The following is a 71940-nucleotide window of genomic DNA, read 5'->3' on the forward strand; positions in this document are numbered from 1 at the left end:
TTCATGAAAATGATCGTTTCACCCCTGGCATGGTTCTCGGTATCTGGACCACCCGATTTAGTCCGAAATACTTTGGATGACCTCATTTGGTCATATTAAGTTTTCACGTAAAGTTTCGGCCAAATCGGGTAACTTTTGTGAAAATGATCGTTTTGCCCCTGGTATGGTTCTTGGTACCCGAGCCACCCGATGTGACCTGAAATCATTTGGATAACTTTATTTGGTCATATTGTGCTTACACGTAAAATTTCATGTAATTTTGGAATCATTTGGACCTTGATCGGTGTGAAACACCATTTATGTGCTTTCTTTGATATCCGTGCCATTTTTAGGCAAAATCCAATCATATCTGTCACACGGATGAAAAGTACGGGTTGAGACCTTCGCGGTAATATGTGGCGCGTCAAAATCGGCCACACGGATTGGAAGATATCAATATTTGAATGTGGGCCTTTAAAACAAAATCTTTAAGAAAGAGAGAAAAATAAAATAAAAAGTTGACCGAACCGAGTCAGACCGGATTGACACGACCGGATCTACCTGGCCTGACCCGACCCACCTGAACTGTCGGCAGGGGACAAAGCCCCACCATTTAGGCTGAGCCACACAAGGCCCATCACCCATGCCCACCTGCCCGGCAGGCCTAGGCACACGCAAGCCCAGGGCACACGCAAGCCTAGGCACACGCAAGCCCAGGCCGCACAGCAAGCCAGCCCATCACTCCTTATCCTAGCCATTAATGCACCAGGGGTCTTTGAGACCTTTCCTCGAACACTTTTTTCCTATAAATAGGAGGTGTTTTAGAGAGGTTAGGGAGGGAGGAAAATTAGTGAAAAATTACCTTCACGTAGTCCTTGATCCCCTCTTTCCATCCATGCTTTCTTATCCATAAGTTATCCTCCATTACTGATATAAAATTCCATAAATACCCCTTCTTTACCACTCTTGTCATTCGGAGCAATCACACTTGGAGCTGCTTTTGGAGGTTTCCGGCGATACTTAAGGTCAAAAAAAGGTTACTCAAGCTGAGTCCAGGCACTTCCACGCTTCAAGGGTATTTTTCCATATTTTTTAATTATTTTTAAGTATTTTTTTTGATTTTCTTTACAACAAAGGTTGTTTTTCAGTTATAAAAATGTTAAAAATAATTCAAGAGTGATAAAAATATGAAGTTTTCGGGGATGATGCTTATCACTATGTTTGACATTCATTAATTTTCTCAAGCTCCAAATCATTTTTTTTGTGACATTTTTTCCCCTATAAAGGATTTTGGATTATGTAAAATTTGAACATGTGGGTGGGTATTTGGACAAAAGTGTTATGACTATGTTAAAGATCATATTTTGATTAGTGGGAATGGGCTCTGGTTTGATCCAATTCTGATCTGTGATGGGGATTTTGTATTTTTCTTTGTTTTCCCTTCTTTTTTAGCATTTCAGAAAATATTAAAAATAATATAAATGCATAAAAATTCACAAAAAAATTATGGACTGCATATTTCATCATGCTTGATTTTATGGAATCATTATCCACTGACATGCATGTTTGATAGTTTTTATACATTTCCCACCTCATTTAGGGGTATAAATGTCATTTGTCTAATTATAATGAAAAATTCTGGAAAAATAGGAAAAAATGTTTTTATACATGACATGCTGTTTTAGAATGGTTTAGGATGTTTTCATATGCATACGTGACCATCATGCTTGATAGATATGCATACAAAGTCATTTGCGCCCTCTAGGGGCATTTTGGTAATTTACCAAACGTGGGCCTAGGCTATCATTATGGAAATATCATTTGGTGTGTTCAGTCATTTTTGGATGTTTAACATCACTTTCGATGCCTACAATGATTCTAAGTGTCTTTTGACACTTTTGCCATTTTGCCCTTAGGGGCATTTTGGTCATTTTGTGACCAAACCTTGCTTAGGACCCCGGAAAGGCTCCTGTTACTTTTTCCGCATGTTTTAACATTTAATAAACATGTTTTAAGCATAAGTCAGCATTTTCATGAATTATCATGCATTTTCTACATGTTTGCCATAACAGGGGCATTTTGGTAATTTTTATCACCCCACATTTCCTTGCCATTTCATGTGCTCTTGATGATCCAAATGCATGATGTTAATGTTATTTAATCATGTTTTGCTTATTTACAGCATTTAAATATGATTTCATGCCTTTGTACATATTTTGGCCCTTTAGTGGCATTTTCGTAATTTTGACTATTTTGGCCTATAAGTTGTTTTGCTTATCAATATAATTGTCCTTCTCCATGATATAATTAGACTTGGTTTTCTTTTTTACAGTCAACCATGTTTTAGACCATAGAGTTAGGCTTTCTAATTTAGGTAAAATCCATTAATTAGCTTAACTAGGATGCATAATGTATATAACCATCTAGCCTAGTGATAGTAATCAGGATTAAAACATTAATCTTAATTAGCCTAACTAGGTTCATAAATTTCAATTAAGATAATAAAAAATCTTTACAAAAAAATTAGTTTAATTAGGTACATAATATGTATAACACAACAGTACACAACAGAGTTTGGTCTAGGAAGACCGGCCATCGGCCCGGCGGTTGCTGGGTGCCTAACACCTTCCCAGCCCGTAACTTGATACTTACCTAGAGATCTGGGGCAGACCATCCATTGAGTCATTGGAGTTAATTTAGCGCCCCTTCTGCGAAGGAGGGGCACCATTCATAGGTCCTAGACCCTAAATCTAGGTGCGCGACTCCCATTTTCCCATTTTCTTTCTTTCCCCTGGGTGCACGCCCAGCGACCCTCCGTAGAGGATTAGATGATGAAAATAGCGATGAACCCGTCGTTCCCTTAAAACAGGAAAGTGGGAAATTCCTATGAAGCCCTAAAATGATGGGTAATGTGGCAATGATGGTTAATGAAGTGAAAATGATGTTTGGTATAACCGAGCTTGAAAGCTGCCTGCGTATCCCAAGTTGGGAATCAGGTCAAACGTAGTTCATGCCAGATGATGGTTAAAAATGAGGTTTAATGGAAAGATGTGATGGACGGTATGACCGAGCTTGAAAGCTGCCTATGTATCCCAAGTCAGGAATCAGGTCAAACGTAGTTCGTGCTTGATGATGGTTAAAAAAAAGAGGTTTAATGGAAAGATGTAATGGGTGGTGTGACCGAGCTTGAAAGCTGCCTACGTAACCCAAGTCAGGAATCAGATCAAACGTAGTTCATGCTTACATGTTGATTGCATTTGTGTTTATTCTATGTTTAATTTAATAGTTTTGCATGTTGATTGCATTTATATATTTCATGCTTGCATTTGTACTTATTCCCAATTTAGTTTAACTTGGCATGATGTTTAAAGAGTCCAATTTGCATGTGAATTATGTTTACACTTGTATCTTGACCCAATAGAGTGTCAATCCATCTCTTGACCCAGTAGTGCGTCAACCCATCTTTTGACCCAGTAGTGCGTCAACCCATGTCTTGACCCGGTAGAGCGTCAATTCATTCGTGATGTAGTCGAGTGTCACACATCTCTTGACCCGGTAGTGTGTCAACCCATCTCTTGACCCGGTAGAGCGTCAATTCATTCATGACCCAGTAGAGTGCCACACATCTGTTGACCCGGTAGTGTGTCGATCCACCTCTTGACTAGGTTGAGCGTCAATTCATTCGTGACCCAGTAGAGTGTCACACATCTCTTGACCCGGTAGTGCGTCAATTCATTAATGACCCGGTAGTGCGTCAATCCATCTCTTGACATGGTAGAGAGTCAATCTGCTTCCCTAACCCGTTAGGGGTCAACCCTATATTGACTCGATAGAGTGTCAATCTGTTTTCATGACCCAGTAGAGTGTCAACCAATAGGTGCCAGTAGTGTATCAACCAATAGGTGACCCGTTAGAGTGGCAGCCTTATAGACTCGACCCATTGGAGCGTCGCAGTCCTCTTCCTTAGATGGAAGGAGAAGGCAAGTGATTAGAGTTCCTCGATTCCTGCCCAATTTTCATCTTCCACATGATTTGTAGGCCGCGTTAGGCCAAGTTCTAACAGTACAGGTGATCGTGGTTTGAAGGCTTCATCCCCCAGTTGTTAATTAACAAGACGAAGGAACTGAAAGATTCCACTTCCATCAGGTTCAAAGCTGTACACCACTGCCAACATGGACTATCTACACATCTGTTGAGAAATCCTCAGGTTCGAAGCTATACACCGCTGCCAACATGGGCTATCTGCACCTCTGTTGAGAAATCCTCCGGTTCAAAATTGTACACCGCTGCCAAAACAACGAGGTATGTAACCCTCCGGGTATTTAGTCCTAGGATAACAAAGTTTTTAGCCCGCAAGGGTTTTGGTGCAGTTGATCGCAGTTTGGAACTTTCGTACTCTTTTTTATTGGCGTAAGAACTGTAAGATTCCACTTCATTAGGCATTATTCTTTCGGAGATTCAGGTAAGTATCTGACCTCCTTCCTTTAAATTAAGCAAGATTTGCTGGACGTTTAGAATAGTTAAGGGATTTATCGGGTTTTCAATCAGGTAACCGCCTATTTGGGTTATTGGATATCTCATATTGTTGATCTTTAACGACTTCTTTTCCGGTCTACCTTGCTTATTTTTCTCTTTTTGAAATTCTTGGAATTTGTTTGCCGAGGGGGCTTTCGGTTTCCGGATTTTCAATTTAACGCCTACATCCTTGAGCAAGGTGCAGGTCGTATTTTCGCTCCCCTGTGACAAAATGCCGAATCATTCATTTGACTTTCATCCACTGCGTGCCCTCAGTCAAATGGGGGCATTCTGTAAACACCACATTTTGACACCTTGGAAGTATGTCTTGGCAATGATGGTTAAGGACGTAACTCGTGTGGTGACTGAATGGCAAGAATTACCAAATTACCCCTACCCCACCTTGTGTAACCAAACTGTCCCAAATAGAGCCTAAACCCTTAACATAGCCGTATTTAACCATTTTAAGTTCACATTTGAAGTTTCACCCAAATCCAACACCTTTCATGAAAATGACCGTTTTGCCCTTGGCACGGTTCTCGGTATCTGGACAACCCGATTTAGTCCGAAATACTTTGGATGACCTCATTTGGTCATATTAAGTTTCACGTAAAGTTTTGGCCAAATCAGGTAACTTTTGTGAAAATGACCGTTTTGCCCCTGGTACGGTTCTCGGTATCTGGACCACCCGATTTAGTCCAAAATACTTTGGATGACCTCATTTGGTCATATTAAGTTTTCACGTAAAGTTTCGGCCAAATCGGGTAACTTTTGTGAAAATGACCATTTTGCCCCTGGTATGGTTCTTGGTACCCGAGCCACCCGATGTGACCTGAAATCATTTGGATAACTTTATTTGGTCATATTGTGCTTACACGTAAAATTTCATGTAATTTTGGTATCATTTGGACCTTAATCGGTGTGAAACACCATTTATATGCTTCCCTTGATATCCGTGCCATTTTTAGGCAAAATCCGACCATATTTGTCACACGAATGAAACGTACGGGTTGAGACCTTAGCGGCAATGTGTGGCGCGTCAAAATCGGCCACATGGATTGGAAGATATCAATATTTGAATGTGGGCCTTTAAAATGGAATCTTTAAGAAAGAGAGAAAAATAAAATAAAAAGTTGACCGAACCGAGTCAGACCGGATTGACCCGACCGGATCTACCCGGCCTGACCCAACCCACCTGAACTGTCGACAGGGGACAAAGCCCCACCATTTAGGCTGAGCCACACAAGGCCCATCACCCATGCCCACCTGCCCGGCTGGCCTAGGCACACGCAAGCCCAGGCTGCACAACAAGCCTAGGTACATGCAAGCCCAGGCCGCGCAGCAAGCCTGGCCACACGCAAGCCAGCCCATCACTCCTTATCCTAGCCATTAATGCACCAGGGGTCTTTGAGACCTTTCCTCGAACACTTTTTTCCTATAAATAGGAGGTGTTTTAGACAGGTTAAGGAGGGAAGAAAATTAGTGAAAAATTACCTTCACGTAGTCCTTGATCCCCTCTTTCCATCCATGGTTTTCTTATCCATAGGTTATGCTCCATTATTGATATAAAATTCCGTAAATACCCCTTCTTCACCACTCTTGCCATTCGGCCCAACCACAATGTGATGGGGATTTTGTATTTTTCTTTGTTTGCCCTTCTTTTTTAGAATTTCAAAAAATATTAAAAATAATATAAATGCATAAAAATTCAAATGGTATCAGAGCCAGGCTCGGTGGAGGAAATCGACCGTCCCGGGTCTATACGGGAATATCCTCCTATGTTTTACGGCAACAACAAGATGACCTTCCAACCGTGCAAGATGAAGAAGAGGCTCTCCATCCAAAACCGCCAGTTGTGTTGGGTCGTCTTCGGAAATTGCTCTACCAAGATTTGGGATCCGGGTGGATTATTTTAGTTTTATTTTTTCCTTATCATCCTTGAGGACAAGGACAATTTCAAGGGGAAAGGAGTTGTTACGTACCTAATTATATGGTTATTTATATATATTAACTATTATTTTATATTTATTAATTATTATATTTGTGTTGTGCGTGAGTTAATATTGAGTGTGAGTTAGTTAGGATAACTATCAGTGTTAGTGGGTTAGTTATTCAGATGTGGGAGGAGTCATGAGTTGTAAGTTATGTAACGGCTATTCAGCCCTATTTAATAGTGATTATGAATGAAAAGGCTAGCAGATTATTATCCCCTAAATTACCTCTTAAGAGTTATCTTAAGAAGAGGATTGGCAGCCTCCCAATTGTGCCAGGACGTCCAGTGGCTTCGTCTGTAAAGCCCCAAATTTATCTCTCTTCCTCTATTTCTCTCCCTGTAATTTCTTTTTTATTTTATTTTCTATTTCGCATTATCTTGCACGTATCAAATGGTATCAGAACCAGGCTCGGTGGAGGAAATCGACCGTCCCGGGTCTATACGGGAATATCCTCCTATGTTCTACGACAACAACAAGATGACCTTTCAACCGTGCAAGATGAAGAAGAGGCTCTCCATCCAAAATCGCAAGTTGTGTTAGGTCGTCTTCAAAAATTGCTCTACCAAAATTTGGGATCCGGGTGGATTATTTTAGTTTTATTTTTCCCTTATCTTCCTTGAGGACAAGGACAATTTCAAGGGGAAAGGAGTTGTTATGTACCTAATTATATGGTTATTTATATATATTAACTATTATTTTATATTTATTAATTATTATATTTGTGTTGTGCGTGAGTTAGTATTGAGTGTGAGTTAGTTAGGATAACTATCAGTGTTAGTGGGTTAGTTATTCAGATGTGGGAGGAGTCATGAGTTGTAAGTTATGTAACGACTATTCAGCCCTATTTAATAGTGATTATGAATGAAAAGGCTAGCAGATTATTATCCCCTAAATTACCTCTTAAGAGTTATCTTAAGAAGAGGATTGGCAGCCTCCCAATTGTGCCAGGACGTCCAGTGGTTTCGTCTGTAAAGCCCCAAATTTATCTCTCTCCTCTATTTCTTTCTCTATAATTTCTCTTTTATTTTATTTTCTCTTTCGGATTATCTTGCACGTATCACTTTGGCTCTCCAAGAATCCAAGCTCCATCTTTCCCAAAATCCAGCTTCAAACATTCATCTGGTCCTCCTTCAAATCCTCTCTATTCTCCCTCTTGTTAAGAAAACAACGCCAGGATGGCGATTTGCAAAAGAAAATGCAAAAAGAAAGCACACACACAAGAAAAGATTTACATGGTTTACCCCCAAGTAGGAAGGCTACATCCACGGCCGAGCGACATAACGATTTCACTACTTCTCTAAAGTAAAAATACAAACCCTCAATCTCACCCATCTCTTAAAGAGATAATACCACTTTATAGGAAAATCCTAACCCAAAAAGTACAAAACTGCCTCTAGAGACCCAAAATACCCTATTATTCTAGTTCATACTTGAACCAAACATTTGTCGAAATACATATCAAATCGAAGATCTCGAGATCCAAAGAACTCACCCATTCTGGCGTTTTTCGAAGGCAAAACAGCCTGCTAAAGAATCACTACACTTTCTAGATTGAGATCAGGCTTCACCAATAACACCTCCCCCACTTCTCTTGTTTTCCAAAAAACCAGTAAGTTGAAAATAGAAAAAAGGGGTTTTTACTTAATGAATTTCACTCTTCTTAAATTCTTTAGGAAAAGTCCAAACTATCCTTGATGGCCCATGTCTTGCCTCCTTTATTAGCCAATAGGATATATTTTATTTGGTACCCTTGTCTCTCTTAATTACGGTCTTACCCCTTGACTGAAGTGAGGCTATTAATATACTCTCACTTTGACTGAGAATTCTCATTGGGTCTTTTGACCATGATGAAGTTACCTTTTTGCCCATGCTTGCCACCCACTCTAGTCAATAGTCACACATTCACACTTTGACCATGGTACCATTTTTTTTTGCAATTACAGTCCTATCCTTTGACTCACCTCTTATTTACCATGCAGCCATTTGACCATTATGAAGTTACTTAAATACCCATGGTTTGACCCAAGAATAACCATGCAAGCCTATGACCAACGTATTGTTAATTACCATTTTACTCTTGCTTTGACACTAAATTTACCATACACACCCTAAAATTGATCTGCCAAACCTTTCTCTAATACCACTCGTTAGGGACGAATGCGCAAATACGAGGAAGAAAAGCAAGCAAACAATCACACAACACTAGAAATTTAATGTGGTTCAACATGGATCTCTACATCCACTCGAGGGAATCAAAGATTTTTCACTAAACCAGAAAAACTCTCAACACCACTTTCTACCTCACAATGTGATTTCCTCTTTGCTTGTGTCTAGGATTTTTCACACAGACAATATATAGAGAACCCTAAACCTTAATCCACATATAATTACAATTTTACCCTGTACATGTAATGGGCCCAAAATATGATCCAATTAAAAATACAAGCCCAATAATAATTATGTGGACCATTACAAAATACAAGACACCTAACAACAACACATTACCAGTATGGGTGTGTATCCCAAATCTCCTCTCTCAATCTCTCGTCTACCAATGCCTAAGCATTTTTGGTAGTACTGTTGGGTTTTTTTTATTCACATATCGGAGAACCCATATCAAGGAACATTTGGCCTTTGCTAGAGTATATGTTGACCTTATGACCAAACCAAGATCCCATTCTTTTAATCAAGCACTCTTAGCTCTCCAAGGCTAGCGCATTCTCCATAATAGTGAAGCCCTTTGGATTAGAGTCTTGAAAGGGAAATATTTTCCTAAGTCTTTCTCTCTCGAAGCCAAGAATAAGCATACTTGCTCCTGGGATTGGCAGAGTATCCTTACAAATAGGGATTCCCTTTTGCTTGGTCTTTGAAGACGTATTGGCAATGGTCAAACTACTAGAACGTTTGAGGATGCTTGGGTTTCTTCTCTTCCCAGCGGGCGCCTCTCTAGTTGTCATCCAAACAATAACTATGCTTTGGTTTCTAGCCTTATCCATTCAGTGACAAAGGAGTGGGATTCGCAAACCTGTTTTCCTCTAGTGAGGGGTTGGCTATTAGGTGCCTTCCTTTACCAACCTCAAATATTGAGGATAGTTGGGTATGGGCCTTACAAAAAGAATGGAACCTTTTCGGTCAAATCTGCTTATCTCGCCATTTTTAGGACTAACATTACTAGTCCTTCCCCTTCTTCCGATTTGTTTTGGAGGTGGTTATGGAGCTTGAAGCTTCTCCCTAAGATCAAGTTATTCCTATGGCCTGCAAGCTCTAATGCCTTTGTAGTAAAAGACCTCCTCTATCGTAGGTCTTTGGTGCATTCACCCTATTGCCCTTTTTGTAATAACACTAAGGAGTCCATAGTCCATGCCTTAGTCCATTGCCCTTTTGCATCTACCCTTTGGCATTTCTCGCCTCTCAGAATAGATACCCAACTTTTTACTGGTTCAAGCTTTAAGGATTGGATTTCCATTTTAAACGTTTTAGGCCAGAATTGCCAAAACATAGGGGATTTTACATTGCATTGAACTTCTCTTTGTTGGGAAATTTGGAAAACAAAGAACATATTTATTTTCAAGTTTATTCAACCCGATCTTCGTTGTCTAATGGTTTCTTTTTATTTATTTTTGGAGGAAAGTGCGATTGGTCTTCAAATACCTCCACCGCCAAGCGCTATACACTCTGCAAGACCTGTGTCCCCACTTTGGCCCCATTTGCCTTGTTTTTGTGTTTTCACTGATGGAGCATGGACTGCTAGCTCATGCAAAGGAGGTCGGGGCGTTATTTTGTTGGATTGTTCTGGATCTTTCCTTGTTGCCCGGTGCAAAGCATCGATTGGTAGTTCTACCACGTCACTTGAAGCTGAAGCTGTCCGTGATGCCATCCTTCTTGCAAGTAGTCTTCAGTTGCCTAGTTTGCAGATTCATTTAGACTGTCTTCCGATTATTTGCGCACTTCAGGGAATGCGTTCTACTTTGGACTGGGTATCGCAGATAGTGGTTGATGATATCTTGTCTCTTTGTAGTAGCTTTTCTTTTATTTCTTCGTGCATGTCTCTCGAGACCATGTTAGAAGAGCTCATCTTCTTGCTAAAAGAACTTCTAAGTTTAGTTTGTCTTGCTTTTGGTGGTCTCAACCACCCCCCATCCTCGAACATTTCTCAGCCGGCCTGGGTTTCTCTGCTACCGATTTCTTTTAATGAAATTTCTGTCTTTTGCCCCAAAAAACCAAGATCCCATTTATTCCATCTCCATCTAGTTGGAAGGTGAGGGTATCCTCTTGCAAGAGATCTGATATGAATGGTTACTGTCGCGGTTTCCAAAGTATCTCACCTCTGACAGTCTTCTCCCTAGTGTGCTACCTCCCGAAAGGAGTGGAAAGTGAAATCTACTGTTTCAGTAGATCGTTAAGATGGTGCTCCATCAAATTAGGTGGTTGAAAGAGGGGTAACTCCGAAAATGGTTAACTTTGTAGGAAGGTGGTGAATTGTTCTCCACCAATATGCCAAAAATTTGGTCGCCCGTGAATGATTTCGATGCCAACCGATTTGACACGGCTGATTCATGCCAAAACCCTAGAATCATTTAGTTTCTAGATCTGAGACCCAAAGCTAGGGTTCTTGGGACTGATTCTGGCAGATATGATCAAAATCAGTAAGGGGACCAATTCGATTTCCGATTCCATGTCTTGAGACGCTGCAAAGAACTGATCTTTGTATGAAAAAGGTCATACTTGTATAAACTGTGTGCCCAGGTACGTTCTTAGATCAATTGCATCAACAAGGGGGAAATGCAACAAAGTAATAGATGGGCCAAATAATGAACTGGGGAGAAGCTAATGTTTTCTAAACTAGATTGTTCAGAGATGGATTGATGGACTCAGTCTAGTAGAAAAAAGAGGACAAATCTGAGAGGGCAGCTGAAGGTAAGAGGGATGGACAGTCGGATAGACCCAAAAACATAAGGATTGATGAAATCTGAATCTGAATCCGGTATAAGAAAGAGGATGAATTTAAGTGTTCAGCTAAAGGGAAGAGGGATGAATGACAGAAAGACAATACCCAAGAACTACAGTTTGGGTTTTGATTGAATTGGAAGAACTAATGAAGTGCCAAAACTATAAATCAGGGCGGCTCCACTGCCTATATAGTAATGAATGTAATGGCCTTTCTTCCCTTTTTTCTGTATTTTCAGGAAGTGGGAGGGTGGAAAGAATGTTATAATAAAAAAACACAATGTACCTGACATCCTATAACAATAAGAGTACAGTAGTAGCAAGAATCCCACTTTGCCATCACCTCCATCCCTGAGAAAATTGACAGCAAACACACGCGAGTTTTACCACAGGGGAGGGATGTTACATTTGCACAATGTGAAAGTTTTGATGATGCCATAAGCCACTCTAATTTCCACAAGGAAAGATCAAGTATTTATTCTGTCTAATTTCCCCTCACTACATGGCTTGACTGCTCCATGGTCAAGTTAATGGTTCTATGGGTGCTGGTATCTTATTGAAGGTGTACACACAGACTCCCTCATTTTCTCTGTGGATGGCAAGGGTTCAAAGGATTCACTGCCCATCTCATATCGTTATTCAGAGACGAGGTGATGGTTTTACAACTTCTGGTGGTTTACCGTAAGTATATACACCAATACCTCGTTTCTTTCCTAGGCGACCAGCATCAACATACTGTACAAGAAGAGGGCATGGAGCATATTTGCTGTCTCCCAGACCAGCGTAAAGGACCTTCATTATTGACAGGCAAACATCCAGTCCAATGAAATCTGCGAGCTCTAAAGGGCCCATTGGCTGATTTGTACCCAGCTTCATCCCTGCATCAATGTCCTCTTTTGTTGCCACCCCAGTATAGAGAGTGAAGAATGCTTCATTTATCATGGGCATAAGAATCCGATTTATAATGAATCCAGGGTAGTCTTGAGAGCATATAACAGTCTTTCCAAGCCTGCATCCAAACAATCACCCACAAGTTCATTTGGAATACTGAGATACCAGAGATGATTTGGGAGTTTTGTTAAAGGAAAACAGATAGCCATAATGCTGAGAACAGAGTATTATGGGTACAACCCTCACCGCTCTGATAAGGTTTTCACTGCCACAAATGTTTCATCTGATGTGTCCGCACCTCTTATAATCTCAACCAGTTTCATGGTAGGAACAGGATTCATAAAATGCATGCCAATCACCTGCAATAATGAAACAATTATACTTCTAGTCAAAGATCCAATGACCTTAACTGCCGTAGAAATCAACCACTCCGTCCTCTCATCTCTTTGTTTTGAAACTAGAAACTGACTAAAGAGTGGTGTGTAAGAGAGTGCTGGATGAACAAGGCAGGCTAAAGGTTTTCTGATAATACATGGTAGTGAAAATATGTAAACTAGTGGGTGCAGACAATGAACCACTTAGGAGATAAAATTGGGGAGAAAAGAAAAACAGCAACAAGGTTCTGATCAGCCTATTCTCCTAATTTTGTTTCCTTTCTTCTCTTTTCACTACATCAAGAGGCTTTGATCCTTGGGCAATCAGAATTTGAAGCATTTACCCTCCATCCATGTATATCCATAATATACATGATCTTGAAATGTGGGTAAAATTTCAGTCTCCAAAATGTTAATTGTTTAACTGATTAACTGATGAATGGAGGCTTGAGTAAAGACAATGGAGGGAATGGTAAGGTTTCAAAAACACACAATTGCCGAGGAACTACTAAGCAACCAATAAATAAAATACGTTTTTTGAGAAGAAAAAGAATGGAAATTAACAGCAATACCTGGTAGGGACGCATAGTAGCTGAAGCCAAGCGAGTAATAGAAATAGAACTTGTATTAGAAGCCAAAATGGCAGAAGCCTTGGCAATTCTATCAAGTTGAGAAAATAGTTTCTTCTTAACATCTTCTGATTCCACAATCGCTTCAATGATAACATCCGCGGATCGAAAGTCTTCCAAATTCGAGGTAAACCTAAGACGTCGCAGAGCATCAGAGCCTACTTCCTGTTATGTGAATAAACTTGAAAAAAATAAAATCAGAATTCAAAGAGACAAGAAAACTGATCTCTTCCTCCTGTTACGAAGGTGTTTGGTCTTTGAACTAGAATTAAATTTCCAGATTCCAGTCCCGATTTCTTCAAACCTGAGTCGTGTTTGATCTAATCAAAGATGATGACAAATCTGGTCTCATTCCTATTGATAATACTAAGTTGTTTGAAGTTGAAGTGGAAAGATAAGACGAAAGAGTACCTTAGAGAGGTGGCCTTTGGCAATAAGGCGCTGGAGGGAACTGGAGATGGAATTTTTAGCTCTTCTGAGAGCTTGAGCGTCGGAGTCGTGAAGCCAAACATCGACACCCGCGACGGCAGCGATCTGGGCGATACCTGAGCCCATCTGCCCGCTACCCACCACCCCAATCGCCTTCGTCTCCGCCATCACCGTTACCGCTACCACCAAAAATCCAACTCTAACACCGATGCCTTTGTAGATAAACCCAAATTTTCGATGACAACGTAATTTTCATTGTCGTTTTCTAATCTAAAAGGTGCCTTACGGGCTACGGCTCTAGGTCAGAGCAGATAATAATAATTTACAGGGAAAATGTTCTCGGTCTCACACTCTCACCCCCTAAATGGCAGAAATACCGCCCTCATTTGTCTGTACGAGTGGGGCAGTTTGCTGCCCAGTTCCCAGTTCCTCTAACAAGGGGCTGAAATGACTCTCTACCCATGCCCAAAGAGTGGGTCCACCATCCCCTTCGACCTGGAAACGAGGTGTCCAGTTACCCTCTCGACCTTATGTCCTTACCTCTCACATTATATCAAACATTTGGTACTTGATGTTGGTACTTCAGATATAATTTAGGTGAGGATACCTTTGAAAACTATGTTTGGGATTTCTTTTACGATTAATATTAGGAAGTAACAACACTACTTGGGTCTGGTGCGGCGCGGTCCATGCATCCAGACACTAAGCTGCGTAAAATGACTGCAACACCCCCATAAAAGGCAGAAATTCCTGAGGGTATTGTGGGTCATTTTACATGACCTTGTGTCTAGATATAAGGGCCGTGCACCACACATGACCAGGTTAATATTATCTCAAATTGAATATATTTTCAAGGGAAAGAGAACGACATTCGGTCGTGCCAAACATGCCACCCCTACACGTTGACACGGGGACGCATCAAATGACCGTTGCACCCCCCTACGCCCTAACAAAGGGGAGTGTGAAATGACCAGGGGTGTGGAGGTCATTTCGCACACCCTTGTGTCAGGGTGCAAGGCAGTGTGTCTGGCACAACCAGGTGGCGTTCTTCATCCTTTTCTCCACCTCTGATGCTCCGCCGAACTCCTTTTGCACAATCTGTGCCCACCCCCGCTTTTCAACTCCAACGCTACCATGGCTACTGTGCAACACCTCTCCCTCCTATTCGCTCTGTTCTCCCTGTACCAAGTTAGTATTCGGTACAGTATTGGTATAGACATAACTGAAAATACACCATACTGTGCTCCGCCCCACTCCTTTTGCACAACCCATGCCCACCCGCTTTTCAACTCCAACCCTACCCTTGCTATTGTGCAACACCTCTCCCTCCTATTCCCTCTGTTCATCTTGTACCAAGTTAGTATTCGATACGGTACTAGTATAAACATAACTAAAAATATACCATACTATATTGATACCATACTAAATACTTGTACCGAATCGATTCGATACAGTGGGATATATGTGCAATGTACCGTACCGATTGATATCCTTAACCCCCAGCCCCAAACCCAATAACGAAGACCCTATGTAAAATAGACGAGCTACAGAAGTACCTTTTCCAAAGCTTGATTGTAAGGAGGTTTTTGATATCATTTTTCATTTTCATTTTTTCATGTGTTTGGTATCACTTTTGAAACTTGTTTTTTATTAAAATAAATCTTTTTTTTTTATAGAAAATTAAAATAAATCAAAACACCCCCAAAATGATAATAGACTCTGGATCATGATCAAAATCTGTTTTTCCTTCATTCTTTTTGCTGTTTAATGAGCATGTGCTCATATGACCCAAATAAGAGGGGTAAAATAGACAATTTCTTTTACTTTTAGAAAGGCAAGCCCCCTCCTCCTTCTTCTTCTTCCAACAACCAACGTAACATAGAAATAGAAGGAGAATTAGGCATACGATTGGATCTATGATACGATCGTGTTGGTAGATGACATCGGAGACACGTCGACTGGGGAGGTGGCAGTAGCTTCTAGAGAGATGGATGGGGTGCCACACCGATCTACCAGGAACTGTAGACGACCAAAAGCCTTAGATGTTTATGAGTAATGCAACAGCTGGCAGTAGTAAGGAAAGCATGAAAGCCTAGGACAGAGTTTGTTAGTAATGAGAGGAGCTGGTAGCTTGTGATAGGTTAGGAGGTATAGTGGATGTCAGAGAATATTATAACCGTTAGAAAGATATTATAAAAAGGGTGTAGAAAGGTATGAAACGGAAAAGGAAAATATTATCTTCCAATCTCTCGCTTCTTCTTCTTCTTCTTCTTCTTCGTCTTCTTCTCTGGAGGTTCTAGCCCTCGAAGCTAGCTATTCCCTGGTTCGCATCATTTTTGGTGCTTTCATTGAGAGAACATGGCCGAGGGAACTCGCCTCTGCCAAATGGATGACTCCATCAAGAACTTAGAAACAACAGCGACGGCTCAAGTAGAACGGCTGGACTCCCTCCAGGGCGCCGTTGAGGAGCAACGACGCACCATGTCTGACCTGGTGCTTCGTTTCACGACGATGGATGGTCGTCTAGAGTAGGCTCTACGTCTCAACTCACCGACAGTAGATCGACGATCCGGCTTGCTGGGGCTTCCCGGTGCCTCATCGTCCACCACTCCGATTACTGCTCCGATCCAAACTCGTACAGTCCGTTTGGAATTTCCCAGATGCGATGGTACTGATCCACTTGGCTGGATCTTTAAAGCCGAAAGGTTCTTTGATTATCATGGAACTCCGGATGAGCAGAGGCTGTTGGTGTCATCGTTCCATATGGACGGGGAGGCGCTCTAATGGTTCCAATGGATGTATCATTCAGAGCAGTTTTCGACATGGGCTACATTTTGGTCCATCCGAATTTGATGATCCTTAAGCTGCGCTTGCAAAGTTAACTTAGAGCACTGCGGTGATGGAATATCAGTCTCGGTTCGAAGTGTTGGCGAATCGCATTACCAATCTTCCACCCAAGTTTTTGATCAGTTGTTTTGTTTTCGGCCTGCGATCGGATATCAAAAATGAAGTTATGGCATTCCGACCGGCGACCATGGCCGAAGCAGTGGGATTAGCTCGCCTTCAGGAAGCCAAACTTTGGGAGGGACGATGATCCTTCACACGGGCTTCACCATTGTCGTCACGATCACCGCCATCACCCACTCCACCGGTCAATTCGAAGTTACCTGTGCTTCCAACCCTTGTCTCCTCTGTTCCGATTAAGCGTCTCATGCTAGCAGAGATGTAGCAACGGAGAGAGAAAGGTTTGTGTTATAACTCCAATGAGAAGTTCTCACCGGGGCACCGATGCAAATCTTGACGGCTATTTCTCCTCGAATACAATGACAATGATGCAGCCGACATTGAGGTAGATACCCCTATCAGTCTTGAACTCGATGGACCACCCTATGATAACCAGTTCACCACCACCGAGTTATCGTATCACTCCATGACAGGTATAGCACACATACCTTCATCCAAGGCAGAGTGGCACGCTATCTAGGATTAGCCGTAGAAGCAGCTCCAAATATTACGGTAATGGTTGGCACTGGTAGCAGATTGATCTGCGAAGGACTGATTTCCCAACTCCCTTTGAAGATTGCAAATTACACCGTTTCGATGGATGCTTATGTCCTGCCACTCTTCGGTGCCAATCTCATCCTCGAGGTTCAGTGGCTCACTCAATTGGGGCCGGTTACATTTGATTATGGCTGGTTGACGCTGGAGTTCCATCAGAATGGCCAGCAAGTTACTTTGATAAGGGATGCAAGCCAACGCCCAACTCAGTTGCAGTCCCATGCTCTGCGTCACATTCTGACCACCCACTCCTAGGTAGCCTTGTACAAATTGGAGCTACCACAACCTACAGAGCCTGCAAGCAAGTGCACAGATGCTGATCTCTCTACTCTATTAACCGCATATGATACAATGTTTCATGAACCGCAAGGATTGCCCCCCTTGCACCAACACGATCACGCAATTCACTTGATCCCAGGGACATAACCAGTGAATGTGCGGCCGTATCGGTACCCACATTTCCAGAAGGGTGAGATAGAAAGGCAAGTGGCTGAGATGTTATCTACGGGTGTGATACGCCCCAGTACCAGCCCCTTCTCTTCACCAGTTTTGCTAGTAAAAAAGAAAGACGGTACGTGGAGGTTTTGTGTGGATTACCGTGCACTCAATACGGTGACCATGTGTGACCGATTTCCCATACCAACCGTGGATGAACTGTTTGATGAGTTGCATGGGGCCCAGTTCTTCTCTAAGTTGGACCTACGATCGGGATATCACCAAATTCGTGTGCGCGCGGAGGACGTGCCCAAAACGACGTTTCGTACGCATGATGGCCACTACGAATTTATGGTAATGCCCTTTGGTCTCACTAATGCCCCTTCTACATTTCAAGCCATGATGAATTCAATTTTTTCGGCCCTACCTTCGCCATTTTGTCCTAGTTTTTTTTGATGATTTATTAGTCTATAGCCCAACTTGGGCAGCCCACATGCAACATTTACAAATGGTGCTGGATACGTTGATGGCGCATAAACTATATGCCAAAAAATCCAAGTGCGCCTTCGGGCAACAGTCCATTGAGTATCTGGGTCATGTGGTATCGGCCCATGGGTTGGCGGTTGACCCATCTAAGATAGCTGCTATTTTGTCGTGGCCCAGCCCACGTAATATTCTAGAGCTCCATGGCTTTCTTGGGCTTTCGGGCTATTACAGACGTTTTATTAAAGGTTATGCCCACTTAGCTGCCCCACTAACAGATCTATTAAAAAAAGGGGCTTACCAGTGGTCTGCAGAGGCCCAAGAGGCATTTTCACAGTTACAACAAGCTATGACAGGTGCACCAGTTTTAGCCCTACCCAATTTCTCTTTACCTTTCACTATTGAAGCTGATGCTTCAGGGGTAGGGATTGGAGCAAGCCTCATACAAGAAGGGCATCCAATTGCTTATTTTAGCAAGAAGCTCTCACCAAGAATGCAAGCATCATCTACTTACCACTGAGAAATGTATGCTATAACTCAAACTGTCACATGGTAGCGACAATACCTGCTGGGGTGAAAGTTTTTTATAAAAATAGATCAAAGGAGCTTCTGCGAGCTCACGACACAAGTCTTCCAGACTCCCAAGCAGCAAGAATGGCTATCTAAGCTGGTGAGGTACTCATTTAAAATTACTTATAAACCTGGCCGTGAGAACCAGGCTGCTGACGCCCTGTCCCAGATGCCTGATACACCTCCCTCCCTCTTTGCTATTTCTGTGCCCACCTTTACCTTCTTACCAGAACTTAAACAAGCAGTGTTGCAGTCCCCAGAACTTACCCAAATCTGTGAAGGCCTGGTTACTACACCACAGTTATATGAATGTTACACTCTTAGAGATGGGCTCCTCTTCTATAACCAGTGGCTAGTCATTCCATCGGATTCTCCCCTGCGATACTCCTTTTTCCAGGAATACCATTCTTCCCCTCCAGAAGGGCATGCCGGGTATCTTCGCACCTTCAAGCGCATTGCCGTAAACCTCTACTGGAAAGGCATGCGCTCAGATATTAAAGGGTTTGTGGCTGCATGTTTAATATGCCAACAGATGAAGGCGTTGCACACGTCTCCAGCAAGGCTCCTTCAACCATTGCCCATTCTGGATCAAGTATGGGAAGATGTGTCGATGGATTTCATTACAGGGCTGCCCTGCTCACGTGGGAAAACGACGATCATGGTGGTTGTGGACCGCTTAACAAAGTATGCCCATTTCATTCCATTGCCAAGCAACTACACAAGCCTGCGTGTGGCTGAGGCATTCATGGCAGAGGTTGTCAAATTACATGGATTACCACGTTCTATAGTCAGCGATAGAGATCCATTATTTTTGAGCTCCTTTTGGCATGATCTCTTCAAGTTACAAGGCACCACTCTTTCGATGAGTACGTCGTATCACCCGCAAACTGATGGCCAGACTGAGGTGGTTAACCGATGCCTCGAGATGTATCTCCGCAGTTTTGTTTCTAATGAGCCAACACAGCGGGTGCAACACTTAAGCTGGGCCGAATACTGGTACAACACGGTCTATCATTCATCCACTGGTATCACCCCATTTCAGGCGTTGTATGGTCGATTACCTCCGTCCCTGCAGAGATACATACCAAGTTCCTCGCCCAACTCGACAATGGATGAAGAATTGTAGACACGTGACGCCATTATCCGCAATTTAAAGGTGAATTTGGCACGGACACAGGCTCGAATGCGTGCACAGGCCAACAAGAGGAGAACAGACAGGGAATTTTTGGTGGGCGACTGGGTTTTTGTCAAGCTCCGGCCTTATAGGCAGGTCTCAGTCGCACTGTGCCTCAATCATAAGCTGTCTAAAAGGTTTTTTGGCCCATTTCAAGTGGTGGACCGAGTTGGCAAGGTGGCTTATTAGCTGGATCTTCCCCCTGGTGCCTAGATTCATCCTGTCTTTCACGTCTCAGTCCTTAAGCCTTGTGTTGGTCAGCCAGGTGCAACACTACAGCCTATACCTCCAATTTTGCTATCGGACCAAGCTTCTCCACGGCCCATAGCTATTCTACGGTTTCGTTTCTTATGACGGCGTGGTTCAGAGGTCCGGTAGGCCTTGGTTCAGTGGCAAGACCTTCCACTTGAAGAAGCCTCTTGGGTAGATATTGTCACCCTGCTCCGTCAGTTCCCTAGTCTGAACCTTGAGGACAAGGTTCCTTTCGCAGGGGAAGGCAATGATACGATCGTGTTGGCAGATGACATCGGAGACACGTTGACTGGGGAGGTGGCAGCAGCTTCTAGAGAGATGGATGGGGTGCCATGACGGTCTACCAGGAACTGTAGACGACCAAAAGCCTTAGATGTTTATGAGTAATGCAACAGCTGGTAGTAGTAAGGAAAGCATGAAAGCGTAGGACAAAGTTTGTTAGTAATGAGAGGAGCTGGTAGCTTGTGATAGGTTAGGAGGTATAGTGGATGTCAGAGAATATTATAACCGTTAGAAAGATATTATAAAAAGGGTGTAGAAAGGTATGAAAAGGAAAAGGAAAATATTATCTTCCAATCTCTCACTTCCCTTCTTCTTCTTCTTCTTCTTCTTCGTCTTCTTCGTCTTCTTCTCTGGAGGTTCTAGCCCTCGAAGCTAGCTATTCCCTGGTTCGCATCAATCTACGGTATTTTCCAGATTGCTTATGGAGCCACTTCACAGGTTCATAGCAGCACTCTTTTAAATGATACAGCTTCTCCAGGGCATGCTCTATGTACTTAACTGGATAGAAAGCAGGATGAACCAACTTGAAACAATTGAAATCAAGTGTTGGCTCTTCAAGGCACCCATTCTGAACCAAGGAACACCTAAAAGAGAAGTTCATTTGGAAATCTCTGCAACTCAGGAAAATCAGGAGGGCCAATGAAGGGGACTAAATCCAAATTACGAGAGAACGCTGATCCACTCTTCAAAATGAAGTGACCTTCATCTTCTTTATAGTAGAAAAAATGTTCCTTGAAATCCAGAAGCGCACAGCTGTAATCAAGTTCCAAGCACAAGGCGGAAGATCGCCCAATACAACATAAAGGGAGTGAAATCTGTTGCTCTATGGCCCTCTATCCCACTGATCATTTGAAGGATCCATAAAATAGTTTAAAGTAGGATCTTCATAAGAAAGCCCTGAGTTGATTTGGGGAAGAAGATGGGTGAAGAGAGAATCTCTTCGTCCACCACTTAAAAAATGTTATGAAATTATTTACATATAGGTAGTTACCAAACGATTTCTCATTCTATATTCTTTTATGTCTGGTAGCTACCAAACAGTTTTTCATTTTTATCAAAAATGACTTATTAATGACTCTTTTTAAATAGAGCATAATGAAAATGAAAAATGATACCAAAAAGGCCCTAAGTATGACCAAATCGAATTGATTCATTGATGAAGGAGAGAGGGAAGAGAGAGAGACAGTGATTGTTCTTCATACTATGAGGTTCACTGTTCTTCTTTCTCTATTGCTCCTTTTTTTGTCCTTTCAAACCCTTTTCACGACCATCATCACCACAGAAAGGAGCTTCATATGATGACACCCATCCTTCGCCACCTGGGTTTTAGGAATTGATATCGGCTAAAGTATTTGTCTCAACTGATATCAATTCGATACTAATCTAGAATTCTAGATTAGCTGTATCAGTCAAGAACGGACAGTTTTACCCCTGATTTTCAAAAAAAAATTGGCTTTTAGTTACATTTCTACCCTTGATCAGTACAATGTATTAAATCGACCAGGAATTGGTATCGGCCTCTACCGACACTAATATGAATTGCCTCATCCAATAATGATTCCTAAAACCATGTTTGCCATTTGATTTGACGACAACACCCTTCCTATTTCTGTCTAAATCTAGCTACCTGTCAGAAATCCCCTCGCACTCTAGACGAGCTCCTGAAAACCTATGGAAGAACAACACAAAGAAATTCAGCAATATGGGAGGGGGATTAGGTAAGGTATGATCGATATGCTTATCGGGAGTTGCAGTCTTGTTTTTGATGGAGTATTTTTAGGTTACCGTAATATCTTTACCACTGTCTATTGTTTGTAAAATTTTGAAATAGGAGCAGCAAATTCTGGCCCTCCCTGAGCCCAAAGAGGGTCTGGGCTGAGATACCCTGGCCCTGAGGGCTGGTCAGGACTAGAAATTTTTGGCCTTGAGTTAAGGTCAGGTCGGGCCAGGGTTAAGTCCTTGGGCTAGCCCAGCCCAACTCAGCCTTATCTTGTTTGATAGAAGTGATAAACTTTTAAATCTTGTGTTGAATTTGATGGGATCATCAATAACTGAAAATAATACATCAATTGAATACGCATTTGAAAAGTCGAGTAAGATCTATGCAATTGCTTTATCCTCATATTTTGTTGAATATATTCTTACATGTATGCTCCTATGCCTCAAGCATGAATTTAACTAGTTGTGTTGCTTTCTTCAAAATTAATTGATGCAAAAAACACATTAGATTGATTTTCATATTATGGTCATGTTATACTTGGACAACTATGACAATCTTATTGCCATGTCATTTGTTCTACAATTAAAACAAAGAATCATGATATGATTAGAGGAATGCATCATCATCCATACTAGTAGAGATTCTACAGAGTGATTATTAGATGTGTTTTAATCTGGAACTATATAATTTTGGTATTACTTTGAAATTTTGGTTTCCTTAGATTATTGTTATTGATGCTTTCAATTCACTGCTATGTGGAAAATGTTAATTTACTTACAATCTATGTGCTTCTTCTTCTCCCTGGTTAGGGCCAATCAAGGTTAACCTTGCTTTCGGTTCAGGATTAGATTTTTTAGTCTCTAAGTCAGAGCAAGGCCGGGCATGGGCCAAGCTAAGGGGACTCAAGGTTGGACTGGGGTTTTAAAAAGCTTAGCCCAACTCGACTGTGTTGCAGCCCAAATAAATGGTGAGTGTAAATGTCTCAGAAAAGGCAATGACAAGCAACAATGATAGTAGAATTATTTGTTTGGTCTCTCTTCAGTAAGTTTATAGTGGACGAAAAAACACTTGATCAATTAGAGGAAGGGTGGGAGAGAGATGAACACCACAATCACAAACTCCATCGGGATGTTAGGGTAAATTTAGAAATAAAATAGGTTTTGTTTCAACTTTCAACCGTCAGGATCTATGCAGTACAGCCCATCCGTTGGGTGTCCCTTGGCACTCCCTGGGCGTTGGACTCCCTAGAGAGGATCTCGATGCAAGTAAATGACTCTTTTGGGCCCACCTATTTTGATCGTTGTGATGCTTTTTTGTCCTCACATTGATTGTTTTTTTAACATTGGTTTCTCCATCTCGGCCTCTATCCCCTTCTTCCTCCATGAGGTATGAACCTCTCACCATGTGTAAGGGTATTTATGTAATATCCCTTCATATGTTCTAATATAATCCTACTTGTATTAATACTCAGGCTATGAGGGGCAATCTAGTAATTAGCCCATCTGACCTAAACCCTAGTTTTCCTATAAATACTAGTTGGAGGCAGCAGTTTGGGTATTCCAAATTAGATACTCAGGGTGTAATGCTTTAAGCATCCTTGTGCTTAAACCCTAAACCCTAACACCATTTACTCCTCCCCTTTCTTAAAACATTTGCATTCTGTGTCACAAAAAGGTTGGACCCAAACAGCATCTACCATTCCTTCACCTTGACCATTGTATCGTGGCTTTCGATCAGCAACAACAACTGTCTTCCTTCTTCGCCTGCACCGCCCCCTTCGTTCCTTCTTCGCATTCCCATACTACAGCAGCACCACTAGTTTGACTGTCATCACCATCCGGGAAATTTCAAAGAAGTGAAGGATGAAGGCCGAGTTTAAGTCTTGGACTACATTAGAAAAACAAACAATGACTAAACTCAGTGAACTTCAAGTGACTTTGGTTAAAACATGAATCTCATGTGATTCGGATAAATTTGGACAAAGTCTGGTCCTTTTTTTATTGACCTACTTTACATTACTCTTGACTAGGTTTCACAATTTTTTTACTCAAACTCGGTAAACTCAGCCTAGTCAAAACCATGTTTTCCAACTATCATTGCTATTGATACTTATTAGACATAGAATAAGTTTTGAAAATCTTGCGTCTCAAGTCTAGATAAAAACCAGAGTGTCAAAAAACAAAAAATGAACCTAACGATTCTTTTTTCTTATTACTAATTTCAATCCCAAATTCAACTAACACAAAGTGACATGGTATTGAGCATACCGCAACATTCACAAAGATCAATTTGTACCCATTACGCCCAAATCACCAAAAGTCCCAGAAAAACAAAATAAAAGATCATAATCCAGTACTAGTGGAGAGGGAGGGAAGAAATGGTAGAAGTTTCAAATGAATATCAACAGTTCAACACCAGGGCTCTGATTAGATTGATTGGTGATGAGTTGTTTGACGAAATACTCGAAAGATACTAAAATACAATGATTGATAAAACTTGGGCCGACCCTGGGCTGAGATGTCCTAGCCCAACCTTGGGTTAGGATGGGCTTGGGCTAAGCCCTAGAGAGCCCTGGATGTGTGAGGATTTTCAAAAAACCATGCCTAACCTGGTCTTGTTGCACCCCTTATTTTATATGCTTAAGAGTATATATTCAATTTTTTGTTTATTTGGGAAGTTATTTGTGTAGGGGAAGGGGTTCGTTGGTTGGTGCTCCATTCACTTTTAGGGGTATTTTAGGGAGAGAAACACAAAAAATGTAGGGGTAGTTTTGACAATTCGTCAAATAGGGGGATTTTATTATGTTTCTGTGGTCTGGTGCTTCAAACCATGGATTCCTTTACCTGTTCGACGGATCAGAAAACATTTTTCCTTTTGTGTATTTAAGAATTTGGACTTATTTAAGTGTTTGAGAGTTTGAGTACTCAGAACCTTTAGGACGTGTTTGGTTCGTTGAATCAACTGGTGGTGTATCAATGGGTACATGAATCTGAATTTAAAAAACTGTTTGGTTCAAATTGATGGTGAGCAGATTCGGATTCATAAATCTGAGTGATTCTATTCTGTATAGGTGAACCCATATTTGATTCAAGAAAATCTAACCCTATTATAGATACCTTTTTTGTTTGTGAATCTACTATGATACAATATCGGGATGGAGAGAATCAAACGAAACCATCCCATTAATTTAGCGGAACCATATACAAGTTTTGGGATCATTTAGGAAATGAGATGGTTCCGGGATTGGCATCCTTGGGATAACCATTCTAATGACACATTAACGCCCTGTTTGACACCCTTAGATAAAAAAAATATATAACAGCCCCGCAAGAGTAGAAAGAAGCTGGGATGGAGGGAAAGAGAAAAGATTTTTCTAAATCAAAATTAATTCATTCCATAAATATCAATCGTGGGGTTGGCTAGGTATATATAAAAACCCAAAAGAGTAATGGATATAACTTCTTATCACTATGAACTAAGAAGTTGTAACCTTTTTTTTTTTTTTTTTTAATTTCTTCTAATTTTATTTTCAAAAATTTTTAATGTAAGGGTATAAAAAGGTTTTAAAAAAATTGAAAGTAATTTACTGCAACATTTATTTGAAATGATATGATTAATGATTTACCTAATCATCTTAAAAGGGTAAAAAAGTAAAATTATAATAAGTTGCCATGAGTAGTAGACTCTACTAAGCACTCTTAACAATGTTTTACTTTAAATAAATAAGCAAAATTATTATAACACTTATTAGCGTAAAATAACTGACAATGAATTTTTCTCCTCTCAAGTTCCTGCCCGGTCAGGTTCGTAGGTTCCTCTCATAGGGAAGGTGAAAATGACGATCTCACCCCACTCAGGTAGTGTGTTCGGGCAGGGGGTGAGGTCGTCATTTCTGGTCCCCTATGAGAGGAACCTATGAACCTGACCGAGCAAGAACCTGACAGGAGTTAAGTCGACTAACAATAGGGGTGGCCACCAATAAAAAAATAACAATAGGATTCTTGTATAAATTTAGACTCTAGAGTCTAGACATGAGACCCATAAATAAAATAATAAATTTTGTGCATCCATCCCGCTTTTTGGAGTTATAATTCAACCCGTTACAATTTCAACCAAAAAAAACTCAATCCGTTACAATCAGAAAAAGGGCAAATTAGATCTGAGGTATCCAATGTTTAAGAAAATGATACTTGGGGTACCTTATATTTTAAAAGTGACATTGGGGCATCTTGTGAATCATTTTTGTTCACAAATACTTGGGATAAATTATTATTTTATATTCATGAAAAGTGTTTAGCATGAGATGTTCAATGAATGTGATGTATTGGGATATTATGGTATGTTTTTAATTCATATTGTTGTCCCTAAAATGTTAAAGCAAGCGTGATATGGAAACGTTTCATTTCAGCCAACCCAATCGACTATTTTGAGTAACAGTCCATAAATTCAACGACCATTAATTCCATTTACTTGTCGAGTGGTTACATAATTCAACGCCCATCAGTTCTTCTCCTTATTTCGTGCAACTCAACATGGGAAAGAAGGAGTTCGGTTTCATGCAGCTACATCTTCTCCTTATCTTTCGTCGGTTATGGATTTTAAAGCTGCTCAAATGGCCAACGGTTACAACTAAACTCTTTCTGTAACTCTACATGACAATGAAAAGTCTACGCTTGAAGTGTAACTAACGGGCAAACACTGGCCAAGTTTGCAGTGTTGAAAGTGACACTGCGGAAGGATCTCAATAAATAGAGGGACCCCTCCCCTTGATGAAAATCATGTTTTCAGCCTTGGGAACGATACTCTTCTGCCCACTTTCTAACTTTTGAGTATGTGTGAGTCCTCCCTCGACCAACCTTGGCATTCTGTCGAACCCCCGTCTCGAGATTTGTGCTACCATCTCTCTATCTGCATTCCGAGTAACCAAAGTCTGCATTTTATACTTTGAAATCACACTTTTCTCGAGGTTCCGAAGAACCAAATTCTTCAACAGAGAGAGGCAAGTCGTTTGTCCATTTCCACCTGAGCCAGGAGATACTCTAGACTTTGTTTTTACATCAAGTCCATTTTTTCTCGCTTTTATCTCGTTAAGTTCGATTTCAGGTATACGTTTCTCCATTGTTTTTCATTTTCAGTAGAATGTGGACTATTAAAGTAGTTTGTTTTAGTATAAACAATAGTGTGTAAATGTGAAGATAATGTGTATAGTTTTCTTTGATGAAATCGATGCATGTTAACAAATCATATATTAGCTTTGCTTGTTGGTATAGGATGTGTTATTGTGGGAGAATGTTCGAACTTTAACATCTAATAAAAAGATCGGTTTAACTAGGTGAGATGGGTATGTAACACTTTCCCATGCTCGTAATCTGATCTCTTACATTTATTATGACCAAACCATATGGAATCATGTGGAGCCCTTTCCATACACCATGGATGGGGCTACCCCCTTTTTGGGTCCTAGACCTGAATCCTAGGTGATGACTCCTTTTATTTTATCATACTAATTATGCTCATCCCAAACCCTCATCGCTAAGAAACTCCGAAAACAGACCCGCCCGCAAGACGGAAGAGGAACCCCACTTAGAGGTCACGATACCCACACTTGGCAAGATGTCAGACATCAAAGTGGGCATGTATAGGGCTTTGTTTGCCACACCTCCACTGGTGGTTTCTTCTCCACCCAAGGATAAATATAATTTATCCTTTTTGTCTTGTAAGTTGTGTCTACATCTTTATCTCTAGGGAATCCATTGCTTTTGCATCTCCCCTAGTCAGGAAGACTTTGTCATTGGCATGTGAGATAGTATGGTCATACTCCACTCTTTAGGTTCTGGTACTTTGTATCCAAACCTTGTGTATCACATGTCGTTTCGCTAAATAAATTTCTGTTTACTAAAAAAAAAATTGTTGATGTATATGAGAATCTTGTTAATGAACTCTTGTAGATGTCAACAAAATAATGAATGGGTTCATTATCGAGGTGGCTCACATTCATTTCTAATGAAATAAGAGGTGGATTCCTACGACTATGGAGCATCATCTCATGGGTATATAATTCACACTAAGATGAGTACTATACACTCAACTTGAGTATATTTTGGCCGACACTAATGGACACGACACTCAAATGACCAAAAATATTAGAAGTCTAATCTCTCACGAATGAAAATGAGATACAATATAGTCCTGTGTGTGTGTGGATTGATAGATTCTGATTAATATTATAAAGGTGAGAGGGAAGCTTAAAATGCAAGGTACCATTGCAATTTATCACGCATATTTAGGCTCTCTTTGGTATAGTTTATATTTCTACTTATCTAATGTAATTGAACACTTTTGCTACTTATCAGTAACTAAAGATTCCAGTTATATAGTGACATATAAAGCCAATCTCTGTTTAAATGCCTCCAAAGATGATCATCATCACCTTAAATTAAAAGTCATAACTAATGTAGACTTTCTATCAGTTTCATTAAGCTATGAATAGTTTACCCCCCGAATAAACTAGTCCTTCTCAACTACCTGAGAATAACTCCGAAAGTAATCCAATAATCATTTTGCTTGGATACAAACACTATTTTAATTCCATAACAAATATCTGGTCAATAAAGACTTTTATAGCCTAGCTTATGAAAAATCTTTCCATAACTTCAATCTCCTCAAAACATGTCATACTTGAAAAGAACATTTCTTTTCATCACCACGACCAGATTTTAGTATACTGAATTGATATAAGTCTAACATCTTATTTTATGATTTCTCACAAATTTAAATGTAAAGAAATAACTGACTAAATCAAGATCCAATACATATGAACAATTATGACAAGAAAGTATACTACGCTCCCACTCAATTCATGATCCATCCACCTTCCGATCATAGCCAAACAATTTGATCATTTGATCAAATCGGATGTTCTGGTATGTAGAAGCTCACTTGAGATCAACAAAAGGTCTCAATGGCTTGCACTCCTTGTTTTTCTTCTATAAGAGAAATGAAAATCCATCTAACTACTGCATGTCAATTTCTTCTCAAGATATTAACAATAGAAAGTAGTTTTAACATTATAATATCAGATCTGTGACTATCACAATGTGCACCTATTAATAATGAAATCCGAAGAAATCTTATCATAAATACTAGTGATAAAGGTTTTATCACTCTCCCTCTAGGGAATGAACCTTTTGCTACCAGTCTTGCTTTGGAGTTTGCTACTCTCTCAACCACATCTTTCTTCCTCTTATAGATCCACATACATCCATTGGACACGTCTTGCAGTGAATCAACAAAAATCTAAACCTAAATGGAATGAATAGCGTATATTCCAAAGTGATAAGCTTCAAATCAACTGGGGATGTGCATTTGAATCTGAAAAATCAAATACAATGTAGAACTTTACTATGTGTTGTGACAAATTCTGACTCCGCAGTTCACCTGGTCAGGTCGTCCTGCACATGTAAATCACAAGAAAACAAAGAAGTGCCGGCCTGAGCTGGTTAGTACACTCCGATGCCTAAGTCAGAGTTTGCAACAGATAGAAATCTCAAGCTAGGGAGCTTAAGCAAGAAAGAGTGAATTGAGTCCCATACCTTAGCTTGGCATGACTATTTATAGCTCTAGGATACTAAACGGTACCCAAATTTTACCTGTTTATAGATGATAATCTTGGTTTCATGTCGTCCTTGGTGGCATGATCTCTGGTCGACACGTGTATGATCTGGGGTCATGCAGAAAGTGTGACTAGGATCACGCGAGAGGCATGACTTTCACCTGACCGGAGTCTCTGGCTGGGTTGGGTCAGAAGACCATTCTGGTTAAGTGGGGTTATCCCGAGGTTGATATCCCGACCTGAACTCTGGGTGGATGAGTCGGGACTGGTCCAGTCTGCCACGTGTAACTCGGAGATTGGCTATGATTAGTTATGACCTATCACTATGAATTCTTCCTTCTTCATGAGAAGGGAATAATACATAGGAGCTACAAAATATAGTGAGATATAAAATTAGGTTTAGCTGGTACAATTAAAAGTTGGCCAAATAACGAGTTTTCTATGATCATTAGATTTTAATCCTCTTTAAGGTGTCGCATATAACATTCCTCTATAGAATTAGAAACCTTATAATGCCACTTGGCATCCAAGAAGTAGCATCTTTCTGACCTAGATTCCATCTTATTTGTTAAAAGCATATGCACGAAAGCTACGCAGTCCCCAAACTTAAGAAAACATAGATTAGGCTTTCGCCCATTCATAATTCCAAAGCCCCTGAGAAATAGACTTAGTTAGAATCATGTTCAGAACATGTACTGCTATTTCATAGACCCACTAAAACTGAGGTAGCTTAAAGTAGTTAAGCTATGCTCGAATCGTGTTTAATATGATTCGATTTTCTTACTCTATGATGTTCCTAAAGCATACAAAATTTTCAAAACTCTTTGACAAAAATATTGGAGTATTTCACATGATTTACAATACGATATTTAGAAGAAATTTTATAAATAAATGAGAAAATTAAAAAATTTTGTTTCAAAAAATACTCTCACTTTGGAAGATCAACACCAAACGAAATTTTTTTGGAAAACACAATTCACATCCATTTAAAATCAATATAAAATTATAAATGTTCTCATAACCATCAACATGGTTATGGTTGTTGCCCCCTTAGCTAGTATGATGAACCTTCACAAAACTTTCCATTTGGTTGCAAGGGGAATTAAAGGAAAGGAAAGTGAAATTTTCATACTTGAAAAAGAAATTTTTGTAATCATTACCCCATGTGACAATATCACTAATTTCAAATCATTCCATATTTGATTATTAAATTCTACTTTACTTTGCATCCATTTACCTTCGATTTAAAATATAAAATAAATATTACATGTAAAATGTATCATTACTAAATATGGTAAAAAATATAAGTAGTTTATACAATCATATGGGGTATTGATTACAAAAGTTTCTTTTTGAGGTTTGAAAATTTTTCTTTCCTTTCCCTTTCATTCCCCTTGCAACCAAACGGAGCCTACAATAAATTCCAAACATGCATGATGGAAGTTGAAGGCCACATATCATGTGGTACTTGGTTATACCAACTTATCTGACTTAGTTAATTAGAATGTTTCATGACCTTCTAGCTTCTTTCTCAAAGAGGCTAAGCAATGCCGGCATTTCAAATCAAAGTAGTTTGATAAACCACATAACTACACTTTAAGCTTCTCTCATAGCCTACGAGTGTGAATTGGAACAACTCAACCATTACATGTACAACTTAACCTATAGGAGTTCATTATGCTCGGGTTGGTTGATTAAACTAATTCTGTCTATCATATAGACTTCCAATATTTTTGGTCACTTGAGCATCATGCTCATTCCTATAAGCTAACACAGGCTTAACTAAAGTACATACCTATTGTTATGGAGTGGATCATGATGTCATGAGATGGTTCCTATTATTGTAGTGCACTCCCACTAGTTGTGTCCACTTCCTACCTCATAAGAGATCAATGAGTGTAGCTCGTCTCATCGATCAACTCAAACATTATTCTATTACGAAACCTCTACACCCACTGACTACAAGAGGTCATGGTAACTTTACCCATCAGGAATTCTCGCATTACTCATTGTGGGTTGGCATGTGCGTGCCTGTTCATTGTCTTCTTTGACGTCAATTTTATTTTTTTATGGGTCCTAGACCCTTATCTAAGCGGTGACTCCCTATATATTCTCTCTCTATTTTTCCAAAGAGGTGAGGATGATTTCTACTTGTTTTTAAGAACCCGAGCATTTTTTCCTTTCTCGGTAGGGGTTTAGATTCATTGTTCACACAACAAGAAGGGCGAGAGTAAAAGTAACTAGAGCTAAGGGGTTAATGACCTTAACAAAAAACCCTAGGAGATTTTCTCAAATCAATTCACAAGAGTTTTATAGTCATCAAGCTCAACTCCGATGTTGATTACAGAAGTATTGTATCTAGAGATGTATGAATCGCATATGGATCATATGTGAATCAAATCCATGTTCTTGACTATCCATTTGCATCTCTGAATTGTGTAATCCGAACCATCCAACCCTGACATGATTCATTTTCAATCCATTACCTCAGTTGTCTTAACTCTTTTTCTTATTCTCTAACATGTGTCAAATCTTTAGGAACCCTCAAGATGATTAGCTACTTAATTTTCCATTATTAGTTTGATATCTATTCGAGTTGAATAAATTCTTTTCCAGATCCAATCCACGGTGACTGATTCCATTACTGATTCCGATCCCAAACTTACTAGCTATCCTTATCCAATGTACAATATTTGCATCTTACATGTCATATGTCGACACGTGTCCAGATCAAATAGTTAAATATCCACCTAATAGGATGCTTAGCACTAATAAGTGTATCTCCCACTCTCGTTATCAATTTATCATGTTTGGATGACTTTTAAACCAAAAAATCAAATCATTTGATTTGACATCTAAGACTCCTTTAGGAGCAGCAGCTTTTCCTCATCAACCCACCTAGATTTTCCACCCTCTCGAAAGAAAAAAAGGAAAAAACTTTCCCACCTACATTATAGATTAGATGGTACGGATTAATATAGATTTCTTTAAAAGGAATGATTAGATTAAAATTAAACACATAATTAGTCAAACCATTGTATGCCAAACACGTGTCTACTACATTATAGGTTAAATCTTACCCAGACAGAAGACACCAAATCAGAGTAGCACAGGTCAATACCTGCCATTGGCCAAACTTTGAAAAAACCTGCTTTCCCTTTATTCTATTATAGGTAGGGTTTTCATGCACGCGTATACGACAGAGGGCAGGTTATGATTTGTCAAATAGGGGGTTTCAATTATGTCAAGGGTTGATGAGTCAAATAGGTGTTTGAATTAAAATTAGGCTTGTAAACGGATCGAATTCAACTCGGATGTGATTGGATTCAGATATTTTTGTACAATAGATTTGGATGTGGATTGAATTCGGATTTTTCATCATCCATTTATATCTTTATCTTGTGTAACCTAGACTTTCCTTTCCATAGGGGATATAAGTCACTCTCAATCTATATCTCTTAGCTCATGATTCTCTTTTTCTCATATTCTAGAACATGTTGAATCTTCAAATACCCTTGAGATTATTATTTAGTTAATTTTTTATTATTAAGTATTTGAATTTTTATTGGAATATTCAAATTTTTTTTTTGATATCTCTAAACAAAAACAGATGTGGATCAAATTTGGATTTTCGATTATCCATTTACAGCCTTAGTTTGGATTATTTCAGGATTATGATGTGTCAAATGGGTGGTTCGGTATGGTTCATTTTGAACCCCTTATAGTGAAGGGGAATAAAATAATGCATGGTGCATGGCCGTCCGTGCACATAACCCTTTGTGTTTTTTTATTTCTCCTTTTATATATTGCTTGCTCAAGGAGATTGTATATAACATCAAAGAATCACAATCATGGTTTGAGGTATCGATATCAGGCAATCCATATCAATACCTAGCTTTGGATTAGGGGTCAAACTATTAAAAAAAAAAAATCTGATTTTCTTAACAAAATCAAAAGCAAAAACTATCCCATATAGGCTGATCCATATCGATATCATATCAATTTTTGAGATGATCGATACCCGATCTGATACTGTGCACTAAATCCATGATCTCAATGGGCATGGATGAGTGTTCTCTCTTACGAAAATTAGGAACCCTTTTACCCCATCCGTCCAACAAAATTATTCAAAGCTTCATTATATGCTCTGAACTGCTCTGCCACTTTAACGGCTTGCTTAATTAAGGCAAATGGAGCAATTTTCAATAAGATAGTGAGTGAGTGTTTAGGAAGAACTGGTAAGGCTATTGAAGTTGCTTTCAACTTTGCATTCAAAACCGTTCCAACAGATGGAACAAATGGTCCCAAAACCTGCTTGCACCGACAGAAAAATGATCACAACAAGTGGTAGTGGGCTGTGGTGGTGGTGGTGGTGGTGGGCTTACTTTACCAAACACTAATGACTATGCAAACCGTATCCACAGCCCAAAAGCAGAAACTTGTTGACCAAATAGTTTTCATTCATCACTTTCATTTTGGGGTAGTGCTAATTGCTATGCCCCTCTCCATTGCTGGGTGAGATTAGAGGGAGTTCTTTATTGATTGGGTAGTTATAAATAAAACAATAGAAGGTGATGTTTCTGAAAATTACAAGATAAATTTTAGTAATCTATTTTTATGTTTTTTTTCTTGAAATTTAAATTGTATTTTTGTCACTTAGAATTGGAAAAATGTACAATAATGTTTAGAGTACCAATACACATACATAGACAGACACGAGATGTGTGCGAATACAAAAACGGGTATTTGATTGAATTAGACTTAAAAATTTGACATGTGACTAATGTAAACTGTCCTCTTTATCCAATAGGCATAATGGACATATCATATGTCCATGTGACAGAATACGTGCCTTGCATGTGACATTTGAAAAAATTATAGACCGTTGTGACAATAATAATTTGCTTTATTTAAAAAAAATAACGTTGAAATGTGTCTATTAGAAATAGCAACTAGCAACCTAATCTCAAAAAAAAAAACTACAATTATGGTCATGTATGAATATCAATTATACACTAATCCTTGAGAAGGTGGGGTGGGACTGAATAAGAGAGGGGGTGGTGTGGGAGAACAGGAAGGGAGGTCGGAGGTCGGGGTCCACCTCTTCTTCTTCCGTAGAAAATCAATAGATATAAAGGTAGTTGTAAACTTAGAGTTAAATAACATGTTTGCCCTAATTGCAAACATTAAAGAGAAAAATAGATTTGAATTGATTTCAATAAAATAAGTGAAATAGTTGGAGAGCTTCTAGCTAAGTAAACTCCAAGATTCCCTATTTATGTGGTATAATTTTATTTTATTTTATTTTTGTAAGGAAGACATAGTTCAACTTGAATTGAAGTTGGTTAAGTGATAAAACAAAGCTCTAGAACTACTAAAACATGCAACTAGTACTTGAAGTTGGACTACCAAGATGGTGCATGGTGATGCAAGGGTATATGTTTGAGTTTGAATATGAAATTCTGCAAATGGTCAATTAAATTCCGTAGATATCAATTATGTCCACATTTCATAGATTCTATATTGGATTGAGGAGTTCCAGAAACTTTTATCTTTTCTTTTTTTCATTATTCATTTCAACTTATTTTTGAAAATCCATTTATACTCTTATCTCAAAACTCTTTTAAGTTTAAGAGAATGAGCATTTAAAAGAAGATGTCAAGTTTTAAATACACCTATAAAAGTGTAATTCAAAAACTCCAATACGAAAACCCCTTAAAAAATTTTACATGCTTTTGAATGTTTTCAATGAATAAGTGGTTTAGATCAGGATTTAAAAAGAAGGAAGTAGATCAAGTAAATCGTCGGATTCAAACCAAAATCCAAGTCTGATCGAGACTAATTAATTTTTGGGTAATTTGAATCAAAATCGATTCAAAATCAATGGAGAATCGAAATTGACCACCATTGTTTGAGGTATCGGTATTGGATCACCCGATATAGCCGATACTGATGGCTTTGAAGGTTACTGATACCGATAACTAGCCGATATCGTATCAATGAAACAATACGGACAAGGGGTAAAATAGTAAAAGAAAACCCATTCCATTTTTTAAAGAAAAATCATGGGTAACCATGCCAATACTGTATCGATTCGTATCGGTTTTGAAAGTAACCAATACCCAATCTCAGGGTGTCAATTTGCAACCGAAATCAACCGTATAAAACTATATCAGATCGCACCGGTACAAATTCAGTATGGTTTTGATATGAGAAAATGGTATCTCTCTCGGTTCAATAAAGTGTTGGTTTCTAAGACGAAACCATTCAGTATGTACTGATACCGTACCGAGTGTTTATCGTATCGACTGTATACCAAACCTTAACTGCTTCTATTTTGTGCATTTAGTCATTATAGTATTTTCATATTTTTTTTTTGGTAAAAGTCATTATGGTATTTTCATAAATTTAAAAGTTTTGGATTTGTGTTTTCATGTTGGCCATCGAATTGCCTAGTAACCGGTCCACATACATTCTTCTCAGCTCTAATCAGTCATTATGACTCAATTATAAACTTAAGTTGACCAAAAGGCCCTTGGTTCGACCACTACATCCCACCATGGTCCATATCCGGAAAGCACTCCAGGTTTAGTGTATCTTTAAGAACGAACGCCTTAGATTCTTTGTACGAATTCTTTATTGACCTATTTACATTAAGATTCACATGGTGGTCAGCATAGAATTAAATCTCGTGATACATATAATATCCTGAGTAGATAGGGATTGATTGATCTGGAATCCGATCCAACCAATTCAAGTACCAATACCTGATTTAAATCAATCTGTTGGTGTTAGGGCTGCAACAGGTCCGGTATTTTTAAAACCCTAGTTCAACCCTGAGTCCCCTTAGTTAGACACTTAGACCCAGGTCATACGAGGTTGACCTAAATTAGTCCTGACCATGGGGAGGGGGAAGGAAGATGCAGGAACTTGGCAAGGCCAGGGAGAAAAAGAAGAAGAAGAGATGCCCGACTCTGATTCAAGATAAAAAATTTCAATTCTAACCTGCCATCAGGACCAGAATATCTTAGCCTAGATCCTATTCGGACTAAGAACATTGACTCGAGCCGACAAGACCAAACTTGCACCTCTAGTCTTAGGTAATCAGATGGCAAAACATAAGCAAAAGGTGTCCTCTCTACTCTCTACTCTCTACTCTCTACTCTTACTCTCGGGTAGCGAGCGGCAAAGCAAAAGCGAAAGGCAAAGCAAAATAGGGAAATGGGTTTGCAAAAATTGCACACTTCAAGTCTTTGACTTCAGATGTAAGTAAACACAGCAAAGTAATCAAAGCTGGTGGTGTATGGTTCACCTAATTACTGCGGTAGTCACGTAAACGGCACAACACCCCGTGACGTCCGCCGACCGTCGCTGAACCACCTGCTCAAACTCAGTCTAGCCAAATCTCGACCGTCAGATTCAGATTCAGATTCAAATCCCATCTCTTTTGACCTCTTCACTCTTCACTCTTCACCTTCCTTAATCATTTTGGATTTCTCTACCTCTACTGTTATTATATTCACATTTAACTCACTGTACACCGCACCCACCGGCCATGGCCAGTTCATCTTAACCCACTAATTTTGAAACTTGGAGAGAGAGAGAGAGAGAGAGAGAGTGCTGTTTGTGGTCCTTGTAGACAAAGATCAAAGGACAAAGATAAATGAAGCTATTGGTAGGGGATGAGAAGGAATCAGGAATCGTCAAAGGTCAGCTCCTCTGTCTTCGTATCAACTCACTAAGTGGTAATTTAATTAATATAATATGTGGAAAAGGCACGAGAGATGAGCACATACAAAGACTTTCCTTTTCTGTGATGTCTATATTCATGGTGTTGTGCTTGCGCCTGTCCTTAAGTCTATGAATTCAAATCAATGACATGTCAGTTTTCTTCTTCCTTTGGATTCTGCTGTCCCTTTTATTGAAAAATTAAAAAAAAACTTTAACGGAAAGAAAAAATGGAGGTCATATTTTGAAGGGACTATTACTATTTGCAGGAAAATAAGCGTTTGATGATGTGTTCATAGGGGTATATTTCTTCATTTACAAGTGATGGTAGGGACGAGGGAAAATTTTCCGGAAGATAGCTCTTGAGGTGCTTTGGGATGCGAGTTTGAAGAAGTTTCTTTCATTCCCATGTGGGTTTTAATTTTTTCTTATTATTAGATTGAACAACGCATATGGGTTTTGTTGGTTTCTGGTCTATGGATTTGATTTGAGCCTTTGAGGTCTTCTACTCTGAAAGTGTGTATCTCTCTTGTTTCCTCTTTGCTAGTACTGTAGTTGGTTGTTTTGGGGTTGTGATTCTGAAGTTTCTCCATTTGGGGTTCTTTCTTTTCAGGAGAAGTGCACGACTGGGCGAAGAAACATCTACAGTAAGATTAAGGAGAGTTTATGGGGTGGTGATATTTACTGGCGATCTCACTTGGATTCTGTAATGGTGATGCTAGACTCTTTTCCAATGACTCCACTAAACTGGGTTTTCGTGGTTTGTTTTCTGTGTTCATTTCTGGGCACTGGAGCATTGAGCCAGCAGACCTGTGATCCAAATGATTTGCGGGTTCTGAAGGAATTCGTAGGGAACCTCACAGGTGGGTCTATTATCTCTAGATGGTCTGATGAATCGGTTTGCTGTCAATGGGATGGGGTTTTCTGTGAGAAAGGAAGTAATGCTTCAGAAGGGCGTAGAGTTACTATGCTGATTCTTCCAAAGAGAGATCTAAAAGGGATTGTATCAAGCTCCTTGGGTCGCCTGGAAAAGCTGGAATCGCTCGATCTTTCATTCAATTCTCTTCATGGTGGTATTCCTGCAGAGCTATCGAACTTGCAGCAGCTGGAGGTTCTTGATCTCAGTTACAACATGCTTTCAGGGCCTATTGTGAAAGCACTTGGTGGGTTGAAATCAATCCGATCAGTCAATATATCTAGCAATTGCTTCAACGGGAGTTTGCTCGCAATTGAAGGCTTTCCAAATCTTGCCGTCCTCAATATAAGCAACAACTCCTTTGCTGGCCATATAGTTACTAAACTATGCAGTGCCTCCAATGCAGTTCGGGTTCTTGATTTGTCTATGAACCATTTCTCAGGTCCGCTCTTGATGAATGGTTCAGACAACTGCAGTGCGTCTATCCAACAGTTTCATGTCGATTTCAACTCACTTTCAGGTCATCTTCCAGAAACTCTGTTTTGGTTATCATCTTTGGAGCAGCTTTCAATGGCCGCCAACAAATTCTCTGGTCAGTTGAGCAAGAGACTCAGTAAGCTTTCCAATCTTAAAACTTTAGCTATTTCTGGAAACCAATTTTCGGGTCCACTTCCAAACGTTTTTGGGAATCTCACAAAACTAGAACTGTTAATTGCGCACTCCAATTCCTTCTCTGGGTCATTGCCTTCTACTCTAGCACTCTGCACCAAGCTTCAAGTGCTTGACCTCAGGAACAATTCTCTAAGGGGGCCTATTGATATTAATTTCACTGGAATGCCCCATCTCAGTTTACTTGATCTTGCCACAAATCATTTCATTGGTACACTTCCTGCTACTCTGTCCAGATGTGCAGAGTTGAAAACCTTGAGCCTTGCTAAGAATAGCCTCTCTGGCTCGGTCCCTACTGATTTTGCAAAGCTGGGATCTCTTTCCTTTCTTTCTTTGTCAAACAACAGCTTTGAGAACTTAGCAGGAGCATTGGATGTACTTCAGCAGTGTGGAAACCTCACTACTCTGATAATTACCAAGAATTTCCATGCAGAAGAAATTCCAAGCAATATCAGTGGTTTTGAGAATTTAATGGTTTTTGCGGCTGGAAACTGTGCTCTTAAAGGCCAAATCCCCATGTGGTTACTGAATTGCAGAAAGTTACAGGTTCTGGACTTGTCATGGAATCACTTGAGTGGTGGCATCCCTCCTTGGATTGGTCAGATGGAGAATTTGTTTTATTTAGACATCTCCAATAATTCTCTGACAGGAGAAATCCCAAAATGTTTGACAGAACTAAAGAGCCTTATTTCCTCAAACAACGGTGGTCCTCATCTTATCGCCTCTGCTGCTGGCATCCCATTATATGTAAAACGTAACCAGAGTGCCAATGGTTTGCAGTATAATCAGGCCTCTAGTTTCCCTCCGTCATTATTGTTGTGCAATAATAGAATTAACGGGACAATATGGCCTGAGATTGGACGGTTGAAGCAACTACATGTCTTAGATTTGAGCAGGAATAGCATAACTGGGACCATCCCATGCAACATTTCGGAAATGGAGAACTTGGAGGTCTTGGATCTGTCTTCCAATGATCTCTATGGGTTGATTCCCCCATCATTTAACAAGCTCACATTCTTGTCAAAGTTCAGTGTGGCAAATAATCACTTGCGAGGACCCATTCCAACCGGTGGGCAATTTCTCAGCTTCCCCAACTCAAGTTTTGAAGGCAATCCAGGATTGTGTGGCCCACTAATTCATGCCTGCGGTGTTAATAATATGGGTCTGAAGCCTGCAATCTCAGCTAGACCAAACAGTAAGATTGGCCGAAGCAGTATACTTGGAATGGCAATCAGTATTGCAATTGGGATTGCGTTACTTTTAGTTGTTGTCCTGCTTAACATATCAAAGAAGGATGTTGACGATCCAATTGATGATGTGGAGGATGAAATGGGCAGACCACATAGGTTATCAGAGGCACTTGTGTCTTCAAAGTTGGTCCTTTTGTTCCAAAATTCAGATAACAAGGAGCTAACCATTGGTGACCTGCTGAAATCTACAAACAATTTTGACCAAGCAAACATAATTGGTTGTGGAGGATTCGGTCTAGTGTACAAAGCCAACCTCCCCAATGGAACAAAAGCTGCAATCAAGAGGCTCTCTGAGGACTGTGGACAGATGGAACGTGAGTTCAGGGCTGAAGTGGAAGCCCTTTCAAGAGCTCAGCACAAGAACCTTGTCCCTCTACAGGGTTATTGCAGGCATGGTAGTGGCAGGTTATTGATTTACTCCTACATGGAGAATGGAAGCTTGGATTATTGGCTGCATGAGAAAGTTGATGGAAGGTCAGAGCTTAGATGGGATGCTAGGCTTAAAATTGCTCAAGGAACTGCCCAGGGATTGGCTTACTTGCACAAGGTCTGCGAACCAAATATTGTCCATCGGGACATAAAATCTAGCAACATACTCCTGGATGGAAATTTTGAAGCTCATCTGGCTGATTTTGGTCTATCGAGGTTAATTCGTCCATATGATACTCATGTAACAACGGATCTTGTTGGGACCTTAGGATATATCCCTCCTGAATATAGTCAGACATTGATGGCAACATTCAAAGGTGATGTTTACAGCTTTGGGGTGGTTCTTCTGGAGCTTCTTACTGGTAGGAGGCCTGTGGATGTTTGTAAAGCGAAGGGCTGCAGAGACTTAGTGTCATGGGTGCTTCAAATGAAATCTGAGAAGAAGGAAGAACAAACAATTGATCCATCAATCTGGAGCAAGGTTTGGGAGAAACAGCTCCTTGAGGTACTTGAAATTGCATGTAAGTGCATAGACCAAGACCCAAGGCGCAGACCCTCCATTGAACAAGTTGTTTCATCACTTAATGCTGTGGCTTCTGATGGTGCCTAATTCAGCTTGTTTAGATGTTTTTTGTTTCATACAAATTTAATTCCAGTCAGGAATGGCTCGGGATGGGCTGTTGGTAATGTCTCAATTTGTAAAAAAGAAACATGATTTATACTATATGTATCGCTGCAGCAGATCTCACACCTGTGTGGTGTGTATTAGATTCTTGAGATAAAGGATGTCATACACAAGTAACTTGATTTTCCATCATTTCCCATGTATATAAGCTTGATCTTGAATGCTAGGATGTTCTTTGGTCCTTTTTTCCTGATCACTGATGCATAATTTAAGCCATGCCAGCAGAAGAAAGAGAAGAAAACAGCTTTTGAAGACTGACTGTGACATCACAGCCATATCAGCCAGTTTTGCAATGTCACAGCCACCATGACAGCCAGTGGCTACTGTTCATATCTAGGTTCTGTTTTGGGTTTTATTTTCCTATTTTAGTTTTTATTAGTTGTTTAAGTCGGGCTGGATTAGGATTGAATCTAGTCTTTCCATTTTTGAGAGAGAGAGAAATTCCTGATTGGTCTATGGATTTCAGGCTGTCTTGGTGGGTTTTGAGTGGTGCTTCTGTGGATTCAGTAGCATGATTCTGGTGGATTCCAGGGGAGGTTTTGATGGATTCCAAGTCTGCAATCAAGTGGATTCCTGATTGGTTTTTCTCTCCTATCTTCATTGAATTCAGATCAGAAATTCTAATTCTCATACCCAGCAATATACTGTTTACTAGTTTCAGGTTCAGCTTTGATTTGAATCTTTTTTGCTGAATATTCTGCTAAATCATATCATTGATTTGCCTACTATTTACTAGATTCAGTTTCTTTTTGAAAATGTCAGTTTTCTAAATCGATTTCAGGAACCCTACGTCAATTATACTTCTTCAATTCCAGGTTTTCTGAACATGTTTCTGGTTTCTAGTCTCAATTGCTTGTTTGACTAGCTGATTACTGCCTTGATTGAATTCTAATTTAGAACCCTATATCTCTGCCATTGATTTTGCTGTATTGTCTAGATTTTCAAGTTTCCTAACTCCAGTTGGAAATCCACATATCTCTGAATCTAGCCATTGGATTCTAATAAAATTTTACTGGCATATTCTCCCTGTTAATTAGACCATTTGACCAAGGTTCTGGCTCAATCAGATTTGTTTCGACTGAAGTATCAACTTTTCTTTAATCTCTTTCTGGATCCTATTCCTGTGGTTCTGGAATTCATCTTGGAGTTCCAACCCTAATCCATTAGGTGCTTACAAACCCCATTATTTTGGTATCATAAATCCACACTGTCCAACAGTTTGGTTATTCTTCAGTCATTTCTACTTTCTACAATTCTGTGTTTGCTCTCTTAAATTATTTTCCTCTTTTATTCACCACACTGTATACTATTCTTCATAATATGCAAACAGTATCTAGAAAGAAAAGGATTTGGAAATGATAAAGGGTTCAGGTTGCCAGGGCAAATGCCCGGGTTTGAGTCTTATGAGCTACTTTGCACAAAAAATTGCCGAAAGGTCAGGATTATCTCCAAACTAACCCTCCCAGGACCCTGCATAGGCGGGACCTGCACGGCTGCACTGTGTAATGGCCCTTTTTTTTGTTTTTTAAATGGCTTCAGTAGTTTTATATTGCCAATGTCCACAGCCTATCATATTTTTTTTTCTTAAATATAAAACAGTTAAGTTTATTAAAGAAACACTAATTAACAACAGGCCAGAGCCAAATTTAAATATTGGGAATATTATTGTGTCGGGTTTATCATTGGAATCTAACCTTTGATTTCCTGTGCTTGCCCAATCAACTACATTATAGTTTCCTGTGAACTGTAGGATTGGCTCAAATCTCCAGTAGTATTTGGGTAAGGTTAGTTATTCAGACTTCACTGCTTGGTGAAATTCATTAGATCGCTTTATTGCTATCTTCACTTTCAGTGAATTTGACTCTGCCATGGAAATTTGTTGCACTGCAAATGGCATGCATGCCTCCCCTATGGAGACTTATCTTGAGTTGATTACAGGTTTTCAGTTGCAGCAAGTATTTTTTTTAGTTGTATGGACAATGGAGACATATTCTTGGAATTACATCCACTCAAAGATTCTGGATTCTATGTAATAGGTTCAACCATTTTCTGTGTACAAAGACATTTCATATTCTTCTGTGGCAAATATTGCGTATCAATGTCTATGTTTGTCATCATTAATTCTGTTTTCTATTTAAGCATATATGATTTTCTGAGCAGGTGCTGTGTCGGACATCATTTTTTGTCAGATTCTGAAACCCATATCTCTGGTTTTGTTACCTAGCTAGCCTCTTATCATTTTGCTTAGGTGCTTGAATCTGATGGTTGATGGTGATTCCACTAATTTCTCAAACTAGCTGAATCTCTCAAAGTTAGCTGGTCTGTGACACCGATGGTCATGTCCGCAGTTCCCTTCAGTTCTACCAGAGGAGGTTAGTTGACTTTGTTTCATTTTATGCCAAGAGGAATGAGGTTCCCCAGCTATGGGTCTTCTAGTTTGATTATGCCAAGCTGGGAGGTTCTTAACTGCAGAGCAGCACCTGAAATCTAATGGAGGGACCTCAGTTAGGACAACTAATTGATTCTTTAGGTGCCTGCATCATCATCATCATCAGGTCATCTTGGACTCAATTATTTGGAGATTACCTCCTGATAATGAGGGTAATTATCTGTAAGCTGTTTCGAGTCTTGAGGGCAGTCACTTGGTGCAAAAATGCCAAAGGTCAAGACCGCCCCCAAATTCACCCCTCCCAGAACCCCACATAGGTGGGAGTGCGGGACCAACTAACAGTGGTAATGGCCCTTAGAACTCTTTCAACTTCATTACTAAACTACAATTAACAAATGTCAATTACACATGTGGAGGTAACACAACTATTGCTTGTTAAAGGGACTGTGATGAGTTGATTCAAGGGTGCTTATCTAGTCTATTTCTCATTTTGCATTCCAAAAGCATTTACAGACAAGGGTGATCAGCTTTGACTAAAGTTTGTTCCTGTTGGCCAAAGAAAACCACTGGCAGCTCAATCAAAAGGTAAAACTGTTTCTGTTTGTAATTTACTTGGTCCTATAGACCTGTCTTTCATATTCCAAATGTGGATGGAGTTCATCTTTTCCAAAAGTGAGCAATAAAGTATGTGGAACCTGAAATTCTTTTTCAAGCACTAAATAAAAGAATAAACTGATTGTAACATTGGAGCATGATAACGAAATGTGAAGTGGTTTAAATACAAAAATTTCTCTGAACTGATTGACTATAAGATCATCAAACCTCTCCCATAAGCCTGTCAAAATCAATCCTAAGTCTTAAAATAGCACAGTTTGAAAGTGGATATGCTTGTGAGGTTGGTTTACAATGTCAATCACCTTTCTGCTGCAAGCAAAAGATCAGTATGAAAAACTTTGCTGACTTTATGGGTATAATAATATGAAGAAGAAGGAAAGTAATGTGTGAGTGAGGTTATGGAGTCCTTTTTTTTAATTTTTATATCAGTTAGACTTATGTCCTAGTTAGTGGATTAAGGCAGAAATGAAAATGGATTCACAGCTGTATTGTAGAAAGGAAGTGTCCCTTTCATTTTCTTTTATGATAGCATGTCTTGGAGAAGTTTGCCATTGAAACCTGTCTCAAATAAAAGAAGATTGTGAGTGTTTCATATTGCATTTACCTGAACTAGTGGGTAAAGAGTTTCACAAATCACTGGTAAAGAATATCATCGTTGTGGACCTTAAAGCTCCAAGGAGCCAAGTCAAGCTTTGTCACTGGAAAACTGGGCTCAGCTTTTACTAATGGACTTTTTGATGGGCTTAAAATGCGGCACACTAAAGTCCTCCACGCATACTGGGTTGACTAAGGCCCAAAGTTCTTAAGCCCGTACTCCAAAGCCCGGATCACAAAATTCACATGTTGGGTTGGTGTTTTGCACGGTTCAAGGAATCAGGATTCAATCAGAACAGCCAGTTCTTTGGCTTATTTCTAGGGTTCAGGCGATTCTGGCTAATTCTCGGTCAATTCCGGCTGGATTGTAATGGATTCTAGAGGCAGCATATATAGGCCTCTCAAGCAGGTATCAATCGGTTGGTTTTGTCTGGTCTGAATAAGTCTCAATTGGTTTGAGTTGGACTGAATATATGGGTGAATCTAAAACCAAACCAATAACGGAAAGTTATAGGTTTTGGTCCAATTTGGAATCAGTTTATATATTTCACTTTTTCTTAATGGGTAGTTATTGGTCTTGTACCGGGTTTGATCTGGTCTAGGTTTGATTTGCCGTGTATACATATAACATAAGGGAAAAGAAGCGCTAACCGGTCATTGGACGCAGGCGGGGTATGTACCTGCGCTCAAATATAGCCCATCACGGAAAAGACTGGCACACCCCCTAAAAAGGTTGAAAGGACCAGGGGGTGTGATGGTCTCTTGTACATACCGATCCACCGATATAAGATCGACTCATTATTGATATTGATCTCTACCTATACCGATACGACCAGTCCGATACTGATTCCTGAACCATTTTGGAAAGTTCAAATTCAACGTTCGTCAACAGAAATTAAGGATCGCGTCACGGTGGGTTATGTAGCGATTGGGAGAACATGTGTCAAGTCGTTGAACTAGTAAACTAGGGCATGTCTGAAACGTGTCCTCTCACAACCATACGTGTCGAACAGCCATGGCGTCACCTTCTTCACTTCCCCCACACCCTTTATATTCCTCGCTGTTCACAGACATGGTCGAGCCATAGATTCCACCACATGCTCCCTTATTAACAACACACATTTTATTTGATTGATTTGCAGACACAAGAAAGAAGAGAAGAATTAGTTACCACTTACCAATGACAACCATGAACCTAGCGAAGAACTCATTCTTCAATGTTTCCAAGGCCTTCTTCCCTCGAAACCCTTCTTTGTTCCCTTTTCGTTTCTCTAGGGTTTCCTTCATCACCTCTGCTTCCAAATACTTTGATCAGGTTTTTATTTATTTATATACACTCTTTCAATTCCTTAAATTATCTCTGATCCATTTACTTCTTGATTGAATTTTTTTTGAATTATTGCAGGGACAAAATGCAGCAGAAGAAGCGAAAGATTCAGTGAAGGAAACAGTTTCGGAAGGAACCGAAAAGACTAAGGAAACTGCAAAGGAAGGTATGGAGAAAGCTAAAGAGAAAACCAAGGAGGTGAAGGATACTGCTGGTGACGTGGCACAAGGAGTGAAGGAGAAGACTAGTGACGTGGCTGGATCTGTGGCTGATAAAGCGAAGCAAGGAACGGAGAAGGCAACTGAGATGGCTCAGAATTTAGGGGAGAAGGCTAAACAGACGGTGCAGGGTGCATGGGGAGCGGCTAAAGAGACGAGTCAGAAGATTAAAGAGAGTGTGGTTGGAAAGGATGAAAGTGACTATTCTACTACTGATGATGAAATTGAAGAACTTAAGAAGAGAGGTGATGGTAAGAAAAATGACTGGAAGTAAATTATAAAACTGGTTTTGTTTTGAGTTTCGTCTTTGAATGTTTCTTCAACTACTTCGAAGTAAGTTAGTTTTGATTTTAATGGCGGTTTTGGTTGAGGGTAATCATGACTACATTACAATCTTTCTTAATTTCCCCTTTCTATTCTAGTTCTGTTATTTAATTGCTAATAATGGTAATTAATAACTGTTAACAATGGTACTTAGCTAGTTGAGATTTGAAATTTCAAGATTTTACTCTACCCAGAGTTAATCAGTTGATCTCTACATGTTTGGTGCAAGTAGGGTTGCAAAGCCCAACCCTAAGTCCCCTTAGTTGGGCTAAGCCCAACCCAAATCTGAGTTAGGTCTAGAAAAATCCAACATCGACCCTGAGAGGGTCGGGCCGGGGAAAAAAAATGCATGGGTGGGAAAGAATATTATCAATTTTATATAAAATAACGTTATAATAAAATATATTATATTATTATGACTAAGCTTAACCCGAGGTCACAACCCTAGCCCAACCAGGGCCGGTTTGGGCCAACAGGGTCATACTTGTGGATCAGCTAGTTCAGATGATTTGGCTTTTAAGATTAAACTATTCGTATGCAGATGTCAATGCTGTCTGCTCGCACCCCTAGGAGCAAGTATGGAAGGTAGTATAGTGTCCCATTATAGAATGGGAGGGACCCTCTAAGAGGAACCCAAGCTTAGTGAAAAGAGATTGTAACAAAGTGGGTTCTATTGTGGCATCAATTGAGCCTTGTACTCTGGCTTCCTGGACATACGACAGCTCTTGAGATGATCAAGAGAAGAGATTATTACCAAAATAGATTACAAACCCACCAGTACACCTACAATCATCAATGGAGCTGATTCAAGTTGAAGGTGGGGTGGGATTGTTGGAAAGATGGAATCCACATGATGAGATAAAATTATTTTTCACATGAATAGTTATCAAAGTTCCATCAACTTGGTGGGATTTTGGATAAGGGTATAGTTTTGAAGTGTCACATCAATAGATAAAATAATTAATAATGTTTCATAATTTTTATAAGTTCATCACCCTAGGTCAATCAAACAAAGGTTGAGGTGCGCACATCGGTATTTTTTCATTCCAATAAAGTTGATGGAATTTTAAAATGTTATATCAGTATTTTCTCATCTCAATTCAAAACCAAAAAAAATCGTTGGTCAACTCCGAAAATAATCCATTAAAAACAAATGAAAGATTATAATGTTTCACCTTTCAAGCCTTAATCCAAAACCTGAGATTTAACAAGATTGAGGAATAACAAAAAATACTTGAACATTTTTCAAGGTTACCTTAGTCTTGCTCATCAACAAAATGCTACTCCTCTACCTCTTAATAGTCCCTAAAGAAAAATTGTCTTTTCAAAGTTTGGAGAAGAAAAAAATGTCTTTCCAAAGCTTGGAGGATCGCTTTCGAAAATCCAACCGAACACACCGATTGTATTTTTGATTAACTGGCTGAACAAGAACAACTTAGAGAATTCAATTGAACACACGGGCTGTAGCTTTGATTAACTAGCTGAACAAGAACATAGAAATAGCACACAAACAGCTTCAAGAATGGGAAAAAATTTGGTTGCAACCCGGATTGCAGCCATGTTCCTACTGTCTCCAATTGTAAGCGTAAACTTGGAATAATCTTTTTCCTCTTTAGGTTCACAATTACGTTCTTAGGTTTTAGTATTTTCTATAATACTTTTTTGGATTCCATATTGATGCCTACAATTGGGGCAGGAGGAATATAACTAGAACCCGGAAAGCAACCAATTTTTGTTAGAAGGAATGACAGCTGTGACATTAAATTTCCTGCATATAAATTCTGCATTTCTTTCTTTCTAGCTTCTCAACCAAACTAAATTATCATCTTCTCTCCGAAAACCAACCACACAAACCCCCAGAGTAAAAGTGAGACTTCGTAAAACGACAAAGATTACTTCCCAAAGGTAACTCTTTATATGATTATAAAGACCAAACAAACTGACATGGATTGAGCTCCTCTCTTGCATGGGATGATGTCCAGCACACATCTTGTAGGTGGGGAGGCCTCGATCCACATGTCACAGTACCGAGATGCATGTGGCAGTGTGGATCGGAACTCTCCAACTGCACGGTGTGCATTGGAGAGGAACCGGATCCAATTGAGATAGCACTTTAACTTCACATGGGTTTGGACCCAACCACCCAACAGAAAGGAGAAAAAAAAACTTCACATGGCAGGGTTGGACCCAAACATGGCCCAACACCCAACAGATCCCTCTTCATGTTACCCTCTAATACCCAACTCATTTGGAAAAAGAAAAACCTCCAACCTTGGCCAATGGTGGACCAGTTTGAGTTAGTTAGTGTGGCACAAGTATAGACCGAGTAGTTCCTACCAAATGTCCAAACAACATCCCCACAAAAGCTGGAATCATCCAGACTCGAATTATTCAATTGGCCTTGCAAATGCTAAAAGGAAGTTTGAATGGTGAAAACATGAAAGAACACAACAGAATGTTCTTCTCTTTTTCCTCTTTTTGCTCTTTGCTTCTCCACACTCCACACACATAATACAGGGTTTAATTAGGACTAGGGGATAACAAGTCGTTGTAGTAGGGGGAGACCTAGTGCTTGGAAAGTGGGGCCTACCCCCGATTCCATCACGAAGGAGATGTTGACGGAGGATGATGAGATTGAGCCATCACTTTAATCCTGCAAACTGTCGTAGCCGTAAGTTTAGTAGTGGCATTTTAAAGAAAGAAAAAGGGGCCCCACATCTCAGCATCAAAGGCGTGGTATGTGGCATATAAATAAATAAAGTCATACACTGGATCCTTCCTCATTCCATTGTCAACCACCCGTCAAAAGTAAAGTATGACACCATACTGTCAAGCGGCGATTTTAGATAGAGAGGGAGAGAGAGCCCCAGCCCCACGGCTCTACCCCACTCGTGAGGCTGTGACAGATCGATAAAGAGACAGAATCACGTTCACGTACGACAATGGTTCACAATCGTTCAGATGGAATCTATTCAATGAACGATGCACAGTTGTTCAGATGGAATCCACTCAGTGAATAGCTCACAATCGTTCAGACGGAATTCACTTTGTAGAGTCCACATTGAGTGGATTCAATCTCAACCACTGTGAGCCATTCTCATACATGAACGTGAGCCTAACTCATGGATAAAGGCCTCATGGCACATCAATCTCCCCATCTTTCCTAATAAAGAATTTAACTATGGTAGGACCCACTTACTCTTTTGGATTCCATTTAGTGCCAAAGAGAAAAAATTCTTCAGCTTCAAAGCTCTTTTGTTGCTTGTCTTTTTTGCTTTAGTCCAAGGTCGTCTAATGTGGTTGCAAACTCTTTGGCCCGGTCGGCCCTATCGGTTGAGTCATTGATGGGTTGGCCAGTTTCCACTCTGTGGCTTCTGAATCTCTGAGAGAAAAAGGCCACTGCTTGTAATGACTTTGGTTTTCAATGAATCTTCTTTCAACCTAACAAAAAGAAAAACAAGAAATGTACAACAAAGAGGAGAGTAGATGCCACATCTATACACCTTGAACATGTTCAAGAAGAAGTCCCACCAGATCCTTCAAATCTGTTTAGATTTCTAAGATTTTTCATCGTATTGTAACAGCCTTTAAGTAGGGGTGTCAATGGGTCGGGTTGGGCCGGGCCTGCCCTAAACCCTGACCCGACCCTAGAGGCCTTAACCCTGACCTTGACCCTGACCAGACCCTGTCAGGGTCAAGAAACTCTCAACCCTGACCCGACCCTGCCAGGGTCAGGTTGGTCCTAATTTATGGCACCGTCCACTTGTCTCATTAGACCATGTTTTTGTAACATAGGATCTCAACCTATGGGACAACTAATAAATATGTTGAAAAAAATGGCGTGTGTATAAACTTTCTCTCTACAATTGTAACGGTGTCCCCTCAATAGGCCTGGAAGCTTATAGGGGCTACAACTAAATAACAATCATGTCAGTGACTCTTTTTATGGTCCTGATCAAAATAGTAGATGATCTACTCTTTTTATGGGTTCCCACTTCATGATGATGACAAAGCTAGTAGTTATCTTTGTACAATTCTCTTCAGCTTTTTTTCTGTCAAGAAAATACTTATATTAAGTATATAATATATATATATATATATATATATATGTAATATTATATACCTATAATTAATACAGCGGGTCGGGCCGGGCTGGGCTAGGTCCAGGATCTAAACCCTGACCCGACCCGACCCTGCCAGGGTCAGACTATAACTAAACCCAAACCCGCCCTCAGGGTCGGACCGGGGTCGGGCTCAGGGCGGGTTCGGGCCAGCCGGACTTTATTGACACCCCTACCTTTAAGTCTTTGGAGGTACCTTGAGATTTTACTTCAAAACGCTGATCTGTTATTATATAATTCAAACTTGTCAAGATAAAATGACCTTGAAACAAAATACCATAGGCTCATCCTGAAGCCTTCAAGAAATGATTAGATACTCTTGCACAAATCAAGATATGATAATACAAAGTGGGCAAATGAATGGAACAATTAACAACATGAGTGGAATCAAGCTCAAACGATAGCTCTTCGGAGGCAGAGAAGGCAGTGTGCACCAATTGCAAATCAGAAATCCATCGATTGGTGTTCTTAACGATCCACAAAAGATCTGGTTGAGAGTTACATTGAGAATGCGAGTACAATTAGACCATAAAAAATAACATGTAATGATAAACACACGGAAAAAGCTGATATATGGAGATCAATAATAGATAACCATTATGGATCACCCGATGTGGTATGAATATCAGAATATGGATTTTTTTTTTGGTGAAAAATAGTCCAATATGACTGATATACATCGTTATCGGTATCAGAATTAATACTGTTACTAATACCATGAATTACATCCTTGCGGGCATATCTACTTTTTTCAGATGGAAGGTTGATGAGGGAATTCCAACCATTGAATATCATGGAATGATTTAGATTTGACTCACATTTAATCAATCCTCAATGCATGTCTATGTGCCTCTCTTGGTGCCCCATACACCAACTTCGTATTCTTCAATTTTTAACAAGCATTTTGGGGATAAAAAGGGCTGAGATGGATGATTTAGACTGTGGTTGTTTTATTTTACAATATTTTATGAGATCTATGGAAAACCAATTCAAAACTATACAAGGATTAAAAAAAACAAAGAAATGAATTTATTGTAATTCAATAGAAAAATTGAAAAACGTTCAAAATGTTGTATTTCATCATTGGTATTCATACAACATTCAAAATGTTGTTTTTTCATCGTCTCATTATATGAGACGATGCAAAGGGAAACAAGGATGGATCACTATTAAGTTAGACATGTTAACGGCTTATGACAGATTAGAGTAGGATTTCATTAGAGCCATTTTTGAATTTTTAGTGTTTTCATCACATTTGTGTGATTTGATAAGTTTTTTAGTTTCGTCAATCTCTTACTTCATCAAGTTAAAGGGCGGATCTTTTGATTTCTTTGTACCTTCTAAAGGCATCAGACAAAGATGTCATTTCAGTCCATTTCTTTTTAATCTATCAATGGAAGGTCTTTCTTATTTACTAGAAGTTTGTAGGGACCTCAAGTTATTTAAAGGAATCAAGATAGCTCGGAATGCCCAGAAGTCACCCATTTGCTTTTTGAGCGTGATACATTTATTTTTTGTCGGACTTCTCTTTAGGATATTAACACTAATCAAGCTATTTTAATCCTTTTGAAGCTCTAAAGGGCTATGCATTAATAATAATAAAAGTGCTATGTTTTTCAGTAAAAATACCCCCTCTCCTTTGAGAAGACTGATTTGTAAACTTCTTGGAATGCATGAGATCTCTCTTTTAACCTCATACGTTGGCGCTCCTCTCTTTCTTAAAAAAGCCAAAAAATAGTCCTTCATGCTTTTGCTTTATAAAGTGCACAATAAACTTACAACTTGAAAATCCTCCCTTCTTTCTCAACCTGGTCGTTTTTATCTTAATTAAATCAGTGGTGGGCTCTATTTCACTTATTTAATGTCCTATTTTCTAATTCCTTGGAGTATTTGCTCTTCTCTTGAATCTATTAGCTAGTGTGAAGTTTTGGAGGCAAGGGGGGGGATGGAGGAGTCTAAAGAAGGAAGGACCTCATTTTCCTAGACTCAAATGTGTAAGCCAAAATCATGTGGCAGTTTGGGATTTTGACTGAGTCACATTCATAACCAAGCCTTGCATGTGCGATTAAGATAGAGACTTGTTACTCAACCTTTGACCTTTTGGTCATGGCTTTTGAAAGCAAAGTATTCCCTAATGCTAATATCCTCCAATGGATTACAAACCAAAAATAGGGTCATGGGTGTGGAGCAATATTTCCTCTGTTATTGCAACTCTAAAGAATTTTCTGTGTTGGAAGGTTGGTGTAGTAAATTCTATAGATATCTAGAAAGACATTTGGATTCCAAATTGGAATTACAAATTCATTGGTGTTGTAACATGTCCCAATTCCATCTTTTGTTCTATATCGGATCTAATTGTTGGAAGATCTTGGAATACCTCTTTAATTCAATCTTTATTTCCGGCTGATATCGCAAGCCTTATATATTCTTAAAATATCTTTGTCATATGAGCCACATTATGATTTTCCTATTTTGTCCTTTGACTCGAAATGGCATTCTGACAACAAAATTGGTGGCGAAGTTCTTATATCAATCTAACACTGCATGTCTATGATTTTCTTAAATTTGAAAGCTATGTTGTGTTTGTTATGAAAAACGAAATTTCATCTTAAGTTTAAAATTTTTGTTTAGAATTTTTTTAATGGCAGTATGCCTACCAAAGTTCATTTAAAGCATTTTATTGATATGGATGAGACCTGTTTGTTTTGTTTATCAGCAAGGAAAATAGACTGATTTCCTGTTTTTTTTTTATCATGCCTTTTCTTTAAAAGAGTCTGAGCAGCAGAATTCTTAGGATTAAGAACAGAATTTCTCCAAGGGAGAGCTCTTAGTGATTTATTATATACTTTGTTGCCAACAAATGACACACCTAACCATAATAAATCTTTTTTTCCTATTACATGTTATTTTCTTTGGAATAGTAGAAATCATTCTCTTTTCTCACGACAACCCGGACCCACATCTGGTCATGTGGGGGCATTGATAATTAGATTGTTGATCACAATATCTTCCCATTTGACAAATTTGTAGTCCAACACCCATCTTTGTCCAATTCAATCCACTCCATAAATGAAATTCTTGAACTTGACCACCCTGACTATCCCATAGTTCTCTGCGATGGTAGCTTTCTATATGATTCACATGCTATTGGGTGGGCTTTAGTTATTATCCACAATAAATCGATTATTGCTGCTTGTATGTGTTAAAAAAACCAATGCCTAGAATGACGATTTGTAGAAAAAAAACGGAATAGAGAAAGCACACACAACGCACAACTCAGAGATTTACGTGGTATACCCCCAAGGTGGGAAGCTACATCCACAGTCGAACAATAGAACAGATGTCACTATTTTTCTAAAAATATTACAAACCCTCTTAACCTCATCTCAAAGAGATAAGAACATTATATAGGGAAGTCCTAACCCCAGAAAGTACAAAAGTGTCCCTGGCCCAAAATTGCCAAAAAATAGGGCCGGACCAAAACTAACATATAGCTCAAAAGTACTCATTTCTAAGATCTCGACGAGCCCAAAACAACTCCCAGCCTCTGGCGGGGTTGTTCGCCATTCCGAAATCGTTTCGAGGCCGAAAAAACCCTTCGAAGATCTCAACCGCACTTTCTGGCCAAAATCAGGCTTCACCAACAACAGTATGGATTATGGTTATATAGGGAGTGTACAAGAGGCTGAAGCTCGGGGAATGCTCATGGAATTGCAAAAATCAAAGTCTTATATTCGACAAGCTAGACATTTGGACTGATTGTGAGGATTTAGTAACATGGATGAACCAAAACTCTGCCGAGTAGCCGTTTGAGGTTTTCATTTTTCTTTTTTTTTTATATCAGTTTTGTACTTTGATTTTTTGGGAACATGCACTTGTATTGTAAAGAAATCTAGGGCTCTTATAGATCCAGCACACATATTAGCTGCAGTGGTAGATCTAATTGGACTTCATCAGACATTTTAGAGACTATTTCTGGTTTTCTTTTTTATTTTAATCTTTTCCTTTTCTGAAAAACAATAAAAAAGCAATCTATAAAAAATCCTAATGATAGAAAATTGCAAAACAAAATTTAAAAATAATAGTTATTTTCTTTAAATTCACAACAGAAGCAATTCAACCCTAGATCCAATTGATGTAATAACACAAAAGGGTGATTTTAATCAAAGGATTTGTAGCAATCATGACCCCACACCTCACATGGGACCAGTAGAATGTATGCTCTAGAGATAACCAGCCAAATCGACTAGGCATTTCTTGAGCAATGTTTGGCCAAAAAATGAATAGAAAATGAAAGCATAAAAATATCAAGAGACAAGAAAAGAAAAAAAAAAGGAGAAAGTTTTTTTTTCACCGGACGGAAAGGATTCAACCACCATCCTAAGGTCCTAAAACATTCCCCCATTGGATGAAGTCAATAATATCCTTCCCTTGTTGCATGATATCCTCTTCTGCCCATCCAAAAGCTACAATCAAGCTATTCCCCTTCACCGTGGCATGAGGAAAACTTGACCCTATTTTGGTTTCTACTAATTAATTTGTCAATATAAATGTTCAAATTTAGAAAACCTTGCAAGAAAATTATAGGGAAATTTTTTATTCCCTTTCAATTTATTTTCAAATTTAGAAAATCTTGCAAGAAAACTTCAATTTTGATGTCTTCGAACTGAATTTTCATTAAAACATGGTGAATGGGAATCCATTCACGACAAGATTTCAGATGCGCACAGAAGATTTCAAAAGAGTATTTTAGAAAACATACTAAAACCTATAGGGGTTTGTAAACCCTTGGGATGATGTTATTAACTGATAAAGGAAAACTTTCTCCAACAAAATATTTGTACATTTTTTTTTTTTCTTTTTAGTTTATATCTTGACAAACAAACATTGCCTTAGTTAGAGATTTGACAATGGAATGTTGGTCTCGACTTTTATAGGTATATAGAGATTCTAATCTTTCCAAGGGAATCAAAGTGACTTGAAATGCCTTTGAAATTTCTCATCTTCTCTTTGCCGATGACACTCTTCTTTTCTATAGAATCAATTTAAAAGATTTTTCTTCAATCAAATCAATCATTTCTCTCTTTGAAGACCTTTCTGGTCAGCAAATAAAATTTAAAAAAGTAGCATTTTCTTTTCAGCACTAATACCCCTAGAGCCTTCATTACCTTGGAATGAAAGAAATGGAATCTGATTCAAAATATCTTGGTTCATCTCTCTTCCTCAATAGATCCAAATCCTGAAATCTCAATCATCTCATTCACCGAATTAAAATTCGTTACTTTGGAAGACCAGGTTCACCTCAAGAAGCAGAAATACGAGGAATCAAACAAGGAGTTGAAGAAACATCATATCTGCACTAGAACTTCATGATATAAAAATTTGGCTAGATTCAATCAATGCAGTTAACTGGGTTGAGAATCCTGAACAACCACCATGACCATTAAAACTTTTTCCTTCCTTCTTTCTTATTAAATCTTTTTTAAACAATTTTAATTTGATCTATACTAAGAAAGTAGAATAGACATCAAATTATGATAGCTCATGTGTTAGCTAACTTAGCCAGAACAAAATCAGATGCGAGGAACTGTACCAGCAACATTGTCGGGATCTTTATCACCTCAATTTGCCTGTTCCTCAATTTCCTCAATTCTATCTAATAGGGGGTGAAAATGACCACCAAACCCCTTGCCTGGGGTGGGGTCCACCTCCCTCTATTAGAGGGACTTGAGAAAATTGACGGACAGGCAAATTGAGGTGATATTTTTCCATATTGTCGACCTTTGTCATTCCTAATTTTTTAATGAAGTTTTTTTTTTTTTTTTTTTTTTTCCCTTCAAAACATAAACATGGCCTTGTGCTATAATATCAAGATCCAGATCTTTTGTGGCACAGCCCGTCTGACCTGGCTGCATGCAATGACCGTCTTACCCCTATTCAGACAAAACACTCGGACAAGAATAAAGTGATCATTGCATGCAGCCTTATGTCTGCGCAGCATAGGCAGGACCGGCAGCGCATTGTAGATGATCTATATATCACCAAAATTCACCCAAAACAAAAAATTAAATAAAACTCACTAGTAAGTAGTCAAACTTCGTGGGCCATGTGGCCAACATTTGGACGGGCCAACGCCCAATCCCCAATGCATGCGAAGCCATCATTGAAGAGAAACAAAACTGATACGACGAACACAGCTGAAAGGTTGGGCATCGGTCCATCAAACAAACAGTCCCCGTAAGATAGTTAGATTGACAGTGAGAGAGATGGTGGGGCCATGATGTTTGGTGAGCAACGAAACATGCTCCTCCATCACCGCACAAATCCTGGAATAATTAACCCTCTTTTATTTTTTTATTTTTTTGTTTTTTAAGAAACCTCCAATAGAAGTAGAAGTAGAAGTAGAAGTAGAAGTAGAAGAACGAACAGGTTGAGATGAGAAAGAAGATTCACAAGAACTGCAACTGTGTGAAGGTCGCTGTACGGCAAAGATGGAAAAGCAATGATGAATACTACTGATATAATCTCTCTCTCTCTCTCTCTCTCTCTCTCTCTCTCATAGAGGGTGAGCGAGTGAGGGAGGGCAGTAGAGTAGAGGACCTGAAGCATTTATTCTCTGGGCAATAGATCTTACTTTGCAGACAAAAGATATGCTTCGTTTCGGAAATCGCATTTGCCTGCCCCCAGTGCTCCTCCACCCAAACAAAACCACATATCATATCCTTCTCGGCCTCCCCACATTCCCTTCTCTCCTCCATTGAGTCTCTCTTCTTTTTTTCTTGTCTCGATCCATGTTAAACAAATCTTTACACTATTAAATTAAGTTTCTCTCTAAGAAACCCCCAGATCCGTCCAGGAAGTAGTAAAGTAAAGAACCCTTTTCCTTCCACCACCATCTCTTCAGTGTTTTTACAGAGAACTTTAATAACAGCGAAGCAAACCAGATTTAAAAAAAAGTTGCAGAAGAAGCATGCACGCCTCTGATCTTTCTATGCAAGCAATGAACGTGCTTTCCCTTTTAAGGTAACACACCATAGAACTCAAGCATGCATGCATGCATGCATGACCGTTTGATCCTCCTCTCTCTCTCTCTCTCTCTCTCTCTCTCTCTCTCTCTCTCTGTGTGTGTGTGTGTGCTCTTCCCAAAGATGTACTTGGGAGAGAGAGAGAGTCAGATGAAAGGTTCAACTCGGCCATGACTCAGAAATTGCAGTGCCACTGAACACAATCAGAACTGGAAAATTTGATACATAAAAAAGCACATAATCGTCAGGATTCTAATCAACATGCACAAATATGAACCATTCTTGTCCCCTCAACATCAAATTACTTCTATAACTCCTCCATTGTATTTCTCACAACCTCCAACTACTCAGCTAGAGAGCTAGCAACAATTATATATCAGAGTTCATGGTGATGTAACAGTTTAGAGATAGAATCACAATTTTCTGATCAGAAGAAAACCCACCAAAAATGGAAACCTGAAAAATCACAATAAAGAAGAAATATAGGTTCCCTACTCTCTACATGAACCATATCATGAATACACCCACATCAAAGATAACATACCAACCCCTCCCATCAACAGGATGAAACTGATTATACCCATAAAATAAAATAAAAAGAACTACAGTGAATAAAAAAAGTGACAAAAAAAGAGTGGATTCAATGGTTTCTATAGAAAAACAAAAAAGAATTCCCCGAATTCATAGAGTCAGATCATTAAGCTTTCAAGAGATTTGAACTATAAGAAGGGTTGTGAAGAATGACCATAACCTGGTAGATCAGACAACCACTGACTTGGTATCAAAGAAGAACCAGAAGTAGTGTTGTTACTGTTGCTGTTGTTGTGGTTGTTGTTGTTGTTGTTGTTGTTGTGGCCACTGCTGCTGGTCCAATAAGTTGGTTCAGATTTGGAATTAGAAGCTTCAATAAAGCTTTGATGCCAGTTCTGATGAGAAGTAGAAGACCTAGTGCTGCTTCCTTGAATTGGGTTCTCTTCTGTAGGAAAAACTTGTAAGGGCTTTGTCTCTCTATTACCCATATGGAATGCTTGTGATTGCTGAAGCTGTTGTTGCTGTTGTGGAGTGAAAGAAGGGAGACCAAATCCTTGTAACAGAGCCAAATTAGAACCCCCGAAATCCCCACCGACATTCATGGATGGATTGAAAGATTGAAGTGTTGCCAAGGAAGACAAGAACCCTCCACCACCATAATAGACAGAAGAAGATGGAGCAGATGTCATGGAAGGGATCGGATTAGAAGCAGCAACCATAATCAAATCAGTTTCTCCTGTTGTCGTTGATGTTACAGCAGTATTGGAAGTAGTAGCTGAAGCAGAAATTAATTGTTGCTGTGTTGTTGACCTTGTCGGTGGATTATCTGCTGAAGAGGGTCTTTTGGATCTTTTCCCCTTTCGACATCCACCTCCCACAGGAACATTTCTGAGGGTTCCTCCTTGAGTCCAGTATCTTCTACAAGTCTTGCAGAAATAACGAGGCTGAGAGAGACTGTAATTGTTGTAGTAACAAAATTTGGTATTCAGAGATTCACAACGAGGACATTTCTGTGGCTGCTGTGGTGGTTGTTGTTGTTGTTGATTTTCACCTGTTGATGGCTTCACCCTCCGATCTTGCGGTTGCAGACTACCCATTAGCTCAACTCTTCCTCTTCCTCCACCCTCCTGCTGCATCTCTCTATCTATTTCTTGATTTCTTCTTCTTCTTCTCTTTCTCTCTCTGTTTGTGCTCTTCTAATACACTAATATATCAGAGGCAACAAAACAAATAGGTATAGTGCATGCAGATTTTGATTTTGGTGACACGGGATTTCTGGGGGAGATGCCTTGGCGGTTTCAGAATTAGAGAGAAGGAGAGTAAACCACTAACCTCAACGTGTATACCTTCTATTCTCTAGTCTTAGAATCTATGGAAAGAAGAAAACAAGGGCGAGATCGTTAGCGTTACCTGAGTACAGATTCCAATCAACACCTTCCCTTACCCTCATAGTCCTTATCCTTCATTTCCTCCCACGAGTAACAAAAGGGGGGGCCAAGTAATAAAGAAGCAAGATATCTATACTATCCAACAAAATCTTCAAGGATCTTTCTCTCTTTGCGATAGAAGAAGATCTCTTCTCTTGAACCCAAAGAGAGAGCAAACACAGAAATGGAATAAATTACTCTTCCTGCAAGGCTGATGAGAGTAGGTACTATCTCTGTGGGATGAGAGAGAAAGGGAAACGTCCAAATCCGTGAGGGAGAGCTTACAGGAAAACGAGTTCAGTAGAAGTACAATCTGGGTTCCTTAGCGTCTGAGTAATCGTAGTCACCCAGAAGAAAAAGGAAAAAGATGGAAGACAGAAACCCATTTCATTCCATAGATCAAAAAACCAAACCCAACTCATACAACAAAACAAACACATACAGGACAAAGACAAGGGAGATTGGAATGGAAAAAAAAACAAAAAAAACTCCAAAAGGGTTCCCTTCAGTTCACGGCGGCAGCGGCGGCGATTATCGATTGTCGATTGTCGAGATGGGTGGTTATGTCCGGAAACTCAAATTCCCCCTTCTGGGTTCTGCTTCCTTCTCCCCAACTCAACCTAACCTACCACCCCAAGTAACCCCCTCTAGTCCCTACACCTAGTAAGTCACCTACACCACCTCAAAATCTTTCTTGTTCATCTCTGCTACTGTCTGGTTCTTTCTCTTTCTCTATAATGTATTCTTTTCGTTTTTTCTATTCCTTTCTCTGACACAAATTATATATTATATTTTCTTAACTATTCACTCATTCCATCAATCCATCGAATGGGAGATTGAGAGGTGTCTCTATTCTATTTCGTTGCAGGGAAGGAGGGAATGAATGGATTGATGAAGTGGAAGCATGCGCCATGGGAAGTGTCAAAGACGGACTCAAAAGAGAGAGAGAGAGAGGGGTGGGGTTTAGTTGGGCTTTAAAGCGTGACTGCGTCAAAAGAGAAGAGGGTCGCACGAGCCCACGTAACGGAATAGAGGGGGATGAGAGAAGAGGTGACGTTCGTGGCTGTGTCCGTTAAGTCTTTTGCAAGCAACTGCCCTTGCCACGGCTTCCACTCCCAAAGGACAAAGGCTATGGCATTTTGTTCGTGGGACAGATAAATGTAATGGTTCTGCCTATGTTTATATTGGATTTGGTTAAAATTACTACCTGTGACTATTTCAATTCATGACTTCTTTACCCACTATTAAATGGGCTTGGACCAAATCTTTCATCACCCTTTTCTTGGAGTGTTTGGATGCAAGTTTTTTAGTTTCCTAGTTCACATTTGAACTGGCCCAATATGGGTTCTATGGTGAAAGAAAAAGTGTTTTTATTTTTGTTTGGAGAAAGTTTTCATGCACGATCGTGTAAACCATGTATGTGAGAGGGTGAGAGTTTCAAGGCAATAATTAATGGATGGAGATTTATGATTTTTCCAATTCTTCGTGAGAGAACCTCTCACATACACACAGTTTACACAATTGTATGAAAGCTTTTCTCTTTTTGTTTTTTTTTTATAAAGGTTTGTAGAAACGAAAACATATACACAATATATGTAGTAAACAAATGAAAAAAAAAACAATCAAACAACCACAAGATAAGGATATACGAATAAAGGTCTGTTTGACAAGATACCTACATCCACATCCACAAAGAGATGAGAACAATTTCACTAATAATGAAGAAAAAGGTTATAAGAAACAATGCTAGTGACATTATCTGTCAATTGGTTCAATAGGTCAAATGCTATTGAAAGATAGGCCTTGTTGCCCTACTTATGTATAAAGGGTTTTTCCTCCAACTGTTGCCCTACTTAGGTCAATTGGATTCTTTTCTATGTTTTTGTTTTTTTATGATAGAAAAAAGGACCAAAATGCAACGTGATAAATTAGGATTGAAATTTGATAACACCAACACTTTTTTGGTTAAATGATCATATGTATTAAAAGAATAAAAAAGGAAATATACAAACAAAACCAGAGAAGATACTCAAAACAAAAAATCCAAAGACATGGGGATATAATTGTCAAAATATCTTATATTATTGATATCTTTAAGGGCATAACTGTCTAATACTACCGATACAACCGATACCATCCTCATATCTGATTCGATCCATAAATACCTAATATATAAAACCATGATTGTATTGCTAGCAATTTGAGCTATAATCCGTTCCATGGTAAGGCAATTTTACCATTATTCTTTGGACTTGGGTTTGTTCCAACTGTTGCGGGAGCTGGAGGATCCAACCTAGCAAAGACAGGGGGGTTTGTCATTTCATTGGGGGGCATCTATGAAATCCCTGTGAAATGACCCAAACGCCCCTTGTTTTGCTAGGCTGGATCCTCCAGCTCTCGCCATTACTAGACAAGAGCCAAATTATAACTCCTTGGAGAATGTGGGCCACCTTGTAAGGGAACAGAGCTGCTACTTCTCTAACCACTTTCCCTCTGGTTTCACCAGTACAATTAAGTGACTAGAGATGATATTTGGCTTATAGCATTTAGGGTCTCTTTGTGCTATTTTCTAGATTCTATTAGTTTCAAGCTACTTTGGGAATGTTAATGATCTTTCATTATTTCATTATTTCATTATTATTATTTCTTGTTCCCTTCAAGCTGGGTTGACCCATCAAGTCAAAACCTTAAAAAATACTTAAAGCCAAGTCTCCCTTCCTCCATGGAAAACAGTGAAAGAATTAAAATCTCCATATCCATTTCTTGGGTGTTGCAAGCTAGGTTCCTCTTAAATGAAGGGCAGGAGAAATCTTATATCCAAACAAAGCCCTAACAAATTACCAACCAATCTCAATCTCTTATTGTACTTGCTTTTACCTACTTTACCATTTCTCTCTGTCTCTATCTGCTTATGGGTTTGTACATGAAGTAGTCCCTATCGACCCCATATTTAAGCTTTACTTTATAATTTGCTGGTATTGGTTTAGGCTTAAAAACCCATAAGCTTTATTAATGGATAGTCAATAGCACATAGAATGCCTTCTCATCAACTCTAATTTTTTTGCACTAATTTCGACACTAACTGAGTTTTCTTTCCTTTTCATTTGGAGAATCCTTTTAAGTGCTATTTGACTCATCTTTTAGAGGAAAGAAGGAAGGAAGGAAGCTTGGTACATGCTGTGAGTGCCATGGCAGAACAAAACTCAGAATTTCTTTATCTCTACGTTTCTCATTTGTCACTTCATGCATGCATAGTTTTAATGATTTCAAATAGATATTGTGCCTTTTTTATACTTTGTTTCTTTATTCCTTTCAAATCAAATGACCTTGGATTCGATACCTTTTAGACTGAAAGGTAAGGGAAACCCAACAAGTTTGACCGACTCTTTTTAGGGTTAAATCCTTCTTCCAGAAAGATTAATTTTCAACATATAATGAATGAATATGAATATCCACTTCATAAAGCTATTTCCAAAGTTTATATTCTTCATTGAATCAATTGCAACATCAAAACCCTAATCTCTTTTCTTCCTTGTCAGGTACTTGACTGATACGCCAACAACTCTAGAGTTGATGGAACGCCCCATACACTAGAGTGGTCCCATCAGGCACATAATAGATCATCACGCTTCCGTAGTCGTCATCCTCGATGGTTCTCACTCTAGGTAGCTTTCACTCTAATGATAAGTAGTGTCTTTTCAAGCAGCTCCACTCTGTTTCAGGTTTTTTTATTTTTTTACCCGACGGCAGGTAACCCTTTTCGTGACTCGAACCCTTGACAAGATGCCCAACTCTGATATCAAATATTAGGTACTTGATCAATACGCCAAAAACTCCAGAGCTGATGGAACACCCCCCATACACTAGAGTGGGCCTCATTAAGCACGTAACACTCCCATAACCCCACTTGTGGATAATGAACCAAAAAAGGGACTTGGTCTGCTTCTCCTTCCCCCAACCTTTAATCTGATTTCCAGTTTTCACCAAAAGCTTGAGATTGGTTTTGGTTGAAATTTGGTTTTAATGGCCCCCATTGGACTGGTTATTAAAACTTTGGCCCACTATGTTTGCTTGGTTCTTATCTTAAAGCAAAATATATATAAATATAGGTGGCTATAAGCTTAATGGAGCAGCCTATCGTGGGCATTATCGAAGGTTGTTGAACCTATTCCAAGTTCAAGCATTCTTCACGCCATGGAATTATGGAAAAGGACAAGCAGAAGTGGTAAAGAAGGTGTCTGAATCAGCTTAAAGTTTGTGTCGGATTCTTCTCTTTGCTGTGGGGTACTTAGAGATCATGGAAATGGAAACACCTGTGTGAGAAGTTTCCTTTTCAATAATTTTGTAGTTTTGTAGGTGACCCTTATATATACTTCTATCAGGTGACCAAGGGTGTCAATCAGTTGGTTCGATTCAGTTTTGGTTTGGTTTAATCAGTTTTAGATATGTACAGTACCAAATCGAAGCCGAACGATTAAGGTGAAGTTTGGTTTCGATTGGTTTTGGTCGGGTTCGATTATGGTTTTGTAATGGTTTTCTTTAATGGATTCTTATCGGTCCACACTTGGTTATATATAGTCCGGTTCGGTTTAAGTCTCCATATAAATATAAACAAAAAAATAATGGAAAACTGTTTTTTATATCGGTTATTTATCGGTTTTTTCTCAGGTTCGGTTTGATTTTGATTGGTCTGGTAAGTTTCGATTTCTAAAAATCCCAAATCAAATAAGAGTTCTATTTGGTTCAATTTTTTTTAGATGCACGTGGGAGAGTATCAGAAAGGTGTTTTGGGAACATATAAAATCCTATAAGGGTTTGTGAATCCTAAGATGGTGCGATGAAAGGAAAATCCAATTGAATACAAAAAAAATCGTAACTGTTTTTTATTGGGTAATGGAAAATGTTCACTAAAGGTCATGGTTAATCTCAGGATTGGTCAGGGCTGATACCGATATGGATCAGTCAAAATCGGTCTAAAATGACAAACCCCCCTCCCCCCAATTAAAGTTGGATCTGTTTTTGTATTGTTCAGTATCAATCAAAATAATATTAAAATTTTGGAAAAAAGTAAAAAGAAAAAAAAATTCTACATCCATTGTAACCTGATTCATGTATATAAATGAAACCAAAAAACAAGAAAAAAAAATCAAAAACAAAGATGGGAAAAACCTTAAACCAGGTTGGAAAGAAGAAGTGGTTGAACATGCCTCTTGATCTTTAAAATAAGTCAATCTTTCCCAAAGATGTTGCCTTAGATGGATTCCCCATTCAAAAACAATAAGTAACCCCCATTTTCTCATAGATATTTTTCTCCCATAATGAAAAAACAAAAAATTCAAAAATCAACGATAGAAAAACTTTGACCTCAGTTGGGAAGAAGATGCGGTTGAAAATGCCTCTTGATCTCTAAAACGAGCCAATCTCTCTCAAAGATCTTGCCTTAGATGGATTCTCCACTCAAAAACAGTAAACAGCCACCATTTTTCCGGTGGATATTATCTTCCCAAATTGCCAAATCAAGCCTGGCAAGAGTGCACGAACGAAGAATACGGAAAATCTAGGTTTTAAAACCCTTTTGAGCCAGTCACTCATATCAGATCGGATCAGACAATCCGACCAAATTTCCCAATAGCGACCCACTTAAACCGAGAAGGATTGGCCAAATCTCAGGATCGATCATGGTCGATATTGATTTGACCGGGCCGATTCAATCCGAGATACGAACCATGCTTGAGGTATACCTAAGGTGTGATTAAACTACAAGGAGAAAGTTTTTCTACACAATGGGTGAAAGAAAAGTATACCCATCAATGTCATAAATGTTCTGCCTCTTATAATACAAAGTTGATAATATCGGTGTACTGTTTTGATACCTATTGCACACCATCCGAACCCCTCAGTCAAGGGACTCTCCCTTGACCATGAGTGAAGTAAAACTGCCTCCAAACCATAAAATAGAAAATTTTAATCTAATCTCAAAGGTTTCCAATTTTAAGTAATACACCTCTATAAGGTTATCTTGAAATATTTCAGATTAATGCAACCAAAAAATTATTTATTGACTATTTCATGAAATTAATACAAAATTGAAATAGAAATCATACTAAATCTTGCCTTATTTCTGAAGATTACCAAGGCAAGTTATCTTGTGGACCTCACTCTTAGAATCTCTTTACTTTGAAATCAGCATTTAGGCTTAGAGCTTCAACCTCCCCCCAAAAAAATCTTTCAAACAGAAGGACTAATCATGTTCCTAATTTGGCTTGGAAGATCACATGGAACTTCAAAATCCACCAAAATTTCATGTGAAAAGCAAGCTTAAATGCAATTGCACTCTAGGTTAACCTCAAATATCCTCCTAGGTATTAGTATTTTTCTAAAATACCCTTTAAGATCTCATTTCTATGGCTGCCAGCCTTGTTGTAAGAACATTCCTCCTGCTACAAGTGTTGCAGCAAAGTTTTGTCAGATAAAGTGGGGGCTAGAGTAGTTCCGAGCATAACCAAGAATGAGCAACATTAATCTTTTGTTGCCCATGTCATCGTAGTGTGGAAGTTATAGACACTCAGGAAGATGCACGGGTGTTTCGAGTGGCATTGCCCTCTTTCTAAAGTTGGATTTCAATGGTCAATCAGAGTGTGGAAGAGGTATTACCATTTATTTCCAACAACCTTACAAACCAAGCATTTATGGCTGTAAATGGATAATCGAAAATCCAAATTCGATCCATAGTTGTATCCGTTTAAAGACATTCGTATTTATTTAGACATATCTGGGAAAAAAATCCGTCCAAAAAAAACCCGAATACGTAATAATAAAGAATTAAGTAAATAATGATCTTGAGGCATTTTGAAGATTCAACAGGTTCTAGAATATGAGGAAAAGAGAATCATGATCTAAGAGATATGGATTGAGTGTGAATTGTATCCGCGAGGGGGAGGAAGGTCTGGGTTACACAAGGCAGAGATGTAAATGGATGGTCGAAAATCCGAATTCGATCCGCATCCGAATCCATTTAGAGGTATTCGTATTCGGCTAGGGAATATCTGGATCCAATCACATCGAATCCGTATCCAATTATCACTTTGTCTTCTCCGATGTGCAGCTTCTTTCTCATTTAAGTTCATCCTCAAGATTGCCACCTTGTCTTCTCAGATGCAATCTTCTCTTCCACTTCATCATCTTAGGGTTCATAAATCGTGTAAGATTTTAGTATGTTCCCCAAAATACCCTCCTGCCATGTGGTCACGTCTAAGGGTGTTAAACGGCCTAGTTTCGGTTAAATGGTTCGTTCAGTTCGATTTTGGTTGCTTGAGGGTAGAAATCGTAACCAGACCATCTCATAATCAAAACCTAGATCGTTTGGTAAACGGTTTTGATTAAATGGTTTTTAAACAGTTTTACATGGTTTCGATTAGACGGTTACTAAATGGTTTCATAAACCATTTACTAAGTCTAATTACACTAGTTACAGTTGCCTGCTGTATTTTTTTTTATAGAAAATATACTTTCTATTAATATTTCCAAGCAAAAATTCCACCTAGTGCATCTCTTTTAATCTTCCTATTTCTTGATTGTTTCTTTAAAATCCACAATTTTCTTAGAACTTGTAATATTTAAACGGTTAGACGGTTTGGTTATAATCGATTTTAATTGAATTACACGGTTTGAAATTGTTGGATTAATCGATCTAAATCGAATCAAATCAATTAAATAAATAATGTCATTTCTAAAATCATAATCGAACCATTTAACTAAACGATCTATCGATTTCGATTTAAATGGTTCGATTCAGTTTCAGTAAACGATTTCGATTTAATTTTGACACCCTTAATCCCATTCAATGTGGCTTAAGAAAAATTCGGTCAAAAAAAGAATATCCAAGTTATAGAAAGTGATTTACTGTTTGGGCCCTCTCGAATCTCATACCGTATGGGTCTTTCTATCTGTGTCTAGATTGAGAGTTGAGAGTCTGAGACAGAGAGATGAGACCAATTAGTCATTGAAGTGATAGTTTGAGTGCGTCATTAATGCAAGTGGGTAAAGCTCAGAATCCATTCTTAATATTCCAAGTAAAGAATTCCCAAATGCCAACGCAAGCGTGCAAATCATTACCATTGAATTGGGGCCGCTACAATGTGCATTGCATGCTTAATTTCCTACAAGTCATAATCCAATCAATTCCAACTTCTCATCTTCAATTAAACTTCAAATTGGAATGAACAGAGGAGTGTTTCACTATCGAGTATCGCATCAGAAGGATGATTTTAAGAGACGTATCCGAGATATTCACAATAAGTTAAAGGTATATTTGGAAATGATTAAGATACATATGGAAATATATTTTTAAATAAAAAATAGGAGAGTGTTTTCTATGTCGCAGCGCAGTCTACGTCTAGGCACATGTGCAGCTTGTGCAGGGGGGCAGGGTGGTCATTGTGTCTACCCCCATGTGCCTTGACGCAGATTACATTGTGGCATAGTGAACAACGCCTCATAAAAAATATATATAAATGAACAATATGTAACATGTATCATGCATAAACACTAAAACAGAGAACAATGTATAAGGAGTTAAGTGTATTAGATTGAAATCGTTATAAAAAATGAGAAAACCTCACAGATAGTAATAGTCTATTGCCATGAAGAGTGTCGGGCTGGTTCAAACTCATATATGGAAGGGTTTTGTATTGATACGGAAACCAACGTATATGGCCTTGGGTAACAACATCTCTCTCTCTCTCTCTTTGTGTGTGTGTGGGCGGGTGGGTCACCCCATTCACCGAGGGAGCTTCGGATGAAATGTGTGAGGGTATATTGGAAAATCTACTAAAACCTTATGGAGGTTTGTGAACCCTAAGATTATGGCTTAACCATCATCACACGATGAAAGAAAACTTTCTCCTAATAATCATAAGGGCAAGAGATCGCTATCTGGTCTTGTAATGGATGCACTAGCATGGGGGGGGCAATAATAACGCTTGCAGTAGCATTTTTTACTAAATGGGATTTTTAGTTCAATGGGGGGGGGGGGGGGGAGGTTGAGCGGTAATTTCCGTGATCCTATGTTGCAGGAATCATGCGATCAGTTAGCGTTCTTTTTTCCCTAATAATAATAGTAGTAGTAGTACTACTACTACTACTACTGTTTTCACTGTATACCTTACATCTTACATACGCAATTGATGAAACCTTATAGGGCATCGAAGGACCAGCTCCGAATGTTATTAATCAGCCCAAGCATGAGATCATGGTTTGAGGTATTGATACCGTATCGTTCATATCAAGCAATATATAACAGTTTTGCTAGTTGGCGATTTCGATACTGTGTCGATATCGTATCAATGATACGATACATGGTATAAAATAATTAAAAATCCAATTCTTTAAGAAAAATCAGAGATAAATTTGTTTGATACGACTGATCCATGCCAATACCATATTGATATTATATCAATTTAATAGATGATCGATACACGATCCGATACGGTGCACTAAAACCATGCATGAGATATGAATATACTCCTACGTATATTCCAAAAGCCAAGCAATTGTCTCATTATTATCAAGTCTTTTTGCTGAGCCACAGAAATGAAAATGATTTGACGGTCAGCATCATTCATTATGATTCGAATACAAACGCATCTTTAATTAGGTATATGTATGGTCACTCTCATCATCAAAAGAATAAATAAATTCAAAAAAATTATTTTAAAAAACTATTTTTCAAGACAACAGATTGATATCATCACGTACGAATTAATAATACAAAAACTATAAACAAGTTATCATTTTGACTTAAATATACATTCCGTGGATGGCTGTCCCATCCTATAAATATAGCCCCGGCTTTGATCTTTACTAGCTAAACGGTTGTCGGGTTGTTGGGTTCCCTTCCTTGCCTTGACCCATTTATAGTATTTAATGGAAATTACGGTTGGCGGTAAAATATCTAAACCTGAACCAACAAATTGGTCAGCGTGAGCAGAGATTAGAAGTTCGGTATCCACATGGGGTAGTGACTAGTGAAGCCCGGGCAGGCCCTGGTCGGGTCCTTTAGTGGGTTGGGTAACTTCTAACTACCCTCGGGTCCACATCAAGTAAGGCTGATGCTCATGAGGTTTTGTAAATTCGGTATTGTGCCACTTCTTCTTGTTCTTATCATGCTTTAGGGTGCCAATCGGTCCAGAGTCGGGTTTTCAGTCTGGATTCGATTTGGTTCTAGAGAGTCTTGCTGTGATCCAGAATGAATCGTGCTGAACTCAAGTTGAACTTGTTTGGATTGGTTCGGTTTTGGTTCTTAACCGCTTAGTGAAGATTCAGTCACCATCCTAAGGTTCTCAAAAACCCTATAAGGTTTTAGTATGTTACCGAAATATATTGCCTTGATACCCACTCGTGCCCATCCTTCAGCCAACTGCGAATGGATTCCCATTCATTGTGGTTGAAGGAAAACTCAAACTTACTTCTTTTGAGTCATGTTAAAAGTTGGAAAAAAAATTCTGACCTTGGGTTTCTAAGGATTATGCACATGTCAAATTTCAAGCTCAAATTCATTTTAATATTTTTTCTTGTATTTAATGTGCCTTTTTGTATATCAAAATTTTCAATGCTTTGTTTTGCCATTAGACAAATTCGTTTGATATGTGAGCAAAGAACATTAAGGTTTACCAATCAAAATAATCTCGGTTCATTTGAAGTGCAACATGAAAAATATAAATGTAAAGACTGAGAATTTTTGCTAGACCCTGAGGTCACGAACCTTGCGTTCAAAAATTTATTTACCTCCAATGTTGGATTTTTTATTTTTAAATTAAAGATTCAAAATATTTAGAGGATTATGTCGTTTCCTAATACTCTAATAGGCACCAACAGACACCTGACTAATAGGTGTGACTATTGGACACTTATTTGAATGGTCAACAAACAAGTATTTTGAGAAAAAACATGATGTTAGGACATGTCTCTTGGAGATACCCCTTAATGGTGTCTCTTCCTCTCCTATATATAAGGAGGGGGTGTTGCCCATTTCTCTAAGATTTTTCGAGTGAAGAAAATCTCACTACTTCTGATTTTTCGACGGCATTAATATCATTTTTTTTTTAAACCTTCTAATGAGCCTAGCCTTGCTCTCCCTTATAATCAAAGTCTTTGTGCATAAGACCAAGGTTCGATGGTTGATTTATCTTGGAGGTAAAAAACAAGGAATCCTGATTACACTAATACAGGGGGCGTTTCAGACCTTAAGAAGAGTGTCTTCGTTGATGCGACTCAACCACAAATACTAGTTTGTGATCGGTTCGTGGCTTCCAACAACTTCATTGCAGTCTTTTTTTTTTCAACTGGATGCTTGTTTACTACATCCAATCACCAAAAATGAGGAGGGGGGGGGGGGAAAGTATACATGAAAGATAAGAAGAGAAAGTTTCATTTTTTTTATATGGTGTTGTGTTGCACCCCATCGATAATTTAGAATTTTTCAATACCTTATCTTACGATTTGATTATAACTCTTTTGGGCTGAGACTTGACCTGTGAACATGATATATACACAAAATTTCAGCTCTATCAAAGTTTATATGGGGATGATATTGAAAATTATATCTCTTTGTTTTCTTATTAAATTGTTCGTGATTAGGGGTTATTAAGGTTACAGGAAAATTCTTTATAAACACAAAGAGGCATGAAGAAAAGATCTTGTAACCTTTTTCTCCGTAGCTAGTGAAGATTGCTCTCATATCTCAGTGGACTAAGTTCCTCGTGGAACCACGTATATCAGTGCATTGTGATCATTTGATATTCTTTTTTTTCTGTTACATTGTGTTTTCTGTATTGTAAATATGTTTCAA

The 71940-nt window shown here is 39.0% G+C and overlaps 5 protein-coding genes and 1 long non-coding RNA gene across 8 annotated transcripts; 3 read left to right on the top strand and 3 right to left on the bottom strand.

The window, feature by feature from the left end:
* Positions 1-11890: 11890 nt before the first annotated feature.
* On the bottom strand, positions 11891-31621 carry LOC122641006 (3-hydroxybutyryl-CoA dehydrogenase). Of its 2 annotated transcripts, XM_043834320.1 has the most exons (5): positions 31617-31621; positions 13741-13955; positions 13273-13494; positions 12573-12685; positions 11891-12444 (listed from the first exon to the last, which is right to left on the bottom strand). In XM_043834320.1, exons 2-5 carry the CDS (start codon positions 13924-13926, stop codon positions 12075-12077), a joined length of 891 nt encoding a protein of 296 aa, XP_043690255.1. In that variant the 5' UTR covers positions 13927-13955; positions 31617-31621; the 3' UTR covers positions 11891-12074. The 2 variants fall into 2 exon arrangements, with proteins under 2 accessions (XP_043690255.1, XP_043690254.1); XM_043834319.1 differs by lacking the exon at positions 31617-31621 and having other exon boundaries at positions 13741-13971.
* On the top strand, positions 18278-18754 carry LOC122638673 (uncharacterized mitochondrial protein AtMg00860-like). Its single transcript, XM_043831526.1, has one exon. It carries the CDS (start codon positions 18278-18280, stop codon positions 18752-18754), a length of 477 nt encoding a protein of 158 aa, XP_043687461.1.
* A 6081-nt stretch (positions 31622-37702) lies between the features above and the next one.
* Positions 37703-41651, top strand: LOC122640407 (phytosulfokine receptor 2). 2 transcript variants are annotated; one of them, XM_043833581.1, is made up of 2 exons: positions 37703-37725; positions 37842-41651. In XM_043833581.1, the coding sequence occupies exon 2, from the start codon at positions 38282-38284 to the stop codon at positions 41444-41446; it is 3165 nt and encodes a 1054-aa protein (XP_043689516.1). In that variant the 5' UTR covers positions 37703-37725; positions 37842-38281; the 3' UTR covers positions 41447-41651. The 2 variants fall into 2 exon arrangements, with proteins under 2 accessions (XP_043689516.1, XP_043689517.1); XM_043833582.1 differs by lacking the exon at positions 37703-37725 and having other exon boundaries at positions 37820-37982; positions 38186-41651.
* A 4648-nt stretch (positions 41652-46299) lies between these two features.
* On the top strand, positions 46300-46938 carry LOC122638674 (uncharacterized protein ECU03_1610-like). Its single transcript, XM_043831527.1, has 2 exons — positions 46300-46434; positions 46525-46938. The coding sequence occupies exons 1-2, from the start codon at positions 46300-46302 to the stop codon at positions 46936-46938; spliced, it is 549 nt and encodes a 182-aa protein (XP_043687462.1).
* A 1330-nt stretch (positions 46939-48268) lies between these two features.
* Positions 48269-58731, bottom strand: LOC122639408. Its single transcript, XR_006329508.1, has 3 exons — positions 58637-58731; positions 57411-57416; positions 48269-48280 (listed from the first exon to the last, which is right to left on the bottom strand). It is a non-coding gene; the product is annotated as an uncharacterized LOC122639408 (long non-coding RNA).
* Positions 58732-58771: 40 nt separating this feature from the next.
* On the bottom strand, positions 58772-59801 carry LOC122638675 (dof zinc finger protein PBF-like). The gene has a single exon (XM_043831528.1). It carries the CDS (start codon positions 59799-59801, stop codon positions 58854-58856), a length of 948 nt encoding a protein of 315 aa, XP_043687463.1. The 3' UTR covers positions 58772-58853.
* Between the last annotated feature and the right edge of the window lie 12139 nt (positions 59802-71940).

This window comes from Telopea speciosissima, chromosome 9 (assembly GCF_018873765.1).
Source record: "Telopea speciosissima isolate NSW1024214 ecotype Mountain lineage chromosome 9, Tspe_v1, whole genome shotgun sequence".
NCBI classification, from domain to species: domain Eukaryota; kingdom Viridiplantae; phylum Streptophyta; class Magnoliopsida; order Proteales; family Proteaceae; genus Telopea; species Telopea speciosissima.

Excerpts from the sequence above, each read along its gene's own strand:
- LOC122641006 (XM_043834320.1), bottom strand. The coding sequence starts at position 13,926 with ATGGCGGAGACGAAGGCGATTGGGGTGGTGGGTAGCGGGCAGATGGGC. Across the intron at positions 12,686-13,272 it reads CTACTATGCGTCCCTACCAG|GTGATTGGCATGCATTTTAT; the intron begins GTATTGCTGTTA and ends TCATTATTGCAG. Across the intron at positions 12,445-12,572 it reads GTGAAAACCTTATCAGAGCG|GCTTGGAAAGACTGTTATAT; the intron begins GTGAGGGTTGTA and ends GTTTGGATGCAG.
- LOC122638673 (XM_043831526.1), top strand. The coding sequence starts at position 18,278 with ATGGCGCATAAACTATATGCCAAAAAATCCAAGTGCGCCTTCGGGCAA.
- LOC122640407 (XM_043833581.1), top strand. The coding sequence starts at position 38,282 with ATGGTGATGCTAGACTCTTTTCCAATGACTCCACTAAACTGGGTTTTC.
- LOC122638674 (XM_043831527.1), top strand. The coding sequence starts at position 46,300 with ATGACAACCATGAACCTAGCGAAGAACTCATTCTTCAATGTTTCCAAG. Across the intron at positions 46,435-46,524 it reads CTTCCAAATACTTTGATCAG|GGACAAAATGCAGCAGAAGA; the intron begins GTTTTTATTTAT and ends GAATTATTGCAG.
- LOC122638675 (XM_043831528.1), bottom strand. The coding sequence starts at position 59,801 with ATGCAGCAGGAGGGTGGAGGAAGAGGAAGAGTTGAGCTAATGGGTAGT.